Below are 72,089 nucleotides of genomic sequence, written 5' to 3'. Positions count from 1 at the left end.
TATCAAACACTGTCTTTGAAAATGACCCGTCTGATAACATTTATAGAAATTATTGATGCCCTCTCTACACTCTTCTAAATGGATATTTCCCATACTTTCCACAAGGCGGCTTCCCTTTCGAACCTTGAGCCAAATTTTCTTGGGAATGGGAACCTAAAGTTCTGAAACTCTAGTGACTTCTGATCATACCTGTTATTAGACATAGGTGCACTTGTTGATGATGGATCATAGCTAAAAGACCTCTTTTGGAAGAAGGATCTGTTACCCTTACCTTAGTTCTAATCATTCTCATGCCCAACTTATTTTTCCTTTTTTCTCAAATGCTCCTCTCTATCCTTATTCTTATCATCCTCTACCTGTTATGCATACACCATAAGTCTGGAAATATCCATGTCAGAAATCAATAACAATGCCTTGCATTTCTTCTTCACATATTTGCCCAACCTAGAGATAAACTTCCTCATATTATATCTCATATCTAGAACATCTCCAGAGAATATCTAGATAGTTGAATGAACTTAAGGTTGTACTATTTTACAGTCAATCCCTCTTGCTTCAGATTTACAAACTCTTCAACATTTGCTTCCCTTAGTTCTTGGGGAAAGAAGTGATCAAGGAATACACTTTCAAACTCATACCAAATAGTAGGCTCAACATCCTTACCATGACTCTCCTCCCACTTATTATACAAGATGTTAGCAACATCCTTGAGCTATTAGGAAACCAACTCAACTCCCTCATCCTCAGTAGCATGCATTTCCTTCGAAATCTTCCACATATCATTAATGAAGTTTTGAGGGTCCTTCTCAACCTTAGACCCTATAAATACTAGAAAGCGCATCCTCAAAAAATCCCTAATCCTTGTAGTAGCAGATGGATCTTAAGAACTAGAGGTAGGAGCTGGTGAATTCCGACTACTATTTTGGGTAGCTACTAACTGAGCAAGCATGGCAGTAGCTCCTTTAAAATCTACCTATAAAGTAGGAGCAGGCTGAGTAGTAGACATTAGGGGCACCTTAGTAGACCATGCAGTTCGACCCCTAGTGCTCACCCCTAAGTGTAATGGCATCTTAGACTGTGGAACCTCAGTGCTAGCAGCGTTCTTCTGGATGGCGCTATATTTAGGAGGCATAATTTGCAATGCGTAAACACATGAATTAGAAATGAGATTTTATAAAGTTAAACTCTATCATATGAACTCAGAATATGAAAGAAATGAGAAAAATCCTAATGTCCTAAAGCCTCCTAATTATAAGTTTGGTGCACGACACACCTATAAGTCAGACTTTATTAGAAACGACTTCATAGACAACCTAAGACTCTTGATCCGTGCTCTGATACCAAGTTTATCAGGTTTTGAGACAGTACCCTAGGTGTGGTTGGCACTTGGAGAATATTGCTGGCTCCGAACGAATCACTTGGTCTGATAACTCATTCAATCATTCAGCAAAAGACTTAGATAAATCAAAGAAGACACTCAAGTAGGCTAGAAAATCAATGGTTCAATAAAATAATAGTTTAAATAAACAGTTCAAATAAACTCAATATCATTGGAATAGTTTTTCAAAATAAGTTTCAGAATGAAAACATCAACTCTACTGTGTCATTGTCTATGAAGCCTCTAAACTCATTATAAGAAGGCATCAGGAATGACCCACATCTACCTCAAAAGAATTACTCCATTAAAGGAAAAGAACTACAATGGAAAGAACCCTTCGTAAGGAAAAAGATCTCACCAAAATATTAAATAGAGTGATCTTCAACGAAGCCTGTTGAGGATATCTAACACATGTATCTACATCATAAAATGATGCAGAGCTGAATGGTGTCAGTACATGGAATGTACGGTATATAAAATAGTTGAAAGGAATCACGATCAACAATACTCAACATCATGCAACTCAACTCTGAGATCGACTCAATTTAATAATCATGCAAGTTTAAAAATAAACAATTCTATGAAAATAGACTCAATGATATGCAACTCAACCAAATCAAACCATTCAATTTTAGGGAGTTTCTCTAACCAACAACCATCACTCATGAGCTAGTGATGATACAATGCTTTACACACCGTTGTCGCATTAGTTTAATACTTTGCCAGGGTAAGTGATGATTAACCTCATTGGATCCACAATCAATCAAAGTCCTCTTTTTGAGAATAGAGAGGCATAACCTCTATCTTACATTGGCTACATAGTTTATGGAGTTTGAGTTATCATTTACTCTTACCATAATTAGTGCCCAATACTACTCCCAAAGACTCAATGTGCTCATATGCTCAATCATATCAATTTATTCAATCATCTCATCTAGTCTAATTGGAGTCTCATCAAACTCAATCTCATCTCAATCATTAATTCTTTCATTTAAAACATATTTTCAAACTCATTCATACATTCTCAAAACTCTATCTCGAATAATTATTTATACTCAAATTACTCATGTTCAAAATAGCAGAAGTTTAAGAACTCTTTAGACTCAACTCATTCTCAAATATATATTTAAAAAGAAAAATATATTAACACTCAACTCTTTCATTTTCAAAATGGTAGTTACGAGATTCCTCAAACCTCAACTCATGCTCAAACCTTTTCTCAAACAATGATGAAACTAATCATTCTTTAGCCTCAAAACATTACATAAAATAATTAATGCAAAACTCAACTAGGGTTCATGTTAATGCAAACATGAATCCATACTCTCAACTCAAGAAACTCGTCAAGGTATATTAAAATATACAAGAACACAATGAAATTTAAATAGTTAACCTAAGAATTCTGATTTAAAACTCAAATTCACAACTCAACTTGACTATATAGAGATGTAGGGCATGAGGAAGAACTTAGTCCAACATTATGATAGCCTTACATACCTGGAACGACGATTATCCACTCATAAATTTAAAGACTTCACTTGAAACTCAACAACCCTTGACTTCTCCTTCGCTTTACTCCTCACTCTCAAAAGTTTCTACGGGTGAATGGGAAGAAAATTCCTTTGGGTACTGATAAGGAGTTAAATTTAGTCTCAAAATAGCCTAGGTTAAGTTTGGGAAAAATGGAGAAAAGATGAGTTTGTTCTTTATTAAAACTAGCGATGAGTAATATTTAAGTCCTAGGTCTGCGATACGGACTTGTTCTCCACTTTAATTTCAACATTTTTTCTCTTCTCCACGACACGAACATATCGCATACTCTATTATATCAAATTTCCCCAGAGTCAAAACTAATTCCCCAGGTTCGCGGCACGGGCCTGGTCCCTTTACCTCATTTTTCTCAATTTCACTTTTGGTTCTTAGAATAATCTAAGTTAGGATAGTATAGGGTGTTACACTTTTAAGCATCCTTTTACATATATTGCTTATTTTATTGAGTTGAGCTATTTTCAGAGTTGAGTTCCTTGAGTTGAGTTGAGTATCTTTGAGTAAGTTTCATTTTCATCTATTTTACATAATGTACATTTCATGTACTGATGCTATTTAGCGCTATATTATTTTATGATGTAGACATAGCTGATAGAGATCCTCAACAAGCGCACCATTGAAGGTCATATTTCCATTCATTATGGTGAGACCTTTTTGCATTCAGAGGCGCTCTTGAGTATTTATTTTTCTGTCATTTATTATTAGTATTTGAGGTTGACGTAGGCCTATCCTGGTACCCACTTAGAGTCAATTTAGAGGCTTCATGGACTATTCAGATAAATTTTGGGTCATTCGGTTTTATTCATTCGAAGTTATGTTTTGAAAATATTCAATTATATCTCATATATACTTGAGTATTGAGTTTTAAACTGAGATTGTTAAGTTTGCATATACTTATTGTGCCCATCTGAGTTACTTTTTTGAGTTAGGTCTTCCGCTTGGTGAGTCAGCCAGCCCAAGGGTTCACTTGAGAACTAGCATGGTTTTAAAGTGCTGGCCACACCTATGGTCTAGACTTAGGGCATGACAATCTTTGTATCAAAGCACCGAGTTCAAGAGTCTTAGAATATCTATGAAGCCGAGTCTAGTAAAGTCCTTCTTATTGGTGTCAAATGTGCCACATCTATAATGGGGAGGCTATAAGACTTTTAGGAATTATTTCACTTCTTTCATACTCCAGTTCGTGCTATATAGTTTAACTTTATGAAAATCTCCTTTTAATTCGTGTGTTTCATAATTTTATATCATGCCTTCAAAATGAACCTTGAGCCAGAGGAACATTGCTGAGAACGAGATTCCACCATAGTCTAAAATATAAACCCAGAACCAAGCCCAAGCAGTCCGGAATGAGAATGTGACTCAGAAGGATCCACAGACTACCTAGCCTACTATGACTTCTGTGGCTGAATTTAGAGGAACAATTTCTAAGCTCACACAGTTGATGGCTTCTCATACTGGTTGTCAGAGTACTTTAGTGCCTAGCTCTAGTTCTCAAGATCCATCAGCTGCTAATAGAATTCGAGACTTTCTCGGGATAAACCCACCAATCTTCACTGGATCTAGAGTTGAGAAGGACCCTCAAAACCTTATTTATGACATATGGAAGATCCTAAAGGCAATGCATGCGACTAAGATAGAAGGGGTTGAACTAGTTTCTTATCAGTTGAAGGATGTTGCTAATGTATGGTACAACCAGTAGGAGTAAAGTGAAGGTAAGGATGAAGAGGTTGCAGTCTGAGCTGAGTTTAAAAATGCATTCGTAGACCACTTCTTTCCATGAGAGCTGAGGGAAGCAAAATTTGAGGAGATCATTAATCAGAAGAAAGAGGGGATAACCATGAAGGAGTATAACCTCAAGTTTATCCAGTTGTCCAGGTATGATCCCAAAATGGTTCTCAATATCAGTGCTAAGATGAAGACGTTTATGCCTGGCCTGAGCAGGCATGTGAAGAAAGAGTGTCAGGAAGCTTTATTGATTTGATATGGACACATCTAGACTCATCATGTATGCCTATCAAGTTGAGGAGAACAAGGGGAAGGATAGGGAAAAGAACCAAAGTAAGAAGGTTAAATCCACAAGTAATGAATCTAACCATCAAGAGGGTGGTAATGGAAACCGTTCTTTTTAAAAAAAATAGGTCTTCTGGTTATGCACCTTCATCATCTAGGGCACCCACAAATAATAACAACAATTACTAGAGGTCTCAAGGTAACTAGAACTTAAGAGCTCAAGGCTCTCAATTCCAAAGAAGTATGGTCCAGAGTTCTTCACGTAGGTCGCCTTGTGATAAGCATGGTAGACTAAATTTGGAAGAGGGTCAAGATGGTACTAATGGTTGTTACAAGTGTGGATAGATGGGCCACTTTATAAGAGATTGCCCATCTGAAAAGCAGAGTAATGGGGGAAACAGAACCCAATCTTCTTCGACAGCACCATCAAATAAAGGCAATCAGAGAGGGTCTACTTTAGGAGCAAGTGAAGGTCCAAACTGTCTATATGCTATGGCTAGTCTCCATGACTAAGAGAACTCACTGAGTGTTGTCACTGGTATGCTTCGAGTCTTTACTCATGATATTTATGCATTACTTGATCCAGGTGCTACCTTATATTTTGTGACTCCTTATGTTGCCGTTAAGTTTGGAATCTTTCTCGGACGACTCTTAGAGATATTTAGTGTTTTTACTCCTATTGGTGAGTCTATTCTAGAAAAAAGATTTTATCAAGATTGTACTATCTGTATCTATCATAAATATACCTCTGCAGACATAGTTGAATTAGACTTGGTCGCCTTCGATGTCATTCTTGGCATGGAATAGATTTATACTTGTTATGCCTCAGTTGATTGTAGAAATCGAGTTGTCAAATTCTAGTTTCTGAAGGAGCCAATTATTGAGTGGAAGGGTAGTACAACTTTGCCTAAGGGTTGATTCATTTCATACCGTAAGGACATAAAGTTAGTCTCTAAAGGGTATATTTACCACATTATTAGAGTTAGAGATGATAGTGTGGAGACACCATCCCTTCAGTTGGTTGCAGTTGTGAGTAAGTTTTTCATGAAGATTTACCTAGTCCCTACTGATAGGGAGATAGAATTTAGAATAAATATTCTTTCCGATACTACTGCACTTATAGAAAAGTGTAGTTCGAGGGTATTGAACAAGCCTCATTAACTTATTGAGATTAAATGCAAACTTGTTGATTGTAATCATGGTATATTTCTCAAGGTGTGTAGAAGTATGAGCAAGTATCTAGGTGGCCCAAACTAATATCGAAAAAAATCTTGAAACAGAGGAAGAAAGTGCAAAAGGAGGAGTTTAGACATCTCAAAATGAAGAATCAAAACAAGGTTTGTAAGGGCTGATAATGAAAGAGAGTCTACTGAACATCAACTTTAGTCGTTCCGCGATGTTAAATTAGGTGCTTATTGAAAGGAAACCTAATTTGTAACAATGTAGCTTCTTCTTTTTATCGTCATAGCGTTACATTTTTGTTTAGTTTTGTTGTGCAGATTAAGAAAAGTTTGAGTACCCAAAATTGAAGCTAAGAAGCATATTTGAGCATAATTGTGGGGTTGTGAAATCCTTTTTGATGGAAATTTAGGAAAAATGTTGCTAGCTAAGGTCCTAAAAGGCCTACAAAGTTTAGGAAATTTAGGAAACATGTATTTCTAGCCCTCATTCTCAATTGTTCTTATAATTTTCTTTGAGGATAAAGCATAATCTTAAGTGTGGGGTGGGAAAGTGATCTTGTTAGATATATTTTTGTATTAGCTTTGCTTTATTATTTTCATTCTAGGTTCCTTAATTTTTTTATGGTATTTTTTTCTTAGGATAACTGCCTTGAAACGACTAGGTTTTATTTTTAGTATTTTTTAGGATTAGTTTAATTTTCTTAGGCTAGCTATTTTACTTATAGAAACTTTAGAACTATAAAATCCATCACTATTATAAAGGTACTCTGAATAATGGATTTTCTAGTCTTCATGGGAATTTATTCTTCAGAAAAACATAAAAAGATAGAAGTACTTAAGTGTAGACTCATATACTTTCTAGCAAATACTCTAAAATTAAAAATAGGGCTTGATAAATGCATATCATTCGTGTTAGTTGTGAAGATTGGTGTCCGAAGTAACTAAGTTTGAAACTATTAATATGCCATGTGTGGGGAGCATTTGTGCATTCATTCATGTTAAGACATCTAAAACGTTTTCTGTGTGTGAAAAGTTGAACTTGATGAATGAACTTGTTGGATGTGATCAAGACATTTCTTGTTTAAATCTATATTTTGACTACATTGTAATACTATCCTAAACATTTTTCCTAGTTAACCTCTTTTAAGCCTATAGCTCTTTTTTTGTAAGCCATGTGATATATCCTAATTCCCATTTGTTGATTAATCTCAGATTTTGATCCAAAAATCTTTAATGTACTTTGAGTTGAATGACTTATAGAAAAGATGTAAATGAAAAACAAAGAGGTGAATAAACTCAGTGAAGATAGGTTATGGGGAAAAAGAAGATAGGAAATAATGTCCAAGTTGTGAAATTATCTATGCTAGTTGTAAATAGAGGATGAGATCAAAAGGAGAATTCTCAATATAACTTGACTATAAAAAATCAAGAAGTGTAAGAAAAAGAAAAAAAATAGAAGAGAGTGAAAATATCCTTATAGCAATTAAGTAGTGAAAAAGTGAGCAATTTCTAAAAGATAGTGAAAAAGAGAAAAATATCATAAGAAGTTAAAAGTGAGGTAAAGTGACAAAAGAAGATTTATTGATCTCGTCAATGTCTTAAAGTGTATAGGAAAGATTAGTCACTATTTTTATCCAAATACTTTCTACCCGTTTCTTAGCCGACATTACAATCCGAAAATTTCTGTTGATTCGACAGTTCAATGCATTCATTGATTTAGTAATACACTATTCACAAGTCTATGATATATTTTTTTATGTCTTGAATTTTCTTGTGAGAGTGAGAAAATTTGATTCGCTCATGTCTTTTTGATTATATACATATGATGTATGAAAAAATAACATTTCTTTAATTGTGAGGGCCCTTTATAGTTAGAACTAGTAACTTAACGTCTTCAATAGTTGCATTTTAGCATGTTGGCCCTATATATGAGATAAATAGTCAGTATAGTAGTTGTGAAGTTTGCATTATAAGTATTGAGCTTGAAAGATTTTGTTTGAATGAGTAAATTTCAGATCATGATTAAATTGTTTATATAAATAGAATTTTTGAATAGTCATGTCTAACTAGCACTGATGTGATTATATGTCTATAGAGTATAGGATGAGTTGTTCGAGGATAAATAAAATTTCTAAGTGTGGGGTGGTGATTTGAGTGTATTTACGCATCCAAACATCATATTTTACTCATATTTTAGATAAGTTTTGGGCATAATCTTATGAATATTCTTGTGTTTATTGAATATATGTTTTGATGAGATAATGGATATAATTAGGATAATTTCAACCCAAAAAAGCCAAAAAAGACCCAAAAGATGGATTGAAATGCAAAGTAAAGTGTCCTAGACAAAAACACGACCAACAGAATGCTAAAATGGAGTCTGAGAAGCAAGGTATCCTACCCTGAGATGGACCTCTCATCGCACCAATCTAGAAATTGAGATTTAGAGACTTTGATTTTCTGAAGAACCCTGATATGGCCTCACACCACACGTCTCCTCCCTCCATGATGGGTCTTTCATTGCACAACCCCTACCATCGGACTGAATTTGATCAAAGCCAAAGAAGAATTCAAGCGAGACTAGTATTCTGATCCTACTACTATAAATATGTCTTTTTGACGACGTTTTTAAAGTTATGCATTATTAGTTAAGGTTATGAATCATAAGTAGAGATTATGGATTACTCATAGCATAGAAGACTCATTGTTCTTAATTTTTAGGGTTTACATATAGTTGTTAGTAGATTATTGTGTAATGAACAAAATTCTCTTGCACGAGCTGCGTTAATCAAAGATTTTGCTTACTTTCTTCTTAATTAATATTAGTGGCCTAAAATTCTCCTCAACTATTTGAATTGATACAAAATTACCCTTCATCCACCTTTCGGCCTTAAAATACCCTTGACGTCAATCTTTTTGGCTCAAAAATATCCTCGATATTAACCCTTTGGTTCATATTTGCCCTTATTTTTAACAACTCCCCCAAAGTATAATTATTATATATTTATTTATTATATTGTATAATCTGATTAGTCTAAATTTAAATTCTTCTCAAATAAATAATAAAAACTACATATGATCCATATTTGACACGATATGCTTGAAAATAATATTCAAAAAATTATTAATTTTCTGATATATTCCTATTTAGCCGATTCTAAATCAACTCCCCGATTCATTATAAATCCCTCTTAACTAGGGGTCCAACTAAAATCAATACTTTCCCCATCTGATTGTCCTTGTAATTTTTTTTATTATTTTGATTAATATAAAATCTTCTATCAATTATCCAAATGTATTGTTCATTTCCTCTTTTTATTCTTTTTTTTAATTTGTTATTCTTAATTAGGATATCAAGGACTCAAACTTGAAATCAACTTATATGTTCATATTCATTTAATTTGCATAATTATCATGGTGGGGGTGGGGGTGGGGATGGGGATGGAGATATGAGAAAAAGTTAATTTCATTCTTTTATTTTGAATATTGGATGCACACAAAAGAAAAGTGCAGTATATGTACATAGCTGCATAATTAAATCATCTTCTATTGAACTAATTATTTCTATATGAATGTTGCCGCTACTATTTTTCTCCTTTTTTCTCCCTTGTTTTGTCATAAGTTAAAAAATTAAATTTAAAATGGTGGAGAGTAGATGACTAACCTTTTTAAATTTTGAATCCAAATTAGGCCAATCATATGAGTCCATATATTAAGTAATTTTAAATTATTTTAACGAAAAAGGGCTTAAAATGCCCTTAAACAATGAGATTTGGTACAATGTTGCCCTCCATCCACCTTATGCGTGTGGGCCGTTAAAAATAAGGGTATTTGTGAGCCAAAATATTGATGCCAGGGGTATTTGGAAGCCAAAAGGTGGATGAAGGGTAATTTTGTATCAATTCAAATAGTTGAGGCGCATTGTAGGCCCTTCTCCGTAAGTTATAATAGTTATTATTTTTCACTAGTTATGAGTAGCTAAGCTTATAATTACGGATATGAAACTTAGAGTAGGGATGATGATAATAGATTTTATACAATAATATCTTCTCATGAAGGGTTGCTCATTGTGTATTAAGGTTCTTTAGTAAAGATTTCTTTTTAAAGGGTTGAGAACATTAAGAACTTGCATGTATTCTAACTTGCTTGACAAAAGAGGTTAAGATAAGGAAAGAGGTCATTAACATGGAATTGATGCTAGAAACCACCAAATAATAGCTTGAGCTCGAAAGTGGATAGCTAGCCTGAGGCTCTTGATGAATGAACGAATTATTTTAACACCCAAGTACCGACTATGACTTAAGATGATATTCTCTTAAATAGGCCGAGAGGCTTTAGGAGACCTACAAATTCATTAGTTTTGCACAATGAATACACTTAAATGAGTTGATACTAAAATATTTGTTTGAGTACCGATATGTAAGAATTGTAATGTCACGATCAAAGCTAGGGCCTAGGCATGACACGACAATCGAGATCCCGAGGGACCTCAACCAAGCCTCTTAGGATACATCGCATACATAAGGTAGCTTAAAATATCAAAGTCAACACATAAGCGGAAGGTAAGTCTTAATAGAGTCTCAATAAGAGAAGCACTTTAAGCAACATATCCGAGCAATCTGAACTACAACTCATAATAGTCTAAACATGCCTCTACATAGTCTAGATGGGAGGCATAAGACATATTCCTAGCTCACCCATAGAAGAAAGAAATGTCAAGACAAAAGAATATAAAATCATATTGGTTACACCCTCAAAGCACGAGAACTCACCAATTAAATGATAGAAATCAATGTAATTCTAGCCACAAGGGGGAGGAGCGTGATCGTCAGAACCTACATTATGATACAATGTAGGAAAAATTATGCATTAATACATGGAATGCATTAAGTAGGTGAGAAGCATGTATGAACAATCATAATAGGACATAGTCAATATGAACGTGAAATGCATGACCAATATCTTTTGAAAGCATGAGTAAAACTTGAAAACAATTAAAACATTGTAATCATGTGGTCAATGCATCATAAAATTGACATAAGAGATCATATCATATCATATCATATAAATTTAGGTGAGATAGGAACTTAATCGACATTATGACCATGAGACCTATAACATGAACTCCAATGTAACACCCACATTGTGAAGAGAGAGGCTACTTGCCAAGGTAGACTCCATGAGAAAATTTTAACATCATGATCTATATGTGGATCTACTAGCTAATCCATAAATGAAACCTATGGTGACAATGTAGTTAGGGACTATAGGTTTCTACTAGGATTCCCTTGGGTAGCTACTTTGGCTACCGGACCGAACCCCACCTAAAAGTCATCTTGGTGAATACTGATTATTCCAACGGAATTCATTAAAACACCATTATAATTTCATCATAAAATAATCATAAGAGTAGTTCATTACATGAATGATTCATAGAAATCCATGAGTCAGTAAGTAAATTCTTTCACCTATTAAACATGAGTTGTGAGAAAACCTTTCACAATTCTTGATACATTGCTTCTCATTAAAACATAATTCATCATCATCATAGCTTTTCATAAAATATATCATAAAAATTCATGATCATAGCTTCATAAGTTCAATATTTACAATTGAAAATCATAGATCAATGCATGGGTCCATGTGAAACAATATGGAAATCATGTATTATAGTAAATTCATGTATAATAATGAAGAATACCATTGATTGAAATCGAATAACAAGGACCCATAAAGAATTGACATGAAACTCTCAGGGAAATTGAACTTGTAGAGTTGGGATCCTTTGGGGCCCAATGGATGAATAGTAAATTAATGCATGATAGTGAAGAATAACATTAATTGAAATCGAATAACAAGGACTCATAAAGAATTGACATGAAAACCTCATAAATTGAGTGAAATTTAACTTGTAGAGCTGAGATCTTTTGGGGCCCAATAGATGAATGGAATCCATTGGTGAACTCCCACATTCCTTGATCAATGGAGCCTTAGTAAAAAATTATGGAGACTTGAAGCCTTAGAATCCTTGAACCCTAACTTGTAATGAAGATGAAACCCTTGAAAGAATGTTTTAGAGAGAAGATTATTGCAATTGAGGATTGTAGAGTGAATGAGGGGAATTCAAAGGGCTTGGGTAGTTATAGTCTTAGGATTTAGGCTTAAAACAACATAGTGTAGGGATTGAATGAGCCAAAATTGATGAAAACAACCACACTTTAAAATTCTGGTAGGGAAATTCGACCCAGTGGGTCGTGTTCGCTGACCCAGTCAGTGATTCTCTGACCCCTTCGCTTCTCGCCAAATCCCCCAGCTTCAAGGGATAACTTCTCTGAACTTTTGGCGAATCGATGTTTCTCGCCGTTCCAACTTGGCGAGTCACCGAACACCTTTTTTCTCGCCTAATCCTTTCCTCAGACTAGCCAATCTCTCTGATCCTTTTAGCGAGCTAAGCCTGCTCACCTAGTTGATTCAGCGTGTCTCCGACTTCCCTTCAAACTCGCCCAATCTTGTCTCCGACTTCCCTTCAAACTCGCCCAATCTTGTCTCCGACTTCCCTTCAAACTCGCCCAATCTTCCCTCTCAAGTGCCCCCTTCTCTATTCTTTTTGGCAAGCTAGGGGTCACTCGCCTAATAGATTTGGTGGGTCTCTGAACTACTCGGTGAGCCTTAGACTCTCATTTTTCATGGTTTCTCCTTTTTAACTCAAAATTCTAACTTTTGGGGCCTCACAATATCTCCCTCTTGGGAATATTCATCCTCGAATGAGACTCAACTAGCATGAAATGAGTAGGAAAAAGAAACATAGCAGCCCAACATGAATGCAACATGATAATTGAAATGCATAAACCATGAGGATTTAACTCGACATAAATCATAGCTTGAAGTAAATTTCATGAACATGCATGCATATGAGAACCATGATAATGACTTGGACACTTGATTTTGAAGGAGTGATCATGGAAGGAATTTAGTACCTCGACTGGAAATGGAAGGAAAGAGATGAGTATATCGTAAAATCATATCGGCTTTGGCCTCCCATGTATCACCTTCAATCTCTTGGTTTCTCCACAACACCTTAACGGATGCAATTTCCTTATTCTTCACCTTTCGAACTTGCTGGTCTAGAATTTCAACCGGTGATAAAATCTCCTTCACACCCACACCATCCAAAGGAAAAGTTGAGCTAGGATCACCAACATACTTCTTCAATAAAGACACATGAAACATCGAATGCTCCGATGTTAATTCCGAAGGCAAATCCAACTCATATGCCACCTTGCCAAATCTCCTCAAAATTTTGTACGGGCTACATATCGGGGACTAAGCTTCCCCTTCTTCCAAAAACACATCACACCCTTCATGGGGGAAATTTTCAAATAAACCCAATCATTAACCACAAACTCAAGTTCCTTTCTTCTTACATCTAAAGAGGACTTTTGTCGACTTTAAATTGTCTTCAATCTTTCTCTAATGAGTCTAACCTTTTCCATAGCCTCGTGTAACAACTTGGGGCCTATCAAAGAAACTTCATCAAATTCGAACTAACTAATCGGAGACCTACATCTCCTACCATATAAAGCTTCAAATGAAGCCATTTGGATACTAGAATGATAACTATTGTTGTAGGAAAATTCAATCAATGGTAGATGCTCATCCTAATTTTCCTTAAAGTCAATAACACACTCCCTCAACATGCTTTCCAAAGTTTGAATTATCCTTTTGTCTTGACCATCCGTTTGAGGGTGTAAAGAGGTACTTAGCTTAATTGTAATACCAAGACCCTTTTGGAAAGACCTCCAAAATTGAGATGTAAATTGTGTGCCTCGATCCAGAAAGTTAGACAAAGAAAAACCATGAAACTTAACCAACTCACGAACATATATTCTCGCATAATGTTCGGCCAAATAGGAAGTCTTAACAGGAAGAAAATGGGTTGACTTAGTCATTCACTCAATAACAACCCAAATTGAATCATGTTGCCTACGAGTATAAGGCAAGCTCGTAATGAAGTCCATATTCAAGGTTTCCCACTTCTAAGTAGGAATTTCAATATCCTGAGCTAAACCTCCTGGTCTTTGATGCTCAACCTTCACTTGTTGACAATTAGGACATTTTGCCACAAACTCTGTAATATCCCTCTTCATGCCATTCTACCTATACACTTCTATCAAATCTCTATACATCTTTGAGGAACCCAGATGAATAGAATACCGCAAACTATGAGCTTCGAACAATATCATTTCTCTCAAAACATCAACATCGGGAGCACACAATCAGTCTTAATATCTCAAATCACCATTTCTCCCTTGGGAAAATGCCTCAATGTATTTTTTGGCAACCGCTTTCTTTAACTAGACCAAGGTAGAATCACTATTTTACTTCGCCTTAACATCCACCATAAGAAATAATTCAAAACCATTTTGAACAACACCATCATACTTGTAATCAACTAATCAAACACCCAAACGAGCAAGTCTATGAAAATCAAGAACTAACTCCTTCTTACCATCTTTAACATGAGCAATACAATTCATAGACAAACTACTAAGAGTGTCGGCAACCACATTCGCCTTACACGGTACAACATGCTCATATCATATTCTTTCAACAATTCCAGCCAACTCCTTTGCCAAAGGTTCAAGTCCTTTTGGTTGAACACATATTGCAAGCTTTTATGATCGGTTAATACATCAACATGGACACCATAAAGGTAGTTTCTCCAAATCTTCAAGGAGAAAAAAACCGCCGCTAACTCCAAATCATGAGTAGGATAGTTCTTTTCATGCACCTTAAGTTTTCTAGAAGCATAATTTGTCACTTTACCATTTTGCATCATAACGCAATCAAGGCCAACCCTTGAAGCATCACAATATACAAAAAACCCATCGGAGCCTTACGGCAAAGTCAACACCAAAGCAGAAGTAAATCTATCCTTCAACTCTTGAAAACTTTTCTCACATGCCTAGGACCATTGAAATTTTACCTTTTATTTGAGTCAAAGTAGTCAAGGGCGATGCAAGGGGAGAGAAGCCTTCCACAAACCGTTTATAATAATCGGGTAAGTTCAACAAACTCCAAATATCTAAAGGAGATAAAGGTCTAGGCCAATTATTAACCACTCCTATCTTCTTAGGATCAATCATAATACCTTCAACAGATATAATATGGACAAGAAAAGTAACTGACCTCAACCGAAACTCCTACTTGCTAAACTTAACAAATAATTGATGGTCCGTGAGGACTTGGAACACAATCCTCAAATGATTTCCATACTCCTCTTCACTCTAAGAGTAGACCAAAATATCGTCAATGAACATAATTATAAACATATCCAAATATTGCTTGAACACCCTGTTCATTAAATTCATAAAAGTATTAGGAGCATTCGTTACTCCAAAAGACATAACTAAAAATTCAAAGTGACCATACCGAGTTCTAAAAGTCGTTTAGGAATGTCACATTCTCTTACTTAGAGTTGAAGATAGCCTGATTGAAGATCAATCTTTAAAAAGTATCTCTCTCCTTGAAGATGATCGAACAACTCATCGATCCTCGAAATAGGATACTTATTCATAATAGTGACTTTGTTTAATTGCCGATAGTGAATGCACATTCGAAGATATCCATCTTTTTTTCTAACAAAGAGAATCGAGGCACCCCATAGAGAGATACTTGGTCTAATGAAACCCTTATCCAACAAGTCCTTTAGCTGATTTTTTAACTCCTTAAGTTCCGTCAGGGCTATACAGTAAGGAGGAATAGAGATAGGTTGGGTATTAGGGAGAAGATTGATACTGAAGTCTATTTCCTTTTTAGGAGGGACACTTGGGAGATCACCGAGGAAAGCTTCCAAAAACTCATTAACAAATAGAATTGACTCAAGAGTAGGAGCTTCGAAATTTGTATCTCTAACTAGGACAAGATGATAGATGCAACCCTTAAAAATCATTTTCCAAGATTTAAGGCATGAGATGAATCATCCCTTAAACACAAAATTACTACCTTTCCATTCTAAGGCTGGCTCACTAGGAAACTGAAACTTGACCATATAGGTTCTAAAACATATGGAAGCACAACATGCATGAAGCCAATCCATACCAAGAATAACATCAAAATCAATCATATCAAGCTCTACAAGATCACATGATGTAACTTAATGAAAAAAAGATACCGGACAATCTCTATAGACTCTTAGCCATAACCAAATCACTAACTAGATTATAAATCAAAAAAGTCTCTATCAATATCTCAGGATCAACAACAAATTTCATGGCAAGGTAAGGAGTAACAGTAGATAGAGTAGCACCCTGAATCTAATAAAGAATAAACATCAAAGTCAAATACTTTCAACATACCCGTCACAAGATCGGGAGACTCATCCAAATTTTGCCTAGTCTTAAGAGAATAGAATCGGTTTTGGTGCTAACCGCCACTGGTACCCATAGTGGCACCCTACTAAGCCGGATGACCTGTAGCTTGAGTCTGAGCATAGGGTCAACCACCACCTCTACAATCCTTAGCTTGATGACCCAACTTACCATACCTAAAGCATGCATTCGAACCCGCTAAGCATTCTCCCTTATGGTTCCTCCCACACTTCTTACATGTGGGAATGACTTGGCCACTCAAGGCTACTCCTCGAACCTTAGGGTTACACACCCTCTCTTCTCAAACTTTGAAGCTGAAGTTTTTAAAGAATTTTGGGTCGAATACCCTTGGTGAAATTGAGGACGAACGCCACTTCTGAACCTAGAGTGTGAAAAGTTACCACCATCAGTCCTTTCCCTCTTAGACTCTGTTGGCCTCTCCCTAATTTTCTCATCCTTAATTTGCTCGGAAAATATCACAAGCCTCGATATATCCATCTCCCTAATTAACATGGCAATTTTTCACTCCTTGGACACCAAGTCAGAAACATCCGACATAAATTTACTCATTCGAGCTCTTGAGTTGGATACCATGAATGGTGCATACTTTGACAATTGTGTGAACTTTAGGGCATACTCCCTCATACTTATGTTAACTTGCCACAAGTTAATGAACTCTTGGATCTTAGCCTCCGTTAGCTCAGAGGGAAAGAACTGGTTAAGAAATACCTCTTCGAACTCATCCTAAGCAATCAGATCTGCTTCTCCATTGGTCAAACCAAATCCTGGCAACCCTTTTCAATTGATACATGACTAACTCTGCCATTTCCATCGGACTAATCCCCTTATTTTCCACAATCTTGTGAACACTTTCAATGAACTCTTATGGATCCTTATCAACCTTGGACCCATGAAACTCTGGGGACTCATCCTCATGAAATCACGAACCCTTGTCGTTGTTGTACCTATATTTGGGTTCACAGGAGCGACTACTTCTCGGTTGATTTGAGCCGCCTCCACTTGAGCAAGTACTTGGAATGTGGCTCGGATTCTACATGAGAAACGTGCTCATTCAAGGATCATTCAGAACTTGTTTCTCCTCCTCAACATTGCTTCGTATGGGGCTTCTTTATGGAGGTATCGTTCTGAAAACTCAAAAAGAAAGTGTTAGAGGGAAAGCCTTAGGGTTCATCTTTATCGCTTGATAAGATCATGAAAAAATGGATTTTTTAAAATACCTCATAGCCTCCTATTCATAGATATGATGCATTTCACACTGATGACCAAGACTCTACTTAATGCGGCATGTTAGACTCTCTAGGACACTCTAAACCTTGTGCGCCGATACTAAGTTTGTCATGACCCAAACTAGGTCCTAGGCATGACAATGTGATCGAGATCCCGAGGGACCTTAACCAATCCTCTTAGCATATATCGCATACATAATGTAACTTGCAATATCAAAGTCAACACATAAGCGGACGGTAAGCCTTAATGGAGTCTCAATAAGAGAAACACTTTAAGAAACATATCCGATCAATCGGAACTACAACTCATAATAGTCCAAACATGCCTCTACATAGTCTAGATAGAGGGCATAAGACATGTTCCTAGCTCACTCATAGAAAAAATAAATGTGAAGACAAAAGAACATAAACTCATATTGGTTACTCTCTTGAAACATGAGGACTCACCAAATAAGTGATAGCAATCAATGTAACTCTAGTCATGAGCGGAAGAAACGTGATCATCGGACCCTACATCATGATAAAATTTAGACAAAAGTATGTGTTATTATATGGAATGTACTAAATATATGAGAAATATGCATGAAAAATAATAATAATAGGACATAGGTAATATGAATGTGAAGTGCATGACCAATATCTTTTGAAAGCATAAGTAAAACTTGAAAATAATTAAAACATTGTAATCATGTGTTTAATGCATCATAAAATCGACATAAGAGATCATATCATAGCTTATGCCTTTAGTTGGGATAGGACCTTAATCGACACTTAAGACCATGCGAGCTATAGCATGAAACCCGATGTAACTTCCATATTGAGAAGAGAGAGTCTACTTGCCAAGGTAGACTCCATGAGAACATCTAACATCATGGGCTATGCGTGGATCAACTAGCTAATACATAAAAACAACCTACAGTGGCAACGTAGTTAGGGACTATAGGTTTCTACTAGAATTCCCTTGAGAAACTATTTTGGCTACCGGACCGAACCCCACCTAAAAGTCCTCTCGGTACTTATTCATTATCCCAACAGAATTTATTAAAACATCATCATAATTTATTCATAAAATAATCACAAGAGTAGCTCATTACATGAATGATTCATAAGAATCTATGAGTCGGTGAGTAAAGCCTTTCACCTCTTAAACATGAATTGTGAGAAAATCTTTCACAATTCTTAATACATTGCTTGAAACCTCATTGAAACATAATTCATCGTCATCATAGATTTTCATAAAATATATCATCAAAATTTATGATCATAGCTTCATAAGTTCAATATTCACAATTGAAAACCATAGCTCAATGCATGAGTCCATGTGAAACAATTTGGAAATCATGTATTATAGTAAATTCATGCATGATAATGAAGAATATCATTGATTAAAATTGAATAACAAAGACCTATGAAGAATTGACATGAAACCCTCATAAATTGAGTAAAATTGAACTTGTAGAGTTGGGATATTTTGGGGCCCAATAGATAAATGGAATCCATTGGTGAACTCCCACATACCTTGATCAATAGAGCCTTAGTGCAAAGATTATGGAGACTTGAAGCCTTAGAATCCTTGAACCTTAATATGCATTAAAGATGAAACCCTTGGGAGAATGTTTTAGAGAAAATATTATTGCAATTGAGGATTGTGGAGTCAATGAGAGGAATTCAAAGGGTTTGGGTAGTTATAGTCTTATGATTTAGGCTTAAAACGACATAGTCTAAGGATTGAACTAGCCAGAATTGACGGAAATAACCTAACTTAAAAATTCTTGCAAGACGATTGGGCGAGGTGGGTCGTGCTCGCCGACCTCCTCGTTTCTCGCCAAATTCAAGTGATAACTTCTTTGAATTTTTGGTGAGCTCGATATTGCTTGCCATTCCAACTTAGCGATTCACCGAACACTGCTGACTTCCCTCCTAACTCGCCCAATCTTCCCTTCCAACTGTCGCTTTCTCTATTTTTTTTGGCTAGATGAGGCTCGCTCACATAATAGATTCACCGGGTTGTCGACACACTCAACGAGCTTCAGGCTCTCTTTTTTCATGGTTTCCTCTTTTTAACTCAAAATTCCAATTTTTCAACTTTCGGGGCCTCATATGTAACCCTAGTTCGTTTGTATTATAGATAAAAATCTAACTAGTTAAAGTAGTTAGTAATTTATTAACCCCCCCTCTCCTTTTCCAATAATAGTTGCTAATTAGAATTTCATAGCAAGTTATAAAGATCTCTAACAACGCTCTATGTGGACTCGATAACTTCTTTGAATTTTTGGTGAGCTCGATATTGCTTGCCATTTCAACTTTGCGATTCACCGAACACCTCTTTCCTCACCTAATCCTTCCCTCAGACTAGCCAATCTCTCTGATCTTTTTGGAGAGCTGAGCCTGTTCGCCTAGTTGATTCGGCGTGTCACTGACTTCCCTCCTAACTCGCCCAATCTTCCCTTCCAACCTAGTTAGGTTACTGTATTTTTGCAATCGATCGCTTTAATTCCATAAAGGGTGTAGTTTGGAAGACATCAAAGGAAACATTTCGTGTGATGGATAAATGGAGATAATCCTGGGATAAATCTTTAGTACCGTTAATCCTTTGTTTGGTTACAATGTTTGTGACAACTTGTTCCAAGATTAACAATTAGTACAAGAATAAGTTATTCATGCCTCTAGGTAGAATAATAATCAAGAATAACTTGTCCAAAGATAAAATACTTAAAATGGTAAAAATATTCGCTCAAACTTTTTTTATACATTACTTTGCACATCATTTACACTTATGGAGGGTATTTTTGTAAACAAACAACTTGTTCTTAAAATTTATGCAATGCATATTATTTTTAATGCCACAAATTAAACATTCATTAATAAATAATACCAAGATAACTAATTCCAACACAATTAATCCTAATATAACTAATCCCAATATAACTAATTCTATCATAAATTGTCTTCAAACAAATGAGCCTTAAGGGGTCGTTTGGTTTGAATACAAATTTTGATGAAATTAGTTATAATGAGATAAGTTATGTCAAGATTAGTTATGATGGGATAAGTTATGCTGGAATTATTTCTTATTGATTATTTGGTTTATTGTATTCAAAATAATATACATTGCATAAATTTTAAGAACAAGTTGTTTGTTTACAAAAATACCCTTCACTTTATTTAGTTTTTTTATAATTTTTTTACAAGCTTTATAAAACTTTCATCATATTTACATTTAATATTTTTGTGTGTGCATTCCCATGATGGTACCATATGTATTTAAAAATAATCTTTATCTTATTTAGTTTAAAAATAGAACTTTCATCTTAAATTTGTTAAAGTAAAAGAGAATTTATTATTTATATCAATTCATTTAAGCACATATCACTCTTAAATTGCAAAATACTCAAGTTTTTATTTTAGTTGATATTTAAAATACAAGCTTCCAAGTGACTAAAAAAATATATAATAAAAAATATGTAATTTAGTAGTATAGAAATCAAAACATAAATAAACATAAGAATTGATCAAATAAATTAATAAATAAATATTGTATTGTCTAATTTTTTAATTAAAAAATATAAAAAATTATCATAAAAATAAGGAGTAGTGAATATTATAAATATTATTATACACGGTATTAAAAATAATGTGAATATACATGAATGTAAAAAATAATGTATAAAAAGGGTATAAAGGGATATTTTTGTTATTTTTTTATTTTATCCCGGAATAAGTTATTCCGAGATTACTATACCACCCAGAGGAGGAATAACTTATTTCGATACTAATTATTATTCTGGGATAACTCTTGCCAGCCAAACGACAAATTAAGTGGCACTATAATTTAATTCTAAAACTATTTGATGTTATCCTTCACGACCCCTAAGAGATAAAGAAGGAAAAATTACTAGAAAAAATACTTTTTAATAAATAATTACTGATTTTAACCATACTTTTTATTTATTACCATTTATAGCAATATATAACAATATTATGATATATCTACTATGTATTAAAAGTGAATTATGCATGCAATATAAATATATTATAAGTGTTTTAAAATATATTATACTTGTTTGGTAAGAAATTGACACAATGTATTATAAGTGTATTAAAGTATGTGATAAATAAATTATCCATGAATAAAACTTGTATTATATGAGTTTTATAAATTATTCTTGCTGATATGTATTAAAATTATATTATAAATATTCAGTGAAAAAAATATTATTGCTATAAATAGTAAATATTTTTTTAATGTAATACATTTAGATAAATTTTCCGATAAAGAATGTGATGACATGTGAACAAGATAAACCCAATGGGAACCAAAAGAGGGGGGGGGGGGGGGGGTTCCTGCATTGGTGATTGAAAATGAGATATTGACTATTCTTTCGATTTTTTCTCACGTTTCAAGTATTACAACAATTATATTCAAGCGGCGAAATATTATATTTTTATATTAAGTTTTCAATTTCTTAAATTTAAACTTATCTAATTTTTCATCGAAATTTGTTATTTTAAATATTCTTATTTTATAGGTGCATTTTATTTATTATTATTTGTTAGAATTTTTATATCTAATGGTTGATTATATTATCAATTGGAAATAGAATTATTAGAAGAACCGACTACAAAAAAAAACTATTCCCTCCGTTCCATATTAGATGGCATCTTACTAAAAATATTTGTCCCATATTATTTGATCACTTAGTAAATCAAGATAGAATTAATTATTTTTTTTTATTTTACCCCTATAATTAATATGGTCTTTTGAATGAAAACAATTCTCAATATTAACTATTTTTATACTCTATATATATTGCATTGATATAAATAAATGACAAAATGGTAAAGTCATCCAATTCAATGTATTAATGATTTCTTAATCACCGTAAATTGAAAGTGCGTATTTAATATGAGACGGAAGTAGTATTAGTAACACAAAAAGCTAAAAGAAAATTAACTTCAAAATATATAATATTAAATTGATTGATCCCCCTTTCTTTCTCTGTCGGTCTCTTTTAGTATTTCAAGTTTAATATTCATTTTATTTTATAATAACATGAATCATATTTTTATAAACAGACATAACAATGTTTTTATGAGCAGGATTAGTAATGGTCAACTCGTAGCTTTAATTGTTGTGGGGCAAAGCCACTGCCCGCTAGCAACTATCCACTTGCACTAATAATGTATCTTCTGGTAAAGCATGTCGACATACAAAAGAATTCAAGTTTAACGTCCATTGTGTGTGTCAAATTCAATCTGTCATTCTCAACTCTCGATTTCCAACTTTTGTAATGTCTTTCTACTCCTATTTTCACCATTAAATTATTCTAAACAGCCCCTATTTTTTATTTTTATTTTTTATAATTTTTCTTTTTCCATTTACCTTTCTTGATTTTTGTTTTTTTCCCTTTTGTGATTTTTCATCAGCTCACCCATGTAGAAGCTACCTATTTTCTATTTTTCTTTTTCGAATTGGCGCGTGTATAGTTTTTTTTTTCATGATTTGGGATTTCTGTGTTGCTCATTCTTGATTATCAGCTCAATCATGTGTTAATTTCTGGGTAAATCTAATTTGTTTCTCTCTCTATACATTTCTGTTACAGTGGAATTGGTCAAATGCTCAAATCACATAATTCTCTGTGGTGTAACAAATAGATTTGCTGGAGATAAGTGTTAACATGGAGCAGTTAAAGAGAGGAATATCGAGGCAATTCTCAACAGGGCCGTTTAGGAAGAGTGGAAAATTCAGTTTCAAGAGGCAGAACTCATTGGATCCAAGGAGGAACAATTTGAGGTTCAGTTTTGGCAGGCAGTCATCGCTTGATCCAATTCGAAGAAGCCCTTCTATTGAAAATGCTGAACAAACTGTGCCAGAGAATCTTGATTCAACGATGCAGCTGTTATTCATGGCGTGTAAAGGGGATGTGAAGGGAGTTCAGGACTTGTTGGATGAAGGCATTGATGTGAACAGCATCGATTTGGACGGAAGGACTGCTCTTCATATTGCTGCCTGTGAAGGCCATGTGGAAGTTGCCAACCTATTGTTGAATAGGAAGGCTAATGTGAATGCCCGTGATCGTTGGGGTAGCACGGTAAATATCTTACTGTTTTGATTCCTTTGGTAATTATTTTGAAAGCAACATATTTTTCCTTTTGTTCTTTGGTAACTTGCTGTAGGATGTGTTTCATGAAACTGTTTTGAATTTACACTGTAGTTTCTTGAATAGCGCAGGCAGGACAGGTATGGAGTGATTGACTGAGTTGTTTAATGTTGTTTTTAAAAAGGTGAAAATGCCCGAAGAATGAAGGAGTAAAATGCTCTCATTGTACAAGAATAAGGGCGACATCCAAAATTGTAATATTCATAGGGGTATCAAGTTGTTGAGCCACACTATAAAGTTTGGGAGAGGGTGGTGGAGATGTAGGTAAGGTGAAACCTGTCTATTTTTGAGAACCAGTTGGATTTATGTCGGGACACTTAACTACAGAAGCGATTCGCCTTATAAGAAGACTGGTGGAGCAGTAAAGGGAAATGAAAAAGGGCGTACACATAATGTTCATCGACCTAGAAAAGACATAAAAGAAAGTCCCGAGAAGACTTAATAGAGATGCTTGGAGGCTACAAGTGTACTTGTGGCTTACACTAGGGCGATCAAGGACATATACGATGTAACCAACACTCGAGGAAGGACAGTGGGAGGAGACTTAGAACACATTTCAGTTGTGATCGGGTTGCACCAGTGATTAACTCTTAGCTTGTTTTGATTTGTCTTGGTGTTGGATGAATTGACGCGACAAATCCAAGTTGAGGTGCCATGGTGTATGCTATTTGCAGATGGCATAGTTCTGATTGACGAGACTCGTAGAGGAGTTAACACTAAGTTGGACGTGTGGATACAGACCTCGGAGTCTAAGGGGTTTAGGCTGAGCGGAACCAAAACATAATATTTGGAGAGCAAATTTAGTGACATAGCATATTAGGCTAGTGCGAAAGTATGGCTTCATACACATGTTATCCCAAAGAGAGTTTCAAGTATCTTAGGTTTATTAACCAAGGAGATGGGGAGATTGACGATGATGTTACACACCGTATCAGTGTTGGGTAGGTGAAATGTAGGATTGCATCAGGAGTCTTGTGGGATAAGAAGTGCCACCAAAACATAAAAGACAACTTCTATAGAGTAGTGGTTAGACCTACTGTATTGTATGAGGCAGAATATTGGCCAGTCAAAAATCTCAGGTTCAAAAATGAACGAGGATGATGCGATGGATGTATGCTCATACTAGGAGTGATAGGATTAGAAATGAAGATATACAGGACAAGTGAGAGTTGCCTCGGTGGAGGACAAGATGTGAGAAGCAAGATTGAGATGATTTGGACATGTGAAAAGGAGATGCACGGATGCTCCAATATGGAGGTGTGAGGGGTTGGCTATGGATGGTTTCAGAAGAAGTAGATGTAGGATGAAGAAGTATTACGAAGAGGTGATTAGACATGATATGATTCATTTCAACTTACCGGGGACATTCTATTAGATAGGAGGTTGTGGAGGAGATGGATTAGGGTGGAAATTTAGTAGGTAGTAGATCATTGTCTCACTTATCTTTCCTTGGTAGTTGTCGTAGTATTACTCAGAGAGTTTCTTGTCCTTTGATATCTATTATTACCTATTGTTTTTGCACTTCTATTATCGTAGTATTTTTTTGTAGTTACGTTTCTTTTTTCAGCATGCCTTGACATGCTCTCTATAATATTTTTTCATGACTTCTTTACTCATTAATTAGTTTTTCTTGAGTCGAAGGTCTAATGTAAACAATATCTCTATCTTCCAAGGTAGGGTTAAGATCTACGTACACTCTACTCTTCCTAGGCCCCACTTGTGGGATTACACTGGGCATGTTGTTATTGTTGTAAGATCTCTACCTCCCAAGGTAAGGGTTTAAAAATAACATTTGATGAGAGTTTAGGTATGAAACTCAAAAAATGGGGATACTTTACGTGTGTTTTGACTCTTAACTCTAGTAGTAAAATATAAGGAGATAGGTTGGGCTCCCAAGTTAAAACTGCTGAGAACTTTGTTGCATAAACTTGTTACTTATGAATAGGATTAGAGAAAGAAGAGATTTATGGATACAAGATGAGAAAGAACTCCATAAATGGGAATAAGTCAATCTTGTAATTTAACGAGAAAGAACATGGTAAAAATGGGAATGCATTCTTTTTCTTTCTTCTTCCTCCTTTTTTCCATTATATCCAAATACTTTACTGTTGGAGACTCTCTTCTATGAGAAAATATTTACATCCTGCTTGTTATTCTTATGATGAACAAGACTTTGTACGAGTGTTTCCTTTCCATGTATAATCAGATTTAGGTCCTGGAATATGCAAAATGCTATCATAAACTACCGACTAGAAACCAAACACAAAAGCTCATATTTTATAACAATCAAGCAATTAAAGAGTCTGGCTTTAGTAGTAATGAATATCTAAATGTAAATCTTGATGATGTATGCTATCTGAACTCATTAGCTTAAGTAACTGTGGTTCTTCCTTTTCTTTTTCCCTCCCTATGTGTACTATTTTCTTTGTCTATTCCTCCTATATTCCACAGAAATGGCTGGCTTCTCTACATCAAATAAAGAAAAGAAAAAGAAAGCTGGCTTTTCCTTTTACAGTTTTTGTTTTCTTTTCTACTTTTTTTTTCCTTACTCCATAATCTTTGACTGTTGTTTTATTAACTTTTTGAATAAATGTAATTTCTCCAAAAAAATCTAATTGAAATATAATGATTCTAAATTAGAGATTAAGGCCCTAAACTGTGGATTTCAGCAAAAAGTGTTTAAGCCTTTTCCCTTTATTTTCAAACTTTGACTGTTATAAGAGGCTGTGACAGGCGGCAGCTGATGCCAAACACTATGGTAATGCTGAAGTTTACCAAATATTGAAGGCCCGTGGAGCCAAAGTCCCGGTAAGTGGGTAGAAAGTTCTAATTAGCCTGAGGTTCCTTATGTTCTGGCACTCATAGAAGTATGTGTTATGTTACTAGAAAGTCAGAAAGACTCCAATGGCTGTAGCAAATCCACGAGAAGTTCCAGAATATGAACTAAACCCTCTGGAGCTTCAAATCCGCAAAAGTGATGGAATCTCAAAGGCAAGTGTTCTATGATTTGTTAATCAGCACTGTGATGTTTCAATTATGATCGAGTGATGAAAGCACAATTAAGTCTTAAGTTGAAATACTTACCTTCCGTTTATAATTAAAGTTGCCTGAACCAATAAATTCTTTAACCATTTTATTTCTTTCTTAGCTTCCTGAATGAAGCCATGAGACACCAGGCCCACTTTTATTACGTGTGATGCTTTTGGGGGCCTAATTTTTGAATTTATTCCCAAGAATTTGTCTACAATTTTCCTTTTTAACTTTTGACAGGGTTCATATCAAGTTGCCAAATGGAATGGAACGAAAGTTTCGGTAAAAATACTTGACAAGGATAGCTACAAAGACCCTGAAAGCATGTATGTTTCAGCTTCTCGGCAACTCCCATTTCACATGTGATGCTTATTGGAATTCTGTAGATACTCTGTGATTTTTTCTTCTGTGTCCTGTATCATGAGAGGCCTCATATCAAAATGTTTATTGGATTATGCAATACACCAGTAAAACTCCTTGTAACAGTTTAATATGGACTTCTAATTTGGATCCTCTAACCTGATGGCTTCGCTAATCAGTGTAAGAATGAGTCACATACTTCAGTTATCTTTTCTTTGAAGCTGATCTTTCTAAACAGTAAAACTTGATAGAAAGATGAACATACGCATAGTTCAGGAAAGTTCAACTGAAGTAGGATAGAAAATTGGTCATCTTCATTTTATTGTTGCCACAAGTTTTCAATTAGACTTGGAGTCGTTATGAGGAAGCAGGGTATTTGTAATTTCCATGTTTTCTTGGAGAAACATTAGGGACATTCTGAGCTTTCTCCTGGGAATAAGAAGAAGTCCTCTCTTTTTCTCAGAGGTAACTAAATCGTTAAATCGTTTGAGAGAGAATGAATAAGAAGCAAGGGATGAAGGGGAAGAGATCTTTCACTATTCGCATATGTAGCTGGACCCTTTTCCTAAGTATGAGTTGAGAGGATCAGAGGGATAAAAACCTATACTGACTCTTCTGACCTAGTCCAGGTGCGGTCAACAACCAAGCACATTTCCAACAAGTCTCTCTTCTTTTTTTGGGGGGGGGCAGACAAATAAAATGGAATCTTACTATTTATGAGCTTACCTGATTCAAAAAAGAAGTATTCTAAAAAAAAGAGAAAGGTTAGGGGGCTGAGAAGCTCTTGCTTGCTGCTTGCTGTCTACTTCGCGAGCCGAATGAGAAGTCGCACTTGAATAGGCCAGAAGGGAGGTTTAGCAGAAAGACGGATATTCCTTGCTCATTATCAGACAATCACTTATTCACAAACGTTGGCATTCCAGCCTTCCTTCTCCTTTCAGGGCCTATCCGAAAGAGAATCCAGTACTTCTTGGTCGTGAATATCTGAACTGGTTGTTTGCTGTTCAAGAATTCTTGTTTAGGCAGTTCATACCATCCATACATAGTGTTTTGATCTAAGATTTCAATCAATCCTTTGTACCGAAGTAAGGTTGACTGCGGACGATAGTTATACGTCCGCCAGCAGTCAAGGGATGGAAGGGCAGAGGCCTTTGGTGTCCCCTCCAGTCAAGAATTGGGGCCTCACAATCACTAGCCAATATGCTTTTCTCTCATGCCTTTCTTCGTTCATGGTTCGATATTCTGGTGTCCTAGGCGTAGAGGAACCACACCAATCCATCCCGAACTTGGTGGTTAAACTCTACTGCGGTGACGATACTGTAGGGGAGGTCCTGCGGAAAACAAAGGCCAGCCAATCCGATCATAAAATCAAGAAAAACCTCCCGGGTTTTAGTCGTCTTTGCTCCCTTCTACTCGTTCCACGCCCAATTTGATCAAACTCCTCTGTCTTGATTCAAGGCGAATCAGTTTGACTCAATGCTTGCACTTGGGTCTTTCTCCCCAGCTTCTTTCATATTTATATCCTCTGCAACAATTGTTGGGACGGACTTTCGTGGAAAATGAAAAAGCGCGTTACCTGGGGCCGCACGACTCAGGCAGACTCTCTACCCGTGCGCGTGCCTATTTCGCTTTAGGGGGTATCAGAGCGGAGTTTTGGGTAAAGATTCTCTTTTTCATTTTCTCCAGTAGAGGAAGGTTCTCTCTTTATTCTCTTGAGGGACATACTTGATAGGAATTTTTGATTCGTGGGACACCAGACCATTCTTATCTTATGCTCTTATGCGGAAGCAAGCCCTGTTGTTTTAAATCTTATGGACCATGTTATATATTCAGTCAATGACTGAAAAATTCGGGGAAATTCAATATTCAGGCAAAGCGAGCCACATTGTTTTCTTGCAGATTATCTTCTTCGTTCTAAAATAGACCATGTAGGCTTAAAGTCTGTTTGAATGTGGCATTCTTTGCTTTACTTAAGCAGAGGCTTAGTTTTTTCCTCTTAACAAGTATTGTGCAAAATATATAGTTCCATGAGTTTGACTTCGGATTTAATATCTAACTTTGAGTTGTTTCCACGACTGCATGCAGAAACGCTTTCAATCATGAATTAACTTTGCTAGAAAAAGTGCGGCATCCAAATGTTGTTCAGTTTGTTGGAGCAGTTACACAAAATATACCGATGATGATAGTCTCAGAGTATCATCCAAGGGTAGGCTCTGTCAATCTTTCCACACTGACCTATGACCCAACAACGTAGCTTGTTCACCTTTTTTATCAATTCAACTTATGTTAATATTCTTTATAATAATGGACACTCAACATTGGCTAAAATTTTAGCTAGCTTTGGCAATAGATTCAACTTCTTTGTTGTAGAGATCCTGAAGCTTATGGATTTTGTATGCCACTGATCTCAATTCTTACCTTAGCCTTGCAATTCTGACATTTGGCATTACATGCTTTGTGGTTTTTCAGGGTGATCTAGGTAGCCATCTTCAGAAAAAAGGGCGTCTATCTCCTTCTAAGGCGCTGAAATTTGCTCTTGATGTTGCTAGGCAAGTCAATCTTTGTCATAAAAGTGAAATGATCTCTCATGCTTGAATCAGTCCTTTGGCAATTCCTCTACTCTTTGGTGACTTGAGATTGTTTCAAACTTTCAGTTACTTCTTTTATCTAAACATATCTATGTTGTATCCTGTTGGTTGATTTTCAGGGGTATGAACTACCTTCACGAATGCAAACCAGACCCGATTATCCATTGTAATCTAACACCAAAGTAAGACAACTATATACTTTAGTTCTCTAATGCTGTTAACTGATCATTTTGATTGTACTCATTGGGATTTCCTATTGTTTTTAATATTCGGAATTTGGTAAGGTGCCAGAAATATTTTGCTTGACAATGGAGACCTCCTGAAAGTTGCCGGATTTGGTCTGATTAAATTGTCAAAAATTTCACCTGACAAAGCAAAGTTGGTGCAGCCGGATGGTGTTGACCGTTCAAGTATGTTTTTCAAACTTTGAGTATATAATATTTCCTACTCTGTAAGAAATCATTCTCATGTGGTAGTAATTTTGATAGATCAGAAACTTCTGGTGATGAGTTGGAGTATATTGTTTGCTCATTGCATGAAGCGATTCACCTTTAAGTGTTTATGTCTATTACTTTACTCATTTTCCTTTCACTTGTAGGTCCCTATGTGGCACCTGAGATTTATAAAGATGAAGTATTTGACCGGAGTGTGGACATATATTCATTTGGCATTGTACTCTATGAGGTATGATTTCTTTTTGTCAGATACTTCAATTGATGATGTAGCTTAATTCAAAGATAATGTAGACTTCTTGATTTCCCATTTCGGTGCAATACTTGGTGATACTTGGATGATCTTATCCTCTTAAAATGCAATTCTGTCTCTTTTTATCCTGATATCAGCCTATCAGATTCTGGAAGCGTGAAATGGCTTATGGCTCTTATCTTTCTGCTCTTCACAATCTATTTATTTTACTTTGTGGGGCTCAGATGCTGGAGGGAACACCACCTTTTAATACCAAGTCTCCTCAAGAGGCTGCTAGATTGATGTGCTTAGAAGGCCAAAGACCAGCATTCAAATCGAAATCTAAATATCCTCCAGAGCTTAGAGAGTAAGCCAGCCATTATTATGTTGGTTATCTTTCCTTGGGATATAATTACATGCTGTGCAGTTCATATGTGCTATATATTAGCTACATATTTTGCAAGTTTAGTATGATCTTCTATTGTTTACTGCTAGCCATTGAATTGTGTCGTGAATTCTTTTTGAAAGGCCTCAGAGATGATTTCCATTCTGTTGCTTTGGTTTTCTTTCTTAATAATATATGTATGTTTTCAATTTCTTCAGCTATAGGCTTTTTCTTGGCTTGGTGATTTAGTACAAACTCTAGCCATGTGCAACTCAACTTGCATGCTGTTAAGGTCATGTCATTTCCAACAATTTCTAGTACCTTTTTTGTCAGATCCTTCTAGACCTTGAGCATTTCATGCTCATCTTTTGATATCCATCTCTAAAGGCAGCTTGGTGCATAAAGCATCCCCGTTAGCAGGGTCCAGGGAAGGGCCGCACCCAAGGGTACCTAAGAATAATTTTTTCCACTGAAATGAACACCGAAGGATTCAAAGTGATGTGAATTCATGCTTTTGAATAGATATGGAAACTAGAAAGACTCAAGAAAACAACTAAAATGACCAAGAACAAAAGTCCTAGGTGTTAGGACTGATTGTCGACGAACAGTCAACAAAAACCAAGATTTTCAAGAAAAAATTGAAAGGAACCATTGATGGACTCTATGAAACAAGACAGCCAAGAGAAGACTCTAATACCATGTCAATTTTCTGTTGAATGCCTCTCAAAGTGAGAGTCTTTCCTATATATAGAGTATATACGTTACACATCTCTAAAGACCCGTCATTCCTATCCCTAAAGATCAACTATTCTATCCCTCTAAATCTGCCATTCAAATCCCTCTAAATCTGCTTTTATATCACAATATTTATTCTCTATGATTACTACAACAAATCTCTATAATTACACTCATTTACAATACTATATAGTTACATTAATATATATAATCATTCACTATTAAGTCATGATTTGTGAGCTATCCATCATGCTAACATTTCTGGAAACTCGAAATTTGTTAGAACATGGATCATAGCAAACAAAACCTTTCTGTGAAGTGCTATAACCCATAAAAGCACATTTAGTAGATTGAACATAAAGTTTATTGTGCTGAGAAGGAGGCAGATGCACAAAACAAACACAACCAAATGTATGAAAATTATCATAGCTAGGATTTTGATTATAAAGACGATAATATGGAGACTCAAGATTTAGCACTTTAGATGGTGGTCTATTAATTAAATAGACAGCAGTAGACAAAGCTTCCACCCAAAATTTGGATGGGATAGAGGACTCAATCAATAAATTACGAGTGACATCTAAAAGATGATGATTTTTATGCTCAGCAACCCCATTTTACTGTGGCGTATATGGGCAAGAGCGTTGTGAGACAATTCCTTTCTCAAGGAAGAAATTTTTGTATTCATAAGACATATTCTCCACCAGAATCAGATCTTAATAATTTGATGCATGTAGAAAATTGAGTCTTAATGTAAGCCAAAAATGTCTTGAACATGGAAAATACCTCAGATTTGGACCAAAGAAAATACACCCATGTAAACCGACTATAATCATCTATGAATGTCACAAATTACTTGAAATGAGCATGAGAAACAATTGGTGAAATGCCCCAAACATCACTATGAATGACATCAAAACACTTTGTAGCACGACTACCAAAATTAGGAAAAGGAAGAGTAAGAAGCAAGATCATGTGCTAAAATCTTCAACAGAAACTGAATATTGATCCATGTCTACTGCTTGCTCCGAGGTTGTATGGCTTCGTGGAGTACTTGCTGAAATTGGATTTCCTCAATCTAATCCTACTCCTTTCCACGCTGACAATACAAGTGCTATTCAGATTGCTACTAATCCAGTTTATCATGAGAGGACCAAGCACATCTAAGTAGATTGTCATTATATACGAAAAGTTGTAGATAAAGGAGTCATTTCTCTTCCACACTTGTCCATTGATCTTCAAATAGATGATGCATTTACAAAATTCATGGCACGACAGCGCCATCAGTTTCTAGTAGACAAATTGATGCTTCTTGATCCACCGGCATCAATTTGAGGTGGGATGTTAGCATGATGGACAACTCACAAATCATGACTTAATAGTGAATGATTGTATATATTAATGTAACTATATAGTGTTGTAAATGAGTGTAATTATAGAGATCTGTTGTAGTAATCATAAAGAATAAATATTGTGATATAAAAGCAGATTTAGAGGGATATAATAGCTGATCTTTAGGGATAGGAATGACAGATCTTTTAAGGATGTGTAATGTGTATACTCTGTATATAAAGGAAAGACTCTCACTTTGAGAGGCATTCAGCAGAAAATTGACACCTAAATGCAAGCATTAGTGACTGCTTTCACGACTCGAACTTGTTGGGAAAAAGACAACAAACAACTTAAAGAACAGACGCTGAAAGTAAGAGGTCTGAATATTTGCCGAAACTCAGCTTTTCTGTGTATTAAAAACAAAGGGAGATACGGCCTTTATATAGGCTTAAAAAATAAAGAAACCTCTAAGTCACTAAGTTAACCACTACTCCACTAACTAAGCAACAACTATCAAATATCAGTGAAATAAAAGAAATACTGCAGCATGACTGCTAACAGCCCAAGAAAATAGGAAACTACTAACAATTTAAATTTGACTAGGCCATACTTTGAATCAGTCTTCAATACTCCACCTTAATTCAAAGTTACAGACACCAAGCAAAGCCTTTAAATAGATAAACTTGTCTGCTGTCAAAGACTTTGTCAGTATATCAGCTAATTGCTTATGAGTGCTTCAATATTATTTCCTCTTTTGCTACCAAATCACGAATGAAATGGAAGCATACATCAATGTGCTTAGTTCTGCTGTGAAAACTTGGGTTCTTTGTCATGGCGATCGATGCTTTGTTGTCACAGTATATCTCTGTTGCACTTTCTTGCTTATGCTGAAGTTCTGCTAACATCCTTCTAAGCCATATGGATTGACAAGCTGCTGAAGTTGCTGCAATGTACTCGGCTTCTGAGGTTGACAACGTTGTTGTAGCTTGCTTCTTTGAACTCCAAGTCACCATACCTGAACCTAGAGTGAAAACATGAGCTGAAATGCTCCATCTATCATCCAACGAACCAGCACAGTCACTATCAGTGAACCCACATAATCTGAAATTGGAAACTTGTGAGTACCAAATCTCATAGTCCATAGTTCCAGCGATATAATGCAAAACTCTTTTTGCTGCTCCAAAATGAACCTTTGAAGGTTGTTGCATAAACCTGGAAATGACACCAACAGCAGGGCAAGTGTGCGTTAGGTAAATCAATCCTCCAATTAGGCTTCTGAAACTTCTAGCATCATCCATCTTTGCTCCGTCATTAAGCTGCAATTTTTCACCAACATTCATAGATGTAGCTGCAGGCTTGCAATTGAGCAAACCAAATTTAATGAGAAGGTCCCTGGCATATTTCGTTTGTGACAGAAATATTCCATCTTCAGCTTGATGGACTTCAAGGGCAAGAAAATAATGTAATAAACCCATATTTGACATCTCAAACTCATTCCTCATTTGAGAATTGAATTCATCCACAAGAGAAGTAGAAGAGCTAGTATAAATGATATCATCAACGTAAAGGCAAACAATGATGAAATCATTACCTTTCTTCTTTACATATAATGTGGGTTCATGCTCACTTCTCATATGTCCCTTTGTCTGAAAATACCCATCGATTTTTCTATACCACGCTCGAGGGGCTTGCATCAAACCATATAATGCCATTTTTAGACCTCTTCTTGTAAGTCTCCATTGAGAAATGCCGACTTGACATCAAATTGATAAACTAGCCATTGTGACTGCAGCCAATGCTAGAACAAGTCTTAACTGTTTCAAATCGAGCGAATGGAGAAAATATTTCTTCAAAATCAATACCATATTGCTGCGTATATCCTTTTGCCACAAGATGAGCTTTATGCTTCTCTAGGCTCCCATCTGCTGCAAACTTTTTCTTGAAGACCCACTTCAAGCCAATTACATTTTTGTCTTCTGGTAATTCCACCATCTCCCATGTGCCATTCTTTTTGATAGAATTCATCTTTTCTAGCATCGCACTCCGCCCTCTTCCTTTTCAGCTGCTTCTCCATAATGTGTAGGATATGAAAGAACAAAAGAAAATTGACAAGATGTATACATGTTATTAGCATACTTGGGATTCGTCTTTGTAAGCCTTGTTGATCTTCTTAATGGAATTGGCTCATCTGGAGACTCATCAAGAGTTGTAGATGAAGAGTTTCTGCTCGGTGAAGCTGAAGAAGATTAATTCAGGGAAGTTGTAGAAGAACTCGCTGCTGTAGCTGTAGAAGTTGGCTGTTGAATTTCATCACAAGTGATTTTAAGTCGGCATAGGAATCTGCTCTTGCCGAGATGAGAATGTTGAGATGGATGTGTGGGCATACCAGGAGCGACAGGATTAGAAATGAGGCTATTCGAGATAAGGTAGGAGTGGCCTCGGTGGAAGACAAGATGCGTGAAACGCGATTGAGATGGTTTGGGCATGTGAAGAGAAGAGTCCCAGATGCACCAGTGCGGAGATGTGAGAGGTTGGCCATGGATGGTTTCAGAAGAGGTAGGGGTAGGCTGAAGAAATATTGGGGAGAGGTGATCAGACAGGACATGGCGCATTTACGACTTACCGAGGACATGACCTTAGATAGGAGGGTGTGGAGGACACACATTAGGGTAGAAGGCTAGTACATAGTGGCATTACTCCCCCTTATCCGTAGGCGTATTAATGCACTATGATTTCTTGTACTCTGATTTATGTTATTTATGTTATGTATGTTATGTTATCTTATGTTATTTATGGTATTTATGTTATTATCTAACAATATCTACTGTTTTTTTTGGTGCATTGATTATACTATTGTTTGGACCGCTTTCGTTAGCTACTTACCTACTTTTAATATTTTTAATATTCTTGTCTGACTTTTTTTCTATGTTTCTATTGAGCCGAGGGCCTTTCGGAAACAGCCGTCCTACATTGGTAGGAGTCAGGTCTGCGTACACTTTACCCTCCCCAGACCCCACGATGTGGAATTTCACTGGGTTGTTGTTGTTGTTGTTGTATAGGAATCTGCTCTTGCATCTTACCATTGCTTCCACTCCAATTCGAGCATTCAATTTCATCAAATACTACATCCCTTCTGATTAAAATGTTTCTACTAAGGGGGTTATACAATCTATATGCTTTGGATTGTGTACAATAACCAATAAAAATGCACTTTTCAGATTTTCCATCCAAGTTATGACGAAATTGGGAATTTACCAAAGCATAAGCAAAACCACCAAAAATTCTTAAATAGCTTACAAATGGCTCTTTACCCCGCCAAGCTTCAAATGGAGTTTGATTCATAACAGTCTTTGTGGGAGACAGATTCAAGAAATTGACTGATGTCGCCATAGCTTCAGCCCAAAAATGATTCAGATGTCCCTTTGCTTGCAACATGCTTCTTTCCATCTCCACAACAGTGCGATTTTTTCCGCTTAGCAACACCATTTTTCTCTAGAGTATAAGGTGTTGTTAGCTCCCTGTGGATGCCACTTTCTTCACAAAAGAGATTAAATTCCTTGGACAAGAACTCGCCGCCTCTATCAGTGTCAAAGGTTTTGATGGACAGACCACTTTGTTTCTCAACCTTGGATTTGAATTGCTTGAATTTCTTAAATGTTTCTAATTTGCTTTCCAAAAAATAGACCCAACTCATGCGACTATAATCATCAGTAAAGAGTAGAAAATAACGATTCCCACCAAATGATGTAGTATGCATAGATCCACATAAATCAGCATGTATTAATTCAAGACACTTTGAAGCCCTCCAAGCCTTTCCAACAGGAAAACACTTTCTAGTTTGTTTTCCATAAATGCACTCTTTACACAATTCAATAGAATCAATTTTTGGCAGTCCAAGAACCATACCTTTGTCAACTAGTAATTTAATGCCCTTTATGTTGAGGTGATCGTACCTCAAATGCCACAACTTTGAGTCATCCTTTGCACTTGTAGCAAGGGCAAAATTTTCCATATTAGAAACATCCAGTGAAAACATCTTGTTTGGTGTCATGATGATGCGAACCTTTTTACCCGACTTCTTGTTTGTAATGACACAAGCATCGCCATCAAACCAAAGAGAATGCCCATCAGTCATTAGTTGTCCAACACTCAACAAATTTTATCCTAAATCAGGTACAAATTGGACATTATCTAACATTTTTACTTTGTCGTGGCTAGTATCGACACCCACAGTGCCTTTTCCTTCAACCTGCATCTCTTTTGTGTTGCCAAGCTGCACCTTTTTCTTTTGCTTCTCATCTAGCTCCTTGAACAAAGATTTAGCGCCTGTCATATGTTTTGAATAGCCACTATCTGCAAACCATAAATCACTTGTCTTATGGTTTGTGTCAACGCAAGCCATAAAGAGATAATTCTCTTCCTCATTTTCTCCTGCTGCAAAATTTATTTTCTGGTCTTTATACCAGCAATCAGCCCTTATATGCCAGTAGCGCTAACAGTGATGACATTGAATGCCATTTTTTGTGTTACCTTGCTCATTGAACTGCTTGTGCCTATCATTCCTTCCTCTGCCTCTTCCATAACCACGACCTCGGCCACCACGGAATCCTCTTCTGCCTCGACCTCTGCTTGTTGCACCATTGATTTCTCCATATTTAGTTGCTGCATTTTTCACCTGGAATGCCTTCTTTTCGTTCTTTTCTGTAGATCGATTGAGTCTCGCCTTATTAGCTTGAAGAGACCCCATCAATTTATCAAAGGAAAATACTGAAAGATCCTTAGACTCTTCTATAGCAGCAACTACATGATCAAATTTTGAAGTCAAGCTTTGCAGTATCTTTTCCACAATGGTCTGGTCAGTAACTTTCTCGCCATAGGATCACATTTTGCTGACAATTGACACTGCTCTGGACTAAAATCATCAATAGATTCTCCACTTTACATCATCAAGGTTTCAAAGTCACGCCGAAGTGATTGCAATCTCACCACAATGCCTTTGAATCACCTTGAAACAACTCCTGTAGAATGGACCAAGCTTGCTTTGATGTGGTTGCTGCCGCGATTCGTGTAAAAACATTGTCATGGACAGCTTGCTGGATAAACACCAGCGCCTTAGCATCTTTTTTCTTGTTGTTTCTCAGTGTATCTCCTTCGTCAGGATCTGCAGATCCACTTTTTACCAAGTCCCAAAGATTTTGGGATTTGAGTTTAGTTTTCATACAAATACTCAAGAATTCGTAACTTTCTCCCGTGAAGATAGGAATGAGTGGTTGCGTCAGACCAGATGAATTGCTGCTACTTTCCATGACTCTGATACCAGATATGTTGAGAAAAAGACAGCAAACAACTTAAAGAACAGAGGCTGAAAGTAAGAGGTCTGAATATTTGCTGAAACTCAGCTTTTCTGTGTATTAAAAACAAAGGAAGATAGAATCTTTATATAGGCTTACAAAATAAAGAAACCTCTAAGTCACTAAGTTAACCACTACTCCACTAACTAAGCAACAACTATCCAATATCAGTAAAATAAAAGAAATACTGCAGCATGACTGCTAACAGCCCAAGAAAATAGGAAACTACTAACAATTTAAATTTGACTAGGTCATACTTTGAATCAGTCTTAACTAGAACTTATGACCTATAGGTCACATGAAGACTTTGTTGTGTGCATGACCTCATTTATGCTCAACTTAAGAGTTCCGTAGTAAGCTTTTGATAATTGACAATCATTGGGTAATTGGAGTTTTAGATGTACTCCCAGATGAGTTACCACCTCTAGGCCCCTCAGGCAGGACTAGATGGCTCTCCCAGTGCACCATTATCTTATTAGCTTTGCATTCAATATTAATACTTGTGTTCCCTCTTGACTTCTGCTCAATGTATTGTATTTCTAGGTTGATTGAAGAATGTTGGGATCCAGAAGCTTTTGTACGGCCAACATTTTCTGAGGTCCTTGTGCGGATGAATAAAATATTTGCTAACTGCTCGAAACAAGGATGGTTGAAAGATACTTTTAAACTTCCTTGGTAATGGTTCTACTGCACTATTCATCATCTATTCTAGAAATTCAACATTTGTTTATATTATGAATGAGAGCGTTGAACTAAGAAAAGATTGTCCTTGATAATTTTGCAAAACTGGGGAATTGTGCCATGTATGTGTTAGAAGCATAAGATAGCATGCTAGGTCTCTCTCCCTAATGTACTCACAAACATGAGCAGGCGCACACATAGAGTTACTCAATTGATCATGCCAGTGAGACCCATAAACATATCTATGGAAAAAGCATAAGTGACTTGATAGCTGCTCAGATGATAAAATAGAGCAAAGGCGCACTCATGCTTTATATATGATAATGGATGTTTATAAGCTTCTTGTACTTTTAGTCAAGAACTCGTCACATCAACAAAAACCTACATTGCTTTAGTATCATGTTATCAGGTACCAGTATAATTGTTCTGCAAGTATATTCAGGTGGTGGCCAGGTCAAATTTGTGATACCAGATTTCTTGTTAGCTTTTTATTCCCATTTTTTTTCTCCTTAGCACAATATCAACTATGTTTGACGAGCCAGTAAGAATATTTTACAAGATTGGTTTTCCATTGCAAGGATTATTTGCAAGATGATTATAACTTTAGCAAGTTGGTCTATTTCTGCTAATGCAACAATCTTTGGTGCAGGTTGTAATTGTGTATAAAAGTGTCAAGAACATGGACAATAATTGGAGTTAACGGAGTTTATCAGCGGAAGATTCTCGTGGAGCTTTCCACTTATGATAAACCTAATAGGCAACCTTCTATTCACAAGATCTTTGAAAAATTTATATTGTGGTTAACCAAATAAAAGGCATATTTGCAGGGTGAATGAGATGGGATTGCCATTTAATGTTGGCTCTCCATGTTTGTTTTCTCCTGTTCTCAGTAAGTTTGAAATCCACTTTATGTCATGTGAAGTGTGTTTATTAAATCTATAGTATTTGAACATGGGTGAACCAAATGTATTTTGCTTTACAAGGGGAAAACAAAAAGGTTATATAAGAAAGGACTAGATACTTCTAGATATCAATCTCTCTATGCTTCTTATTTTCCTTTTCTTGTTAGATTTTTGTCTACTATCCAGAATTTCTAATACTGTTTTATTTGTTCAAATATTTTGATGATGTTTTTTCCTTTTCTCTGGTTTCCCACTAATTGGCTTCCTTCAGCACAGCAATAAAATGGAAGTAGCTCGTCTGACTTCACTTTTAGAAGAAGAGACGAAACAAGGCATTCATCCAGTTTTATGTTTAACGAACAGTACAATTCCCTTTTCTCTTGTCCAATGTTTGAAATAAAGTGTTCACCTTCAACTCCATAAAATAAATATTCAAATTTACCCGAACTATCGACTCCCACTCTACTTTGCCTTATGTCTCATGATATTGTAAAAATAAAATAACTAGCTACATTTTCTCTTAAAGATTTCTTTTTTAGAACTTCAGTTTATAAGTACCTAACTTTTAGGATTTTAAAATTATTTTTATTAGAGTTTTGTGTGGCTTGAATTTATGAGTTAGTTTCTTTTTGTTGGTTATTTGATTTTTAATTATAAATTTAGTAGTGTTATGAAACTATATAAAACAATAAGAAGAATAAAGTAGGGAGGAGAGATAAGACTTCTTATTCCTCTTGAGAGATATTTTAGAGTGTATTACAATGAAGGAAAATTCTTTTATTTATGGAGGAAAACTGACTTGGTCCCTAAGTAGGATTTTTATTTTTTCTTCAAATGAATCTACAAAATAGATATTCACTATAATACAAATATGTTTATACCACTCCCCCTTGGATGTCTATTTGACAGATTATATGCTTCGTTAAAACCTTACTAAAAAAATCTAGTGGAAAAAAATTCTAGTGAAGAAACAAGAGTACACATCTAATAATATGCATTTAGGATGCCTCATTAAAAATCTTACAAGGAAAATCCATTGGGATAAAACCTTATGAGGGAAAAAGAGTCCATCGCGTATTAACTCCCCCTAATAAGAACATCAATCCAAAGACTTGAATCTTTGCATTCCAAGCTTGTGCACCATTTTCTTGAAAGTTGTAGCTGGTAGAGACTTGATGAATAAATTAGCTATATTATCACTTGAACAAATCTGATGCATGTTGCTATCACCATTTTTGGGAGCTCATGTGTGTAGAAAAACTTTAGTGAAATGTGTTTCGTTCTAGTAAAACTGTAGTTCAATCGGAAGAGGCTAATCTATTTTGGAACACTCTTCAAGAGTTCAATTCAAGTTATCAACTTGCATAACTGAAGGATTTTTGATTGATTTAATTCATGAGGATTATAAACAAAGTTTTTCAAAAACTTGTATATGCTTCATGCATTTTGAATTCTTCAAATATTTTCATATTAATTTTGTCAAGTGACAACATTCAATATTAACTGTATGACATTTTCTAGTGTTTAGATTACAAGTCAAATAAGCTTTAAACTTACCAAGATGCATCATTTCACTTTTTTCACTTGATAAACAATTTTATGTTAGCATGCTTTAATAGATTGTAGAATTCAGATCCTCATAATCCTTTACAATATTGCGCTATATTGTATCAAAAGACATCATCGACGATGCCATTTTGTATCTGTTCGCATTGTGACATAACTTATTGAGATCTCATCACTTCATTATTTTGAGATACGTACCCTTCTCATGAGGTTTCATGAAGTGTTATGTCGTAGGCTCTTTAAGAGCGTATTGCCTCTTTGTTATGATCATTTTAATCATTTGCTCATCCCCTTTTCAAGGATTAGTTTACTTAGAACCTATTAGTCTATCATGCTTCATGCATGTCGTAGACTCTATCCTTTAGGGATATCCAATAGAAGCATTTGCAACTCTTGGTTCCTTCTTATCTCCTCCTTATGTTAAGCAAACTAACATATATCCCAATCTATTTTGAATAATCCATCCTAGTGTCTCATGGTATATTCATTAGTCATATACCGCACATCAAAATTATTAGATGGAAATTATATGGTCCCTGACCACAAACCAAATTAGAGGAAAATTGATTATAATTTATTAGTCTGATGCATACTTTTATATGTAATTTATCATATTTCAGACCATGGATCTTTGGTCTCATATGCAATGACTGACTATTTATTTGAGGCATTTAATATCAAATCAGCTTGGATAGTCTGATGCATTTAATATCTAGATTGTCAAGATAAATTATCTTTGATTATATTCTGAAAGTTGTGCTCTTAGCTCAATTATTTTGCACAAATAATTTTGTGAATGTGAAACTGCAGGTTGACAATAAACGCACATGTGATTATCTTATAGATGCATTTATTTATCATATCACATGACAGGTGAATGAGCCCATATTCACCTTTTATAATTTCAGAATTTTCGGGGATTCGTCCCAACATTAGTTGATCCAATCAACTTATCATGAGAACAAACAACAATTTTTGAAATTTTTTCTAGTTATTCAATATATGTTGAATACTTAATATGCACATATTTCAGATGGTCAAGTCGTTCATGCCAACTGATAAAATAATTTGTACTAGTAAACTCCATGTTTACTATGAAATGTTCTTTTAGCTTTAGTAAATTTCTTATTTACTATTACATCAACAAATTTCATATTTACTACTCCGAAAGTAAATTTTAGATCTATTTCTTCTCAATTACTCTACCTCTTCTAAAGGTTAGTCGTGATCTCATCAAGATAAAATACACATCTATATTGATAAGCATTATTTTACAGTATCACATTCACTTCAGTATTGGGTTTATTCAATCCTAATTGATAAACAATAATCATTAAATATTTTTGATGAAAACTCTGCAACATTATCAAGGTGAACAAACTTATTTGATTATCGGAAAACTATGTCCGTAATCATATTATTTGTGCCAATAATTTTGCAAACGCCAAATTACGAGATGACAATAGGCACACATGAGACCATCTTAAAGAAACATCTATTAAGACCATGAAGTAGCTAAACAGCCCAGTAGGTGGGTGAATAGGTCCACAAATATCCTCATGTATATGTTTCAAAAAGGCAGGGGACTCAATCTCAACTTTCGTTGGTGATAGTCTTACAATTAACTTGCATTGATAATAAGCAGTACAAGAAAATTCATCATTTAGAAGAATCTTTAGGTTCTTTAATGGATGACCATTTGAATTTTCTATAATTCTTGTCATCATTATCAAAAGTCATCATTCTTTATGAATGAAATACAATTATCTAAGTATATCAAATTATGATAACTTAGTATCTCATTCCACATCCATATGCATTATTCAATCACTTGTCTTCTTTCAGATATATTATGCACTGCTACCACATTCACTTTAGAGAATGATATATATTTATAGCATTTATTAAAAGCTCTCATTCTGCATGAATGAAACACAATCATCTAAGCAGATCAAATTATGATTGCTTAGTACCTCAAATTTCATGTTCAATGTTCATTATTCAACCAGTTGTCTTCTTTTAGACATATTATGCACTGCTATCACATTCACGTCAAGGAATGGAGCTATACTTATAACAATCAAAATTTTTATTCCCCGGGAATGGAATATAAGTATGAGTTAAGCTTATCAAATTATGATAGCTTAGAATCTCTTTGAAGATATTGCTACTTCAAAAGTAAATCGAGGCATATATATGATGTAGAGAATTTTTCTCTAACATATCTTTCAGAGTACAATTTAAAAAATAAACATTTGCTATTTTGAGAGCTATCAAGCACTATGAAATTTAACAACTGCTAAATGCTAAGTATAAATAAATTTAGTCATAAATATATGTAATGACCCTCTAGATCATTTTCCTTATACTGTTTCCTTTTTCCCGTTTAGAGTCTTCCTATAGGACCTCAGGTCATTTATGATCTACTAGCACTGGTAGCTCGATCGCCTGATCGTTCATTTGAGTTTTAGGCCAATTTTCCTGTTTTGGAGCTATTATAACTTGGAAAATTGATTTCGGTCATAACTTCAAGTAAACGATCTCAAAATGGAATTCTAATGATTTCATTAGCTCTGGAATAGCAAATTAGGCTAATCAAAGGCATGAGTATCGAGGCAATTGATATGAGTTTGGGCCATTTGGAGCTTTAACCTTTGAAATTTGACTAAGGTTGACTTAGGTTAACATTCTTGGAAAATGTGCCCGGATAAAAATTTCATCATGGAAGTTAATTCTGAAATGTTGAGTTTGGTCTAGAATGACCCTTCATACGCTTCTTATGGCTTCCTCTCTAATTTCGTGGCCCATGTGGAAATGGGCTAAAATTGGCACTTGGGTGTGATACCTACTTTTTGTTAAAATAACCTTGTACGATAATTTTGAATGCACCATTGAGTTCGAAATATCGAATTTGATGGGGTAACATATCTCGTTTGCGTGCACGAAGTTCCGAATGAATTTTGAGCATTCCGTCAGAGACTCGACATGTTCCAAAGCTCAGCTGATATAGCTGAGTCTGGTTCCATCACTAAAGCGGCCCTTGGTCTCTAAAGCGACATCGCTAAAGCGACCAGGGCGTCGCTAAAGTAATGGCCAGCCCTGGGTGGCATTCGCTTAAGTGACAAGCCCTTCTCTAAAGCGACCTATCGCTTTAGAAGCATGGGTCTCTTTTTAGCGAGGCCCGCCTTTTTGGTGGAGTTCACTTAAGCGAACTTCTGGGTCACTTTTGCGACGCCTAGGATTATTTTAAACTCTGAATTTCAGATTGTTCTCAAAGTTCAATCTCTTATTACTCTCTTGTTTCTTGGTGGAAATTAGTGATTCAAAAGGCTAGATTGTGGGGTTTTTTGAGAGGAACGTCGTGGTGTGGTCGGAATTAGTTGTAGACTCTTTATTGAGGTAAAACTTTGGGTTATGCTTGTTGCCTTAGTTTAGTTTTTGCTTAAAATGGTGAATTCTTGCATGTTTGATTATCCGCTGATCTGAGCCCTGAATTGTGTTTCATTTTTTAACACAAGTTTTGGGTTGCACTTAGGAACTTTCCACAGAGTCAATTATGGAATTTTCAGATCGGGTCCCACATTCTTGTTTTTGACGCTGAAATTGGTCCGTCTCTATTTCTTGTGATTTTAGTGTCAAAATGGTCTTATTGACATTGTGAATCCATTTTGACAGCATGGTAGCGATCAGAGGCCGTACGGAAAGGAAAAGCTCCGGCATTATGAGTGGGAGAACGCATGTTTAACCTACAAGTAGGCTACAACTTCTCATTCCTTAGATTGAGTTGAAATGTGTAAATGCTTGTTGACATTGATGGAGTTCAGGTCGGATACCTCTTTTATACATGTTAGATAACATAGGAATCTTTGGCACCTTTGATTATATTTTTTGTGAGTATCCGGATTTGAGCTCCGGTCTATGCTTCTCGAATCCCATCGGAGAGTATTTGAATAACAGGCCTAGCCTCGATTGACTTCTTTATCATGGCGAGTAACTAGATTCGAGTTTTGACCTTGACTGTATTGATAATTCTGACGAGCATCCGATTTCCAAGTCCAGCTTTGGTATTTCTGTCGCTTGTGGTTCAGGATTAGGTGTGGTTCTTCAGTTCTCAGAGGATCAGACTCCCTTGGTTTCTAGTCCTTGTAGTCTTAGCTACTTTGTGTACCCGATGGACTTATAGGGGTTTGTTTAGACTTTTATTTTAAATTGCGCACAAGAGTCTCGGTTGGGCTTATGGGGGCCCAGTTGGGTGTAGTTAGCTGTAGTCTTTCTTAGTCGGTACTTTTCTTATTCGCATATGATTACTTACTTTCCTTACCATAGGTTTCTATTTTTGACTCTTGTTTGGTAGTCATACTACACTTTGCATCTCCTTCTGTGATGCAGGTTCTAGCACCAGTTGTCAGCGCTGATCTATCGATCCTATAGTAGTCAATATCAGAGACGAGGGTGAGCCCTTGAAGTTTTGGGATCATTTCTGTCTCCTTCAGCATGGATGACCTATCTTTTGCATTTTGAGACTAGCCAATTGTATTTTTTGATGGTCCACTTTGGGGACTTATACTTATCTTTTATTTTGTAGTAGCTCTGTACGAGAGACTTCTAGGTTTTGGGAAGGATTAGTTGTATATATTTGTTCTGGTTTGTCTTCTGCTTTTTACCCTTTCTACTTTAGCTTTGCTATTTCTTATTTTGTTTCTACCCTTAAACCTATTACTAGCTGTTCTGGGTTACGGGTTAGCTTACCTATTAGTAAGTTATGGTAGGTTCCATCACAACTTGAGAAATCGGATCGTGATAAGTTGGTATCAGAGCCTCAGGTTCAACGGTCTCACTTGTACAAAGTTAAAATCTATTATAGTCTTGCAGATTGGTGCGGAGATGTCCGTAACCTATCTTCGGAGAGGCTATAGGATGTCTTTAGGAAAGATCTTGTCACGACTCGATCTAGGTCCTAGTCGTAACACGGTAATCAAAACCCCGAAGGTCTCCAACCAAGCCTCTTGTACATATCATAAGCATACACAAGGTAGAATAAAAGTGGAAACATCATAAGAGAGTCTAAACTATGAATAGAAAATTAAAAATGTCACATAAAAATATAGACTCGAAATATTTGTCCAACTAGATGTCTCTACTCATGAACATGGGCGGGGGCTAAGACATGTCTCTAGCACACCCTCAATATGAAACATAACAAAAGTCTTTGAAATAATAACCAACTTGATGACTAGTCCCCGATAGATGAGAACTCACCATAAACACCGCCGATAGGAAGACTTACCTAGACACATAGAGGAATATGATCTTTAACCTCAACCCCTACATTATGAGACAATGTAGGCAAAAAGTATGCATTAGTATGTTGGAATGTACTAAGTATGTAGGCAATGCAATACAAAAAAAATATGTTTGTACAAATGACCATTTTAAAATAGCATGATAGGATAAGTAGTAAAAATCATACGTAGTCTTTAAGAAGGATCAATGCATAATAAACCATAAGAGTATCATATAAAATAAAAGATAGGATTAGTCATTTAAAATATAAAATGGACCATACATACGTGGGATAGAAACCATAATCGACAATAAGACTATGCGAGCTATAACGTGGAATCCTAATGTTGCCCCTACATCGGAGGAAAGGGGAATCTACTTACCAAGGTAGACTCTACCCCGCTAGGCGGGTCATGCATATGCTATATGTGGATCCACTAGCTAGGCCAAAAGGCAATCCTACGGTGTCACATAGTTATGAGACAAGAGACTTTATATAAGGACCCCGTACTTCGAGCCCCTACCTCAATCCATATTCGGTGCTAAGTCAAATCCCACGGAATACATACATAACATGGAAATCATAATTTCATATATCATAGTCATTATCATAGGTTTGAAATCATAGAGTAGCTCATTTTCATAACATAAGTGCAATGCGGGCATTGTCCTTCCACATTACAAAATTATACATACATAGACATAATTCATACTTGGAAATTCATGATCATAGCTTATACTTGAAATTAGGGCAAGACATGAATGCATGATCAATTGATTTGAAAATTATGTAATTGATTTGAAAAAATGCATGATCATAAACTTTATATCAGCCCATACATAATTCATATAGATAATATCATTAGGAAGTATAATTGAAAATACTCATAATTTACATCATAAACCCTAGAAATCAAAACAGGAGAATTCATGGAAAAACTCTTCAATTTAATGCAATAACCATAAATTTATATCAAAATAGACTCATGATCATACTTTTAATCAAAATTTATGCAATTAGAATAGAGATCATAAAACCCATAAATTACCATAATTTAATTTGATAGAAAACCTTGAGAAATTGATTGGGCTTCATGGCTGAAAGGATCCATTAATCAATACCCACATACCTTAAGTGAGAACACCAATTAATTTGGAAGAACTTGAGAGTTTTGATGGAGAGCTTGAGTGAATTTACTTGAAGTCTTCAATGGAGTCCTTGAGAGTCTTTTATAGAGAGAGAAATATTTGAGTAGGTGAATTGTAGAAGAATTTATAGAATTAGGGGTTTAGGTTAATTTATAGAGCTGAATTAGGTCCTAAAAACGTCTATGTTCATTAGCTAACAATTTAGGAAAAAGTCTAAAGTTTCCTTACTAAAAAACTAAATTCGGCCAAAAAGGCATTGCCAGGTCCGCGACGCGAAGGGAAGCAAGGCCGCGATGCAGACTTGTCACGGACCTTACTAGTTCGCGCAGTTTCTTGAGAAATCTATTTTTTGATCTACGGGTCCGAAAAATCCACTGAGATTATTTTCCTGCAGGTTTTTACCCCCTGATCGATATTTCAAACTTAGATTTTTCAAAAAGATTAAGGATAATGCATTACTTGAGCAGCCTATTTCCAAGGCATTCTTAAGGCACTTGTAAGCATTTTGAGGGGTGTTACATATCTCTATGTTGTATCGCTTTGTCCAGTGTGTGTCTTATTGGTTTTATGTACTTTATTCTTTTGTAGGGATGGCTTGTACGTGTGGTACTATAGATGGTGATGACCCGCTGGGATGGGAAGATAGAGCCCCAAGAAGGTCCAAAGGTCATCCCCAAGGCAGAGGTAGGGGTGTAGCTCTAGCCCCAGATGGAGATATGTCTCCATAGTTCATAGAGGAGCACCAGGGCGCCCTTATTCCTCCTCAGACTGAGGGTCCATGATTGGCACAACCCCAGTCGCACCGATCATGACTCCATCTCTAGAGGCGACCATTGTACATTTACTCAAAGCTATTGGTGTTATACCTCAGGGCCCAACACCAGCTCTCAATATGCCAGCACCACGGGATCAGCCTGTGTCGCTTATTCTTGAGGTTCAACTGCCCTCAGCACCCTAGGCAACTGCCCCAAAGGGTGTTATGACATACAATAGCAGAAGATGTTGGGGGTATTCTAGAGATTGTCACCTTTGATGTTTTTTGGAGAAAGCAGGGAGGATGCTATGGAATTTTTGACTGCTGACCACAAGTAGCTCCAGTCTTTAGGTCTTGTGGAGTCCAGGGGAGCTGATTTCACTACTCACCAGTTTTAGGGCCTAGCCCGGTAGTGGTGGCGCTCCTATTTAAAGTCTAGACCAGTTGGGTCACCTCTCTTATTATGGACTGAGTTCTCAAAGGCTTTGGTGGACAGATATGTCCCTAGGAGTGTTAGGGACTGACTCCGATCAATTTACGAGGCTAGAGAAGGGACCTATGACTATCTCTGAGTATGAGGTCAGATTACATTAGCTTTCTTGTTATGCTACTATGATTCTACCCACTGAGGAGGAGAGGGTGCGATGTTTCGTGCGTTATTTGAGGTATTAGTTGATATTATAGACAGAGCACTTGGGTTCAGCAGGCCATTTATTCCTTGATGTTGTTGATCACGCTCGTACTATGGAGCACATTCATCGCCAGGCCCAAGGGGGCAGCGACAAGAGGGACAGACACGTGGTAGCTATGATGGGTCCCAAAATAGGGGCAGGGACAACTATGAAAAATCCTGTGAGAGGTTCTAGTAGGACAGATACCAGCAGGGAAAATTGAGTTGGCCTATTCAGATTGCTCTACCAGCTTTAGATAGCAGCCAACCTTGTCAAGGTGGTTCTAGTTCAGGCCAGAGCTCGAGGGGATCAGATTTGCTCCCTTCCTAATGCGGTCGGGTTATTACAGGGCATTTAGCTTAGAGGTATTATGACTATAGTTCAATCGATCACTATTCTAAAAAGTGCCCCCATCAAGCTAGACTGATATTAGTATTGCCATCTCCCTCTAGAGGCAGAGATCAAAGTTAGGGACATGGAGGAAGAGCCAGGTTAGGGCAGTAGAGGTAGAGATCAAACACAGGGCTTTAGAGGTAGCCACTAGGGTATTCATAAATGTCCCCGAGGAGGCAGGTCAGTTGGTAGGATAGACGATCGTGGTGGAGGCCGACAGGGCCACTTTTATGCTGCTTTAGTGCTGGTGGAGGCTGAGGCATCGGACAACGTTATCATAGGTACTATTATTATATGCTATTAGATTGCTTCAACTTTATTTGATCCAGGTTCTACATATTCATATATGTCCATATATTTTTCTCCCTATTTAGGTATTAGTTCTGAGCCTTTAGTGGTACCGTTGCATGTTTCGACCCAGTAGGAGATTCTTAGTAGTGGATCATGTTTGTAGATCATGTGTGGTGACCATTCAAGGGCATGATACTCGGGAAGATCTTATTTTACTTGATATGCTAGATTTTAATGTTATTCTAGGCATGGATTGGTTATCTATTCACCATGCAGTTTTGGATTGCTATGCCAAGACCGTTACCTTAGTTATGCCTGATATTCCTCCAATTTTGTGGCAGGGTTCTTACAGAAGCACACCGATGGGGATTATATCTTTTATGAGTGCTCAGCAGTTTGTTTTTCCTAGGTGTCTAGCTTATTTAGCATATGTATGGGATGTATCTAGTAAGGCCCCCTCTATTGATTTGATTCTTGTGGTCTGAGAGTTTATTGATGTATTTCCTACCAACCCACCTGGCCAACCTATGGAGAGAGACATTGATTTTACTATAGACTTGGAGTTGGCACTAATGTAACATCCCTCAAAATGCTCACAAGTGCCTTAAAATGTCTTGAGAATAGGCTGCTCAATGGAATATCGATCAGGGGGTCAAAACATGCAGAAAAATAGTTTTGGTGGATTTTTAGGACCCGTATATCGAAAGATAGAATTTTGAAGAAATTGCACAAAATAGTAAGGTGCGCGGCAAGTCCGCATCGCAGACATGCTTGCCTCTATGTCGCGGACCTGGCAATGTGTTTTTGGCCGAATTTAGTTTTTAGTAAGAGAACTTTAGAGTTTTCCCTAAATTGTTAGATAATGAACCTAGACTTTTTTAGGACCTAATTAAACTCTATAAATCTACCTAAACCTCTAATTCTATTCATTCTTCTACAATTCACCTACTTAAATATTTCTGTATCTACAAAAGACTCTCAAGGGCTCCATTAAGTAAATTCACTCAAGCTCTTCATCAAAACTCTCAAGTTCTTCCAAATTATTTGGTGTTCTCACTTAAGGTATATGGGTATTGATTCATTGATCCTTTCATCCATGAAGCCTAATCAATTTCTCAAGTTTTCCATCAAATTAAAGTATGGTATTTTATGGGTTTTATGATCTCTATTCCTATTGCATGAATTATGATTCAAAGTATGATCATTAGTCTATTTTGATATAAATTGATGGTTATTGAATTAAATTGAAGAGTTTTTCCATGAATTCTGCTATTTTGATTTCTAGGGTTCGTGATGTAAAATATGAGTATTTTCAATTATACTTCCAAGGGATATTATCGATATGAATTATGTATAGGCTGATATAAAGTTTATGATCATGCATATTTTTAAGTAAATTTCATGATTTTCAAGTCAATTGATCATGCATTCATGTCTTATCCTAATTTCAAGTATAAGCTATGATCATGAATTTCCAAGTATGAATTATGTCTATGTATGTATGATTTGCAATGTGAAAGAACAATGCCCGCACTGCACTTATGTTATGAAAATGAGCTACTCTATTATTTCAAACCTATGATCATGACTATGATATATGAAATTATGATTTCTATGCTATATATATATTCCATGAGATTTGACTTAGCACCGAGTAGAGTTGAGGTGGGGGTCATACCTAAAGCCTTAGTAGTAGCCTCATTTCCCATAACTACGTGTCACCGTAGGTTGCCTTAATGGCCTAGCTATTGGATCCACATATAGCGTATGTATGACCCACCTAGTGGGGTAGAGTCTATCTTGGCAAGTAGATTCCCCTTTCCTCCAATGTAGGGTTAATATTGTGTCACGACCCAAAAATCGAGGTCATGATGACACACATCTCAAAACCCAATCTGATGTGTAACCCTAAAAATAAAGCTCATACAAGACTCCCAAAGGAGAAAGTGATGCCATAATTTAAATAAAAAGAAAAACAATAAAAAACAATTATCCCAAAACCTGGTGTCATAAGTATAAAGAGCATCTAATACAAGGTTCAAATCTGAAGATACAATATAAGTCTCTGAATGATCCAAAAGACTAAAAAATAAAGATAGACTAGTGACGATCCGAATTTTGGGACCTCACCACCAATCTGAGAATACACAATCTGCTAGAATATCAACTGCCATGTGAGGTACCCCGACTAGTATCTGTATCAAAAAGGGATACATAAGTAGGGGTGAGTACAATTCACATGTACTCAGTAGGTTTTAGCTGACTGAGTATAAGGAATTAATCAAATCTATGAAATAAACTAAGGAACGCTTCCACCTGCATATAGAAAAGTCCCACTTCAGCATCGGTGCCGCCAGTTTATATATATATAGTGACGCGAGTAAAGTAAACTCATAATAATATCTCATAATCACAATTAATCAAATAATTCAAGCAGCACAGCTATTAATGCAATGCAATGCAATATGATGATGCAATGATATGTGGTACGGTGGAATCAAGATTATCGCACAACTTATCGTATACACCTACCGAGATATGCTACCAAGCAGGACCTATGAGGGTATCGCAGAACATATACCTCAATCACAATATCTTATTATCCTTGCTACCTCCTCGTGGTCAAGGGATCACAATGCATCCACTACCCTGCCGTAATACTGCCTTGGACAGGGACTCAAGATACAAAGGCTTAAAGGTGTTTCATTTTCTTTCCCAAAAAGAATTTCTATATTTTTCAACTTCTATGATGAATGAGGATGAATGCATCAAAACACATATGACATGGAAGTAATATTCAACTCACATGTGGTAGAAGGTTTAAAGTTCTCAAAACTTAACCTACACATGATATTCACCCTCAATAAATAGTAATAAGAATATTCATCCCTTTCTCAACAATATTTCAATACTCAAGCATTCTCAAAACCCCCAACTCAACCTCTTAGGCGAGCATCACAAGTCAAATAATATACTCAAGCCTCTCTCTTAGGCAAATCATGAATCACATGCTCTCAAAGCAAATAAGATAACAAATAAGGCCTCCACACGGGCTATGTAATACAAATAAACCCCCACATGGTAATACATTAATAAATGAGCCCCCACACGGGCATCACAATATATATAACATTCTCAACTCATACTATGACCTCATTCCAAAGTCTATAACATATGAATGACTAATTACCCCATCTCAATCTCAAAGAAGGATAGTCAAACCTACTTCAATTGCTGAAACTGCACTCGAACACCTCCACCGAACAAGCAACTCTCTAATTCAATGCCCGGACTGACAACCTACTATCAACAAAAAAATATACACATCACAGGGAGTCCAATGACACCCATATTGATAGGTTTCAGAACCAGGGGTAAAATGGTCTAAAAATTAATTATTTTCGAAAAAGGTCAAATATGAAAATTTATTGGACAATCACATTCTACTTGTAATAAGGAACTCATGGGTGAAAAACCAATAAAAATAGAGCTCAAAATGAGTTAGAAATTACTATTTTTCTTAAATTTGAATTAGGGAAGAAACAAAGATTTTTGGAGTTTGAAACTAAAATTTAAGAGTTAAAATCATCAAATACTTAATGAAAAAGGAAGTTTTTAGGTCAAAAATCACTTACCCAACACTTTGCCTCGAAAATCTCTTCTCAAATCGCCTTAAAGAGTTTAAGAACTCAAACAAATGGTGAACAAACTATTGAAATGGGAAGAAAGGGGCATTTTCTGCCCCAAAAGTTACTATTCACACGTGTTACTGTTCATGTGTGTTACTGTTCACGCGTGTTGACCACGCTCAACTTACACCACCACTCTTCAAAACATGTTTTTGACCCTCAAAACTCATTCGAAACTGTATAAGTATGAACCGATAGTGCAAATTGATCAAATAACACTCGGGGGCACTAAAAAAATAAGGGTAAAATGATAATTTCACATAAATTTTAAAAAATGACCCTCAAGGTCATTACAACATCCACCACTAAAAAGGATGTTCGTCCTCGAACATAAGATAAAATAAAGTACCTGGGATCTCAAAAAGTTGAGGGTACCGAGCCTGCATATTGGACTCGAACTCCTAAGTCGCCTCCTCAGCAGGCCGATGCTACCACTGTACCTTGACCGAAGCAACCTCCTTGGTCCTGAGTCTACGAAGCCGCCTATCTAGAATAACTGTCGGCTTCTCCTCATAAGTCAAATCTACACTCAACTCTAACGCATCATAAGAAATCACATGAGAGTCATCCGGTATGTACTTGCGAAGCATGGAAACATGAAATACCAGATGGACAACTGACAATTTAGGGGGTAAGGCCAACTCATATGCCACTCCACCTACTCTCCTCAGTCAAATGGGCCAACAAACCTTGGGCTAAGCTTGCCCCTTCTTTCTGAACCTCATCACACCCTTCATGGGTGATATTTTAAACCACACACAATCACCCACCATGAACTCTAAGAGACGAACCCTCTTATCAGCATAACTCTTCTGACGATTCTGAGCTGTCAATAGTCGACCCTGAATCAAATGTACCCACTCCACAGCATTCCTAAGTAAGTCAGTATCCAATGCATCATCCGCAACAGAATCAAACCATCCAATGGGTGATCGACACCTAGACCATACAATGCCTCAAATGGTGCCATCTGAATGCTGGAGTGATAACTGTTATTATAGGCAAACTCTGCTAAGGGCAAGTGTTGGTCCTATCAGGCACCAAAATCAATCACATAGGCCCTAAGCATATCCTCCAATACCTAAATAGTCTGCTCGGACTGACCATCGGTTTGGGGATGAAATGCTGAACTCATCTCTAGCCGCGTACCCAAACCACGCTGTAATGCCTCCCAAAAGTGAGAGGTGAACACTGAACCCCGATCCGACACAATATAGATAGGCACCCCATGCAGCCTAACAATCTCACGAAGATAGATCCTAGCTAACTGATCCGCATTGTAGCTAGTCTTCACCGAAGGAAATGGGCTGATTTGGTCAATCGATCCACAATCACCCAAACAGAGTCATACTTACCCAATGCCATGGGTAATCTAGACACAAATTCCATAGTGATACACTCCCATTTCCACTCGGGAATGGGCATCCTTTGCATAGTACCACCCAGTTTCTGATGCTCATACTTCACTTGTTGGAAATTTAGACACTTAGCCACAAAATCAATAATGTCTCTCTTCATGTCATACCACAAATAGTGTTGTTTCAAGTCATGAAACATCTTTGCCACTCCTGGGTGAATCGAATATTTAGAACAATAAGCCTCCTCCAATATCATACGTACCCATTCACTCACCTTGGGCACAAAAATGCGACCACTAATACTCAAAACTCCTTCCGGATCAAGAGAGGCTGATTTTGCTTTACCACTCAAAACTTTGTCTCGAATAGCCCTCAACTTGTCATTTTCAAACTGGTGTGTACGAATCTGGTCCATCAAAGTAGACCTAGCCTCCACAAAGGCCAAAATACCATGATGTGTAGAAATATCGAGTCAGACCTACTGTCTAGCCAATGAATGAACCTCTAACGCCAGAGGCCTTTCAATAGCCTTAAGGAAGGCCAAACTACCCAGTCTAGATGCTTTGCGACTCAGGGCATCCGCTACCACATTAGCTTTGCCTGGATGATAAAGTCTGGTGATATCATAGTCTTTCAATAACTCTAACCACCTACGCTACCGCATGTTCAGATTCGGCTGAGAAAAGATATACTTATGGCTACGGTGGCTAGTATAGACCTCACAATGCACTCCATAGAGATGATGCCTCTACAACTTCAGAACAAACACCACCGCTGGTAATTCTAAGTCATGGGTAGGATAGTTCTTCTCATGTACCTTCAACTGTTGAGAAGCATAAGCTATAACTCTACCTTTTTGCATCAATACACCACCCAAGGTGACTCCTGAAGCATCACAAAACACAATAAAGGCTACGCCCTCCTCGAGTAAGGCTATAATAGGTGCTGAAGTCAATAGTTCCTTGAGCTTTTGAAAGCTTACCTCACACTCATCAGTCCACTAAAATGCCATGGTCTTTTGAGTTAGCCTAGTCAATGGGGATGCAATAGAAGAGAATCCTTGAACAAACCAATGATAGTAGCCTGCCAACCTAATAAAACTCTGAATCTCGATAACCGAAGTAGGCCTAACCAATCACGAACTGCTGCAACTTTGGCTGGATTAACTATACTACCATCCTTGGTCACTATATGACCCAAGAATGTCACAAACGCAAGCCAAAACTCACATTTGGAGAATTTTGCATACAACTTCTCCTCTCTCAATCTCTAAAGGACTGTCCTCAGGTGCCTAACATGATCTGCCTCATTCTTGGAATAAACTAAGATGTCATCAATAAACACGATCACAAATGAGTCTAAATGAGGTCAAAATACCCAGTTCATCAACTCCATAAAAGCAGCCGGGGCATTAGTCAACCCGAAGGACATAACCACAAACTCATAATGCCCATAACGAGTCCTGAATGCAGTCTTCGGGATATCAGATTCCCAAACTCTCAATTGATGGTAATCCAATCTCAAATCAATCTTTGAGAACACCGATGTACCTTAAAGCTGGTCAAATAAATCATCAATGCGAGAGAGAGGATTCTTTTTCTTGATAGTGACCATGTTCAACTATCGATAGTTAATACATATCCTTATAGTACCATCTTTCTTCTTTACAAATAAAACTGGTGCACCCCACGGTAATATACTAGGTCTAATAAACCCCTTCTTCAATAAATCTTCCAATTGTTCTTTCAACTCCTTCAATTCTGCTGGAGCCATCCGATAAGGAGAAATAGAGATGGGTTTAGTGTTACGCTCCAAATCAATCATAAAATCGATATCACGGTCAGGAGGAACTCCCGACAAGTATGTAGGAAATACATCCATAAACTCTCTCACCACCCTCGTAGTCTCTATAGGCGATGACTCCGTAGTGAGATCACATATATGAGCCAAATAAGATAAACAAACCTTATCCATCAAGCGATGAGCACGAATATAAGATATCACTCCTTTAGGATACGAACTCAGATTACCCTTCCATACCAAGCTAGGTAACCCAGGATAAGCTAAGGTCACGGTCTTTGCATAACAATCTAATATAGCATGATAATGAGATAACCAGTCCATACCCAATATCACATCAAAATCAAGAATTTCTAATAAAATCAAGTCTACACGGGTCTCTTTACCCGAAAATATCACCAAACATCCTTTGTATACCCGATCTACTACTAAAGATTCACCTACCGGGGTAGAAATAGTAATAGGCACATCAAGGAACTCACTCACATAATCAATACCCACATCAAAATAAGTTGACACATAAGAATAGGTAGACCCTAGGTCAAATAATACTAAAGCAGAACGATGGCAAACTGGAACAATACCTGTAATAACTGCATTAGAGGCTTCTGCCTCATATCTACTTGGTATAGCATAGCATAACTGACAGTCACCCTTAGCCTGCGAACCACCATGAGCAGCACCTCGTGCTCTACCCTTAGCACCACGGGTGCCACCTCTAGTATTCTGCAAAGAACCTCGAATAGTTGGAGCATCTGTAGAACAAAAAACTGGTGCCCCGGGCCGCCCAGTAGAAGGAGCATATTTGGGGAAATCTTGGGCCTTATGTCCTAACTCATCACACACATAACAACCTCGAGGACCTGAACCCCGTGGGGGATAATCAGAAGTGTCAAAACGGCCTTCGGAGCCTGAAGAACCCTAAATAGCTGCCTGGATCAGTCTGCCCTGATAACCATGGGTTCCTGACGGAACTTCATGGCCCCGCCCTGTCTAGCACGTCGGATACTCTCTATCATTCTGGCATGATTAATAATACTCTGAAATGTACCTCTAGACAGTACAAGAGAGGCTGTAGCCTCCTGGAGATAACTGGCGAATCCTTTCACTAGCTTGCGAATCCGCTCAAACTCAGTAGGAATACTCGATATAGCATAATGAGATAACTCATGAAAGTGAGTCTCATACTCAGATACAGATAGGGAGCCCTGCTTCAGTTTGTCAAAATCAACCCTGCGCTGATCAGGAGGCTATAAGGCACAAATCTCTCAAGGAACATCTCAGTAAACTATTCCCAACTCATCATAGGAGAACCAATAGGTCTACGGGCAAGAATCGACCTCCACCACTCCTTGGCTACTCCCACAAATTGATATGAAGTGTAAGCTACTCCATGTGCCTCTAAGATGCCTAGGTTGAATAACCTGTCTTGGCACTCAGTCAAAAAGTCATAGGCTTTCTCTCCGGCTATACCATCAAACCTTAGAGCCGCCAATCGAACAAAACTCTCGAAGCTCTTCTGCTCAGCTATCAACATGGCAGCACTAGCAGAAACTGGCGAAGCTGCAAATCTCGGAGGTGCAATAGAAGGCACTAAAGAAGAACTATGAGTATGAAATCCTATACTAGGCCCCTGAACTGGCGGTCTAGCACCAACTATGATAGGAGAACCTATGCTACCTGGAAGAATACCAGAGGTAGGAGCATCATCCAGTCTAGCCAATAATCAAACCAGTAGCTCCTAAAGCATCAGAGCACTATCAGGAACCACAGGAGGCTGGGATGGCCTCTGCTCCTTAGTCTTCTGCTCCAAGTCATCCTCATGCTCGCACATGGGCTCAGGTGATGGCTCTCTAGCTCATCCATGAGCAGGTGCCGCTCCCCTCGCTCGGCTTCTTCCTCTGACTCCACCACGTCCTCTACCTCTCCTGTGTACTGGGGCTCGGGCAGCAGGTGCAGCCTCACCCTCAGTTATTATGGCTCTAGTCCTCACTATCTGCGCAGAAGGAATATATTAGAGGTATATAATATTTGATATGAATAAATTGCACGAAGGGAATAAAATGAAGGAAATCTTCCTATTAAGTATCTTTTAGCCTCTCAAAGATAAGTACGGACGTCTATGTACCAATCCGCAAGACTCTACTAGATACCCTGCTCTTTAACTTATGAGATCGGTGAACCTAGTGCTCTAATATCAATTTGTCACGACCCAAAAATCGAGGTCATGATGACACACATCTCAAAACTCAATCTGATGTGTAACCCTAAAAATAAAGCTCATACAAGACTCCCAAAGGAGAAAGTGATGCCATAATTTAAATAAAAAGAAAAATAATAATAAAAAATTATCCCAAAACCTGGTGTCATAAGTATAAAGAGCATCTAATACAAGGTTCAAATCTGAAGATAAAATATAAGTCTCTGAATGATCCAAAAGACTAAAAAATAAAGATAGACTAGTGACGATCCGAATTTTGGGACCTCACCACCAATCTGAGAATACACAATCCGCTAGAATATCAACTGCCATGTGAGGTACCCTGACTAGTATTTGTATCAAAAAGGGATACAGAAGTAGGGGTGAGTACAATTCACATGTACTCAGTAGGTTTTAGCTGACTGAGTATAAGGAATTAATCAAATCTATGAAATAAACTAAATTGAAGAGTTTTTCCATGAATTCTGAAGAGTTTTTCCATGAATTCTGCTATTTTGATTTCTAGGGTTCGTGATGTAAAATATGAGTATTTTCAATTATACTTCCAAGGGATATTATCGATATGAATTATGTATAGGCTGATATAAAGTTTTTGATCATGCATATTTTTAAGTAAATTTCATGATTTTCAAGTCAATTGATCATGCATTCATGTCTTATCCTAATTTCAAGTATAAGCTATGATCATGAATTTCCAAGTATGAATTATGTCTATGTATGTATGATTTGCAATGTGAAAGGACAATGCCCGCACTGCACTTATGTTATGAAAATGAGCTACTCTATTATTTCAAACCTATGATCATGACTATGATATATGAAATTATGATTTCTATGCTATATATATATTCCATGGGATTTGACTTAGCACCGAGTAGAGTTGAGGTGGGGGTCATACCTAAAGCCTTAGTAGTAGCCTCATTTCCCATAACTACGTGTCACCGTAGGTTGCCTTAATGGCCTAGCTATTGGATCCACATATAACGTATGTATGACCCACCTAGTAGGGTAGAGTCTATCTTGGCAAGTAGATTCCCCTTTCCTCCAATGTAGGGTTAATATTGTGTCACGACCCAAAAATCGAGGTCATGATGACACACATCTCAAAACCCAATCTGATGTGTAACCCTAAAAATAAAGCTCATACAAGACTCCCAAAGGAGAAAGTGATGCCATAATTTAAATAGAAAGAAAAACAATAAAAAACAATTATCCCAAAACCTGGTGTCATAAGTATAAAGAGCATCTAATACAAGGTTCAAATCTGAAGATACAATATAAGTCTCTGAATGATCCAAAAGACTAAAAAATAAAGATAGACTAGTGACGATCCGAATTTTGGGACCTCACCACCAATCTGAGAATACACAATCTGCTAGAATATCAACTGCCATGTGAGGTACCCCGACTAGTATCTGTATCAAAAAGGGATACATAAGTAGGGGTGAGTACAATTCACATGTACTCAGTAGGTTTTAGGTGACTGAGTATAAGGAATTAATCAAATCTATGAAATAAACTAAGGAACGCTTCCACCTGCATACAGAAAAGTCCCACTTCAGCATCGGTGCCGCCAGTTTATATATATATAGTGACGCGAGTAAAGTAAACTCATAATAATATCTCATAATCACAATTAATCAAATAATTCAAGCAGCACAGCTATTAATGCAATGCAATGCAATATGATGATGCAATGATATGTGGTACGGTGGAATCAAGATTATCGCACAACTTATCGTATACACCTACCGAGATATGCTACCAAGCAGGACCTATGAGGGTATCGCAGAACATATACCTCAATCACAATATCTTATTATCCTTGCTACCTCCTCGTGGTCAAGGGATCACAATGCATCCACTACCCTGCCGTAATACTGCCTCGGACAGGGACTCAAGATACAAAGGCTTAAAGGTGTTTCATTTTCTTTCCCAAAAAGAATTTCTATATTTTTCAACTTCTATGATGAATGAGGATGAATGCATCAAAACACATATGACATGGAAGTAATATTCAACTCACATGTGGTAGAAGGTTCAAAGTTCTCAAAACTTAACCTACACATGATATTCACCATCAATAAATAGTAATAAGAATATTCATCCCTTTCTCAACAATATTTCAATACTCAAGCATTCTCAAAACCCCCAACTCAACCTCTTAGGCGAGCATCACAAGTCAAATAATATACTCAAGCCTCTCTCTTAGGCAAATCATGAATCACATGCTCTCAAAGCAAATAAGATAACAAATAAGGCCTCCACACGGGCTATGTAATACAAATAAACCCCCACATGGTAATACATTAATAAATGAGCCCCCACACGGGCATCACAATATATATAACATTCTCAACTCATACTATGACCTCATCCCAAAGTCTATAACATATGAATGACTAATTACCCCATCTCAATCTCAAAGAAGGATAGTCAAACCTACCTCAATTGCTGAAACTGCACTCGAACACCTCCACCGAACAAGCAACTCTCTAATTCAATGCCCGGACTGACAACGTACTATCAACAAAAAAACATACACATCACAGGGAGTCCAATGACACCCATATTGATAGGTTTCAGAACCAGGGGTAAAATGGTCTAAAAATTAATTATTTCCGAAAAAGGTAAAATATGGAAATTTATTGGACAATCACATTCTACTTGTAATAAGGAACTCATGGGTGAAAAACCAATAAAAATAGAGCTCAAAACGAGTTAGAAATCACCATTTTCCTTAAATTCAAATTAGGGAAGAAACAAAGATTTTTGGGGTTTGAAACTAAAATTTAAGAGTTAAAATCATCAAATACTTAATGAAAAAGGAAGTTTTTAGGTCAAAAATAACTTACCCAACACTTTGCCTCGATAATGTCTTCTTAAATCGCCTCAAAGAGTAAAAGAACTCAAACAAATGGTGAACAAACTATTAAAATAGGAAGAAAGGGGCATTTTTTGCCCTAAAACTTACTATTCATGCGTGTTACTGTTCACGCGTGTTGACCACAGTCAACTTACACCACCACCCTTTAAAACATATTTTTGACCCTCAAAACTCATTCAGAATTGTATAAGTATGATTCGATAGTGCAAATTGATCAAATAATACTCGGGGGCACTAAAAAAATAGGGGTAAAATGATAATTTCACATAAATTTTTAAAAATAACCCTCTAGGTCATTAGACATTGAGATTCTATATTATAGCTCGCATGGTCTTATTGTCGGTTATGATTCCTATCCCACATATGCATGGTCCTTTTCATGTTCTAAATGACTAATCTTATATTTTACTTTATATATGATACTCTTATGGTTTATTATGCATTGATCCTTCTTAAAGACTACTTATGATTTTTACTACTTCTCCTATCATGCTATTTAAAATGGTCATTTATACAAACATAGTTTTCTATGCATTGCATTGCCTACATACTTAGAATATTTCAATGTACTTATGCATACTTTTTGCCTACATTGTCTCATAATGTAGGGGTTGAGGTTGAAGATCATATTCGTCCACTTGGCTAGTTAAGCTTTTCTATTCGACGGTGTTTGTAGTGAGTTCTCATTTATTGGGGACTAATCATCAAGCTGGTTATTGTTTCAAAGACTTTTTGTTATGGTTCATATTGAGGGTGAGCTAGAGACATGTCTTAGCCCTCACCCATACTCATTTGTAGAGGCATCTAGTTGGACAAATGTCTTGAGTCTATGTTATCATGTGACATTCTTTATTTAATATTCATGGTTTAGACTCTCTTATGATATTTTCACTTTTACTTTACCTTATGTATGCTTATGATATGTACAAGAGGCTTGGTTGGAGCCCTTCGGGGTTTTGATCTCTGTGTTACGACAAGGGCCTAGGTCGGATCATGACAAACTTGGTATCAGAACACAGGGTTTTTCAAGTGTCCTAGGGTGTCCAACATGCTGCGTGAAGTAGAGTATTGTTCATGAATGTGAAGCATGCCACACTTATGAGTAGGAGGCTATGAGGCATCTTAGGAAATTCTCACTTCGTTTGTGATCCATGTCGTGCGATAGAGTGGTACTCTAAGACCTTCCATTCTAACGATTGTTCTTTGCAATTTTTTAGAATATGCCTCTGACAAGATAAATCCCTCAAGCTAATGGTCTTTTTCTCGATAAATAATGAGGAGTTTTGGACCGCTATCACTGTGCTAGCTCATATAGTAGCCAACCAAGGAGTAATAGCTCCTCCTAATATGATCACACCGGCTTCAAGAGTTTGAGACTTTTCAAGGATGAACCCTCTTGAGTTCTATGGTTTGAAAGGCGATGAGGATCCCCAAGACTTTGTTTATGAGGTATATAAGATTACAGATATTATGGGGATGACTTTGGGAGAAAAAGTAAGTTAGCGGTCTACAAACTTAGGGGTGTCGTTCGAGTGTGGTTTGACCAATGGAAGGCCGAAAGGGTTGAAAGAGACCCTCTAGGTTGGGAGGATTATAAAGTTGCTTTTCTTGACCACTTCTTTCCTTTAAAGTTGAGGGAGGCGAAGTTTATGGAATTTATCAACTTGAAGCAAGGAAGTATGAGTGTGAGGGTGTATGCCCTCAAATTCATGAAGTTTTCCAAGTATGGTCCTTCTTTGGTAGTAGATTCTCGTGCCCGAATGAGTAAGTTTGTTTCAGGGGTATCCGACTTAGTTGCTAGAGAATGCCAAGCCACTATGCTTGTGCAAAAAAATGGACATATAGCGGCTCATGACCTATGCTGGACAAATAGAAGGAGAGAAGCTTGAAGAGAGAAAGATGAGGGAGTCCCAGAGGGCTTAGTTTGAAGGCAAGTTTTCTAATGCTAAGACTGGTGAAGATAATGGCCATTTTCAACAAGGCAAAAGATTCCAAGGTCAAGGTTCCCCTCAAGATTCGGGCCAAATATTTGATAAAGATAGGGTGCCATACCTAAAGGGCCAAGGTGGAGGTGTAAATGCAAATGGTACTACTCTCCCTATATGCACTAAGTGTGGAAGGAATCATGGGGGTAAGTATTTAATTGGAATAGGTGCTTATTTTGGATATGGTAGAAGGGGGCACAAGGTATCTAAATTCCCTAAAAAGAGGAGAGAAATACGTCCTCAAAGGAAAGCTACTCTAGGTAGACAAGCTCAACAAAGTGGTAACCCACGCCACAATAGGTTCTATGCACTTCAAGATAGACAAGAGGTTGAGGAGTCTCCCGATGTGATTATGGGTAAGTGTGAGTGTTTGACCTTGATGTTTATGTTTTAGTTGATCCGGGTGCCACATTATCTTTTATTACTCCTTACCTTTCTATAAGATTTGATGTATGTCCTGAAATCTTTTTAGAGCCTTTTTTGGTTAATACCCTTATGTGACTCAGTATTTAAGGGTAAGTTTAAGTGATGCTAATGTGGGTGGTGTTCTTATTTGAGATGGTTAGGAATCATGATGGGTAGTGCATGAGAAGTTGATGGTTGATGAGAAGATAGAGGTTCTTTTACAAGGGGGAGATGGAGTATTTCATTACCAAGGTCGATTGTGTGTCCCAATGTTGAAAGCCTAAGATAAATGATATTGAATAAAGTTCATAACTCTCGATGGATGAGTTAGGTAAGATTGGGGGAAGAGTAAGTGTTTTGTATTATGATAATTGTGGTATGCGTAGTCCATTTGAGATTATAGATATGGAGGATGAGCTAGATGAGACCTTGTTGTGGGCAATAGATAGGTAAGATTATATTGGTGTGACCTTTAGTAGGAATGAATACCGATGAGGATATAGAGATTCTAGGGTAGACACGAAAATTATTAAGTGATGTTGAGTTCAAGATTAGAATAGTAGGCGTGAATGTGTTGTTGTAGATGTGAATGATTAGTAGTAGTCTATGATGACTTCTTGTTAAGGGTTTCAAGTGAGTGTCTTAGATTTGGTATAGAACTAGGCTTGAATGTAGTATTGATGGCATATGGGTGAATGTATGACGCATTGTGTGTTTCTTTATTAGGTTTCAAGGTTTGTTGAATACAGATAGTAAGAGGTATTACTCTTGGGACAAATTTTCTTGTAGAGGTCTAGGATCCTAAGGCATATTAACAAAATGGAATATGAGTTAGACTTGCCATTTGAGTTGGATTTGGTTCATCTGGTATATTATGTGTCAATGTTGAGGAAGTTTATGGGTGATCCAAATTCTATTATTCCAATAGAGAATGTGAGTATTGAAGAGAGTTTGAGTTATGAGGAGATCCCGATTGAGATTTTAGACTGATAAGTGAAGAGGTTAAGAAATAAAGATGTTGTGTCCGTCAAAGTGTTATGGAGGAGTCAATAAGTAGAGAGTGCTAAATTCGGACTTGCGTGCACCTTATTGTTTTTGCCGAATTTAGTTTTTAGTAAGGGCACTTTAGATATTTCCCTAAATTTTTAGTTAATGAACCTAGACATTTTTAGGACCTAATTCAACTCTATAAATTTACCTAAACCTCTAATTCTATTTTTTCTTCTATAATTCACCTACTTAAATATTTCTCTCTCTATAAAAGACTCTCAAGGGCTCCATTAAGTAAATTCACTCAAGCTCTCTATCAAAATTCTCAAGTTCTTCCAAATTATTTGGTGTTCTCACTTAAGGTATGTGGGTATTGATTCATTGATCCTTTCATCGATGAAGCCTAATCAATTTCTCAAGTTTTTTTTATCAAATTAAAGTATGGTATTTTATGGGTTTTATGATCTCTATTCCTATTGCATGAATTATGATTCAAAGTAGGATCATTAGTCTATTTTGATATAAATTGATGGTTATTGAATTAAATTGAAGAGTTTTTTCATGAATTCTGCTATTTTGATTTCTAGGGTTCATGATGTAAAATAATAGTATTTTCAATTATACTTCCAAGGGATATTATCTATATGAATTATGTATGGGCTGATATAAAGTTTATGATCATGCATGTTTTCAAGTAAATTTATTTTTAGTCAATTGATAATGCATTCATTTCTTATCCTAATTTTAAGTATAAGCTATGATCATGATTTCCAAGTATGAATTATGTCTATGTATGTATGATTTGCAATGTAGAAGGACAATGCCCGCACTGCACTTATGTTATGAAATTGAGCTACTCTATGATTTTAAACCTATGATCATGACTATGATATATGAAATTATGACTATGATATATATATATATATATATATATATATATATGTGTGTGTGTGTGTGTGTATTTATACATATTCCATGGGATATAACTTAGCACCAAGTGGACTTGAGTTGGGGGACCCACAAAAAGCCTTAGTACCAGCCTCATGTCCCATAACTACGTACCACCGTAGGTTGCCTTCATGACCTAGCTATTGGATCCACATATAGCGTATGTATGGCCTACCTAGCAGGATAGAGTCTACCTTGGCAAGTAAATTCTCCTTTTCTCCAATTTAGGGGTAATATTGGGATTCCATGTTATAGCTCGCATGGTCTTATTATCGGTTATGGTTCCTATCCCACATATGTGTGGTCCTTTTCATGTTCTAAATGACTAATCCTATCTTTTACTTTATATGATACTCTTATGGTTTATTATGCATTGATCCTTCTTAAAGACTACTTATGATTTTTACTATATCTCATATTCTACTATTTAAAATGGACATTTGTACACACATGACTTTCTATGCATTGCATTGCCTACATACTTAGTACATTCCAATGTACTAATGCATACTTTTTTACTACATTATCTCATAATGTAGGGGTTGAAGTTGAAGTCATAATCATCTACGTGACTAGTTAAGATTTTCTATCCGGCATGTTTGTGGTGAGTCCTCATTTATTGGGGACTAATCATCGAGTTGCTTATTGTTTCAAAGACTTTTTCTTATGGTTCATATTGAGGGTGTGATAGGGACATGTCTTATCCCCACTCATACTTATGTGTAGAGGAATCTAGTTGGACAAATATTTCGAGTCTATATTGTCATGTGACATTCTTTATTTACTATTCATGGTTTAGACTCTCTTATGATATTTTTGCTTTTACTTTACCATATGTATGCTTATGATATATACAAGAGGCTTAGTTGGATCTCTTTGGGGTTTCGATCTCCGTGTTACGACTAGGCCCTAGGTCGAGTCGTGACAACTAAGCACATCTTAGTCCCACCTTACCGGATGGCTCCTGCAAAGCTTTGGGAGCTTAGTATTTAACTTCAGAACCTCCTAAGTAAGGGTTTCATCCGTCCGAGTGTATAGCCGTGGGGTGCTCTTATCCTGTTTATGTTATGCCCCTCACTTTTGGTACGTGGGAATATCTATCTAGCTTCTCTAGATCTACCATTTATCTAGACTCTCTTATGATGTTTTTGCTTTTACTTTACCTTATGTATGCTTATGATATGTACAAGAGTCTTGGTTGGAGCCCTTCGGAGTTTCGATCGTCGTGTTATGACTAGGACCTAGGTCGGTTCATGCCAACTAAGCACATCTTAGTCCCACCTTACTAGATGGCTCCTACAAAGCTCCGGGAGCTTAGTATTCAGCTTCAGGACCTCCTAAGTAAGGATTTCATCCATCCGAGTGTATCACCGTGGGGTGCTTCTATTTTGTTTGTGTTATGCCCCTCACTTTTAATACATGAGAACATCTATCTAGCTTCTCTAGAGCTACCGTGCGATCCATATTTTCTACAATGTTATCAAATAACTCTAAGGAAGGAAGGATGTGATGCCCCATAATAGGAAATGATGTAAATAGAGTTGTAAGGATTTGAAAAGAATTGAAGGCCAAATAACAAGTCGTAGGACTCGACTTACTTGTGTAGGCTACCGACTTGGATGTCTTACATACTTAAGCTACTTGAGTACATAATGAACCTACATAGCAAGGATTACATAGGTTCTTAAAGTGAGACGAAATTACGAACCCACGAAAAGAGAGTAAGTAGGTGATGCACCTACTTGGACGTATGGCAGCACGTGGTGAAGACACGTTGCAGCAGGTGATGTACCTACTTAGGGTAAGTAGGTGACACACCTACTTGAGGTGGACCCCACCATGACACGTGGCAGCATGTGGGTGGATGCATGAGGTGAGGTGGCGCCCTAGGGGCTGGACACGTGTCACCCCTAGGGGCTTCCACGTGTCACTACTAAGGGAGGATATATATATACATTTGATGACTAAGTCATCTTATTCTTCAGCTTATACTTCAGCTTATACACTTAGAAAAATTGAAAGGGAACTTAGAGAAAGTTTAAGAAAACTAGAGAAAGAGAGGAAAAGAGTTACGACCATGGCTGCCAAGGTAAGCCCTCGAGTTTTCGATCCGTGAATTAATTATCTAAGGTATTTCTCAACTAAGTGAAGGTATTTCATGGAGTAAATTAATAGTTGGAGCAGCAAGGAGATCCAACGACAAGTTCATCAACTTTCGGCAAGCTTTGGAAGCTCGTTTGTTAAGGTATGGCTTGATTCTCCTCTCCCACATTTTGGTAAAGGTTTAAGCATGTTATGGATGTGTAAATATGAGTTGGAGATGTGAAAATGTGTACGTTACTGCTGAAAAAGGTTGCAGGCCATATAGGGGATGTTTTGATGATATTCTAACGGGTGAAAGTTTAGCTAGTGTCGTTGTTATTGTGGTGTTGCATTGGGAGTTGTTTTGTAGTGTTGAAGGGTTGGAACCATGTCTAAATATGGGTATAAGTGCTTCTGATTGCAGCCACATGACACCCCATTTCATGTGGTTAAGCTTTTACGAAATAAAGATTGAAAACCGTATTTTGGAGTCGTAGTTTTGAGCGGGCTATTTGGGACTTATTTTGTGTAATGTTGTGTAATAGGAGGTATAATTGGAAGTTCAGATAGGGCAAGTTATAGGGAAGATGCTGCCCGAATTTCGTTAACTTCTAACTAACTAATAGACTAGTCGAGAAAGGCGAATAAGGAATTGGTTCCTATGGGTAATTGGTGGTAGAAGTACAAGCTGGAAAGTCAAAGGTCACTAAACTTAGTATTACTTTCATGTTAAATAGGTTAAAGGAGTAGCAAAGTGAGCTTGAATGCGATTAACCCATAACAGGTATGTAAAGCTATCTTGCTTCTCTTTTGGCATGTCTTAGCCGTAAGTGGGTTGTATATGAAATGTGGGGATAATTCCATTCTGAGAAATCTAAGTATGCCTCATAATACCTATCCACTGCTTGATGTTGGAACCCCTGCAAGAATTGAGTATTGCCTTTTAAGGCTTCTACGTGTTGAAAAGTAGTGTATGTGAAGCTACTCTTTCTTCTCTTTTGGCATGTCTTAGATGTAAGTATTATGTATGTGAAATTGGGAGTTATTCCATTCTTAAAGCTCTGAGTATGAGTTAAGACTCTTTTTCACTTCCTACTGATTAGAACTCCTGCAATAAGTTGAGTCATTACCTTTCAAGTCTTCCATGTGATGAAAAGTAGTACATGTAAAACTCGTCTTTTCCTACTTCTAGAAATACTGGACTATAGGTAATATAGGACATGGATTTGGAGGTGACTCCATTTATAAGTTCTGGGTATAACTCATGACTTGTATTCACCGTTGAATATTAAAGGTCTGAAAGTAGTTAAGCTACTATTATCGAGCCTTCTATATAATGAATAGTAAATGAAGATACCAGCTCCTCTTTCTAAAGGCTCTATAGTGATAAATGTTTCCAATTACATAAGTTGTGTCTCTGATTGCATGAGTTATGTTTCTGATTACATAAGTTGTGTATTTGGTTACATGATCTATGTGGCATTATCTTAATACAGGTCTATGATTCCTAAGACTCCGTTTGATATGGCCCCAAGGGCATTTAGAGGACACTTGAGATAACTACTATTCTAATCCTCAAATGATAGTTTATTACGATTGTGTTATTAAGTCTCAGAGGATGATCCAATTGTAGGTGATTCCAACCCTGATTTCCAAGTGACGGTTCACTTGATGACTTCATGGAGTCTTAGATAATGATTTAAGTTTTGTATGGTTACTCACTACTCTGCTCGTGCATGCTGTTAGTATATCTTTCACCACATCCCATGAAGGGTCGGGCAAGCATGATATATGATGAAATAATTATTCACCGAGTCCCATAAAGGGTGGAGCAGGCATGATATATGATGAAATAATTATTCACCGCATCCCATAAAGAGTCGGGCAGGCATGATATGCGATTATATAATGAAACAATGATATCGAGTCCCTCACTAAAAGGCTGAATATGGTATGATATATATTCTACTCTTTCACCGAGTCCTTCACTAATGGGCCAGATACAATAGATAGGCAGGCATATGAAAATATATTGATGTATTTGTCATGTATGAGATGATGTCGTATACGATGGTATGATGCCGTATATGATGATATGGTAACACCGAGTCCCACAGCGGGTCAGGAGTGGTATATGAGGATGATATACATGCCCTCATTTTATAAGATGCAACTACAGTGAATCGTTAAATATTATACCTCTTTCCTGCATCCCTATTTTAGTTGTTATCTCAGTTATGTTGTGCTTTATATACTTAGTACATATATCGTACTGACCCCTCATTCTCTATAAGGCTGCATTTCATGCCCGCAGGTACAGATATTCATTTCGGAGATCTTCCAGCTTAGGATTTCTGTTCAGCCATTTTGAAAGTGCTCCACTATTCCAGAGCCTAGCTTTTTGGGTACTAGTCCTCCTATGTATATATTTGTTTGTTTAGGGGTATGGTGGGGGCCCTGTCCCACCATATGTTACCTTTACTATTCTTAGAGGTCTGTAGACATGGGTGTGTGTATTGTTTAGAAGTCATTTCAATTGTGACTATACATCGCATTGTAAATGTTTTTATATTATGGCAGCCTTGTCATCTTACGTGCCCTTTCATGATACAGTGCAAATGAAAAAGGCTGCACGTACATGAAAATGTGTGGACCCATTAGGGTTTTTGTGAGAAGTATCACATTCTACATAGCTTAACTTGACTATAGCTGATAGATACGTATACGGGGGTCCAGGTCGGAACCCAGTCATGGCCTATGGGGTTGGGTCATGACAAAAGTAGTATCAGAGTGGTTTTTCATTAGAATGTCTACAGAACGTGTCTACTAGAGGCTTGTTTATCGATGTGTTGGGCACCACACCTATAAATAGGATGCTATAAGACATTTAGGATGTTACTTTCTTTTATATATAAGATCGTGCGATAGAGCCGAGTCATAGGAAATGAAATTCCTCATACTAACCTATGATTTTAGCAGAAGGACAACATAGATAGAAGAAAGTTACTGACAATATTAGGAGTTACAGAGCACGTAGGTAATTAAAGGCACGAAAGATATATGACAGGTAAGGTATAGAAATATGATAGACATGTAAAGTTGAAAATTGAAAGGAAAAGTAGACAGGGCAGTGTAACAGGTGCAGTTCGAGTGGACATACGAGGTAAGTCCATTTTCATACTATTGGTTATGGGCTCGCTGTGTGGCTGCGATATGGCATGATATAAATATATATGTTGGCCTTGTGAGGCATTGTTGGTATTTTTTGCATGCAGGTGTTGAGATAGTAAGAAATACAGAGGAAACTCTACCCAAATTTTCCCAGAAATAGAAAAAAAAGAAGCCTATGTGAGCAGTAAAGTTTAGAATTCATTTGAACGGATCAGAATACGTCCCAACCACATATTGCCTTAGAAAAAGCTCATGTTGAAAAAACATAAATTTGTGAGCTATTAAGGATAAGATTGATCAGAAGGGGTGAAGGGTTGAGCACTCCTACTCCACAGAGGGTAAATAAAACATAGTAAGAATTGCGAAGAAGATTAAGAAGTGTTATACTATGGGACTGAATATGAATAGAGTATGATGTGAATATAACAAGGATCATTATGAAAATAAGTAAAGCCTAGTAAAAAAGTGGCTAAACATAGGATGTGGTCCGTGTGATAAGAATA

The 72,089-nt window shown here is 36.7% G+C and overlaps 1 protein-coding gene across 6 annotated transcripts; it reads left to right on the top strand.

Moving 5' to 3' along the window:
• Positions 1 to 22,942: 22,942 nt before the first annotated feature.
• Positions 22,943 to 40,092, top strand: LOC129871078 (integrin-linked protein kinase 1-like). Of its 6 annotated transcripts, none has more exons than XM_055945944.1 (13): positions 22,943 to 23,022; positions 23,338 to 23,826; positions 26,629 to 26,703; positions 26,782 to 26,886; positions 27,166 to 27,251; positions 29,371 to 29,491; positions 29,755 to 29,834; positions 29,993 to 30,055; positions 30,165 to 30,283; positions 30,472 to 30,557; positions 30,803 to 30,924; positions 38,904 to 39,035; positions 39,691 to 40,092. In XM_055945944.1, the coding sequence occupies exons 2-13, from the start codon at positions 23,413 to 23,415 to the stop codon at positions 39,695 to 39,697; spliced, it is 1,410 nt and encodes a 469-aa protein (XP_055801919.1). In that variant the 5' UTR covers positions 22,943 to 23,022; positions 23,338 to 23,412; the 3' UTR covers positions 39,698 to 40,092. The 6 variants fall into 6 exon arrangements, with proteins under 6 accessions (XP_055801919.1, XP_055801922.1, XP_055801921.1 ...); XM_055945942.1 differs by lacking the exon at positions 22,943 to 23,022 and adding an exon at positions 23,122 to 23,295 and having other exon boundaries at positions 23,390 to 23,826; XM_055945945.1 differs by lacking the exon at positions 22,943 to 23,022 and adding an exon at positions 23,125 to 23,215.
• Positions 40,093 to 72,089: the final 31,997 nt, after the last annotated feature.

Source organism: Solanum dulcamara, chromosome 10, assembly GCF_947179165.1.
Source record: "Solanum dulcamara chromosome 10, daSolDulc1.2, whole genome shotgun sequence".
NCBI lineage: Eukaryota > Viridiplantae > Streptophyta > Magnoliopsida > Solanales > Solanaceae > Solanum > Solanum dulcamara.
The sequence above is the reverse complement of the archived record's forward strand: the minus strand, read 5'-3'. Positions and strand labels throughout refer to the sequence as shown.

Bases quoted from the DNA above. Each gene is read 5' to 3' on its own strand.
- LOC129871078 (XM_055945944.1), top strand. From the start codon at position 23,413: ATGGAGCAGTTAAAGAGAGGAATATCGAGGCAATTCTCAACAGGGCCG. The intron at 23,827-26,628 runs GTAAATATCTTA...AGGCTGTGACAG, and splicing joins GTGATCGTTGGGGTAGCACG to GCGGCAGCTGATGCCAAACA. The intron at 30,558-30,802 runs GTATGATTTCTT...TGTGGGGCTCAG, and splicing joins TTGGCATTGTACTCTATGAG to ATGCTGGAGGGAACACCACC.